The sequence below is a fragment of the Cervus elaphus genome, chromosome 9, assembly GCF_910594005.1.
Source record: "Cervus elaphus chromosome 9, mCerEla1.1, whole genome shotgun sequence".
Classification (NCBI taxonomy): domain Eukaryota; kingdom Metazoa; phylum Chordata; class Mammalia; order Artiodactyla; family Cervidae; genus Cervus; species Cervus elaphus.
The window spans coordinates 45689654-45750601 of NC_057823.1; the positions used below are offsets into that span (position 1 = coordinate 45689654).

The window sequence follows — 60948 nt, forward strand, 5'->3', positions numbered from 1 at the left end:
AATTTGAAAGCATCAATTCTTCGGTGCTCAGCCTACTTTATGGTCCAAGTCTCATATCTGTACATGACTACTGGAAACACCATGGCTTTGACTACATGGACCTTTGCCAGCAAAGTGATGTCTTTGTTGTTTAGTACACTGTCTGGTTTTGTCATGTAAGTTACAGACTTTAATGTGCCTTAACAAAGGACCTCAAACCAAGTGGCTTAAACGACGGAAACGATGATTCCCTCACAGCTCTGGAGGCCAGAAGTCCAAGATCAGGGTGTGGGCGGGGCTGGTTCCTTCTGAGGCCATGAGGTCGTGTCTGATCCAGGCCCCTCTCCAGCTTCTGTGGGTCGCTGGCAATCCTTGGTGACCTTGGCTTCTGGAAGCCTCCCTCCCCTGATCTCAGCCTTCATCTTCACATGGCCTTTTCCCTGTGTGTGTGTTTCTATGTCCAAATGTCCTCTTCTTAAAAGGACATTTTAAATACCTATTTAAATATCTATTTGAAATACCTCTCTCAACTCGATCATCTGCAAAGACCCTGTTACCTAACAAGGTCACATTCACAGGTACTGAGGGTTAGAACTTCACTCTTTCTCACAAGGGACACAATTCAACTGATAACAATTACTTGTAATGTATTAATGTTGGTTCATTAATTGCAACAAGTGTACCACACCACTGCTAATAGCAAAGGATGCTCAGTGTGAGTATATGCATGTGTGGTGGGGGTGTGTATAGGAATTTCCTACACACTGTTCATTTTTCCTATGAATCTGAGACTATTCTAAAAAAAGCAGAGACTAGGGCTTCCCTGGTGACTCAGTATTGAGAATCCACCTTGCGAGGCAGGGGACACCAGTTCGATCCCTGGTCCAGGAAGATTCCACATGATGCAAGTCCTGAAGCTTGCATGCCCCAGAGCCCATGCTCCACAACAAAAGATGGCACCATGCTGAGAAGCCCATGCAACACAACTAGAGCATAGCCCCTGCCCTCTGCATCTAGAGAAAGCCCACAGACAGTAACAAAGACCCAGTGCATCCATGAATAAATAAATATTTTTTAAAAGCAGAGCCTATCATTAAAAAGAAGCAGCTAGGTGCCAAACAGTGAGTAGAGATGCTCACAATTGAGTACAGAAACCGGGTTATGTCTATGGGGGGTGGGCTCCCACTTGTCCTAATAGAAAGACCTCTGAATAGGGGCTGCCACGCCGCCAGGATGGGGCCGGGATCCAGCACCTCATAAGCCCACCCTCTTCTTACCACCAAGCCTTTGAATATACTATTCCCACTACCTGGAATGCTGTTTCCACTTCACTTAATTAACTCCTGCTCTACCTAGAGCTCTCAGGGCAAACGTCCCCTTCTCAAGGAGGCCCCAGGCAGCCTGTCCAACCTCCTGGTCCCCCTCCCATTCAGCCTCCCTGAGTCTGGGTCATGCTTTAAGGTCTGCCAGCTCCAGACTGGGGTGCCCTGACCGCTGTCTCCCATCCAGTGCTGGCGCACAGTGGGTACAATAAAGAACCTCTGAGTGATTAAAAGATTAAAATAAATGGAGACTCCACAGCCTCCTGCAGCAGGAACTCAGCAAACAGGATCACTGTTTCAAGGGTTATTAGCAGCCGTCTGGAGTCCCTCCTCCCTGAGCCCCCCAAGCCTGAGGGGGGGACAGAGGCCCCTTTAAGGGTCCACCATCACCCGGCACCCACCCACCTGCTCAAGCAGGCCATTAAGCGATTTTTTTCCTCCACTTACAGCTAGCGGCATCGACAGCGATGCTCAATATCTGAGGGGCCGCTGGCCTTGGAAGAGAGATTGCAGCCGCCTCGATAAAATATTCCCTCTTGTCAGCGCCTCCCCCGCCCCACCAAAGCCGTGCGTCTGATCCCCTCCCTTAATGACTTCGTTCTCTCCCCTCCAGGAGGATGAGAAGCTGTCCCCCAGCATCCCTGGCCTCAGGCTTTCAAGGATGAGATGACCCCCCTGCCTCAAGCTTTCAAGCTTAGCTCAAGAGTTGGGGGTAGTGGTGGAAGAAGACCCGTTCTCATCTCCCTCCTCTGTCCAGATTCTGGTGGGGTCACCTCCCCCAGGAAGCCCTCCCAGGCCACATGAGCCCAGGCTCCAGATTCTTGCAACCCTATTGAGCTCATGCTTTGAGAACAGGAGGGTAGGGTACACAGAGGGACGGGGGCTTGAGTGGGGTCACCCAGCAGTGTCTGCATGCCACCATTCTCAACTGTCCCTCTGCTCAGCAGAGAGGGAGGCAGAGCCTGGTACCCCCAGCCCTGTGGGGACAGCATGAGGGGCCGGGCAAGGTGGGGTGGGGGCACCAGAGCTACAGAGCAGGGAGGGGCCTAAAGAGTGCAGGGCTGGAGGAAGCCCCCTCAGGATGCGAAGGCAGCAAACTGGAGGGCAGTCAACCCGATGTGACTGGTCTCGTCCAGTCTGACCAGGAAGCGGGGATGTGGGTCTGAACCCCCGTGGCAGGGGAGGGAACTCAGATGGCTAGGTTGTGGGGGACAGCCCCTCTTCACACAGAAGACCTCCAGTTCTAGCTTCAGCACCAAGAACAGCTCCTTCCTCCTCTCCAGATGGGAGGGTCTTCATTGATCAGGGCACTCAGAGTCCAGGACCCCCAGAGTCATGCCTCACAGGACCCCCTTGGGCCTCCTTGTCTTCAGTAAAATGAGAACGGTGCCTCGCCCTCAAGGGGTGGGGGAGTGGGGGGCAGCAGATGGCAATGCTGGAGTGAATGAGTAAATAAATGATCCCAAAATTTCCAATCTGACTCAACCTCTTGTTCAAGAAAAGGGAAAATGAGACCCAATGAGGGTGTGGTTCTTCCCCTCCTCCCTAGCCAGATTCCAGAATCTTCTTTCCAGGCCTAAGGGCGAACAAATGGGCAGAAAGAGGTGGGGAGGGAAAAGGGTCTCTGGGGTGGGGGTGGGGTTGCTGCCCACAGAAACAAGCCCTTTTCATTGTCCAAATACTGATCCACTAAACTGGGCAGTGCCAGAGTCCCCGAGGCCCAGCTCTGGTCTGGATCTCAGGAAGCTTCCCCCAAGCTGGTGGGGAGGGAGGTGAAGGGGTGGCTGGGTGGGCCACAGTGAGAACCCCAGGGATTGGGAGTCCCTGAGGGAAAGTGAGGATGCTGGGGTCAGGGGGCCAGGGAAGGGCACTGAGGGTTCTATCTGGGAGGGGAGGACAAGTTGTATAGAGTAGGGGGCATTGGGACTGGGTTCTGCAGATAGAGTAGGAGTTTCCCAGGGTGAGCAGAGAGAAACTGAAGTTCAGGCAGGGAGGCGAGTGAATGTGAATCATCTGGGGAGGGTTGAGGGGAGCTCAGCTCAGGAGGATGCCCCCCCACGGGGGAGGATGGGGGTGGTCTGGGAACCCACGGGTGCCTCGGCCAGGACTAGAAGCAGGTGGGGGCTGAGGGGGCCACTGGGGGCAGGGGGATCAAAGTTTCACCTTCCCCCCACTAGCCAGACATCAAACCCAGCCTCCCTGTCTTTCAGGTTATTAATTTTTCAGAAAAGAAAATGCTTTTTGTATTTTTTTCAGGCTAAATATTGATAATGGGCTTAATGTGCCCTTCCTGCTTTTGTGTGTTGAGAGGGCTTTTCCATCGGCTGCTGCAGAGACTGCAACGGACCCTGCACACACACACACACACACACACCCCCGCCACAGCCCCCCATCGACAGACCCGCTGAGCTGCAGAGGCCCGGGTGTCAGCAGAGGCTGCTAGGAGTGGGGCGGGGGTGTTTTGATTGCTGCAAGGGGGGTTGGCGCAGCCCCCTACCCGCCTGGAGCACCCCACCTCTGCCTGCACAAAGCCAGACGCCTGCCTGCCCCACGGTGGGTCGATGCGCCCTGCCAGGGGAGCTGGTGTTTCCAGCGGCTCCAGGCTGAGAGACATCTTCGGGTTGTTTGAAATTTGCCTGCCTTTCTCTCCTGATGATCAGGGAGCAGGAAGGTAGGGAGGCCATTTGTCCATCCATCCACCCATCCATCATTCCTTTCATCCATCCGTTCACTCACTCACTCACTCGAATGTCACCCAGTCACTAGGTACCTACTATATGTCAGGCTAGGTGCTGGGGCCACAGCCACCAGCAGGTAGCCTTTTACCCCTGCCCTTTTGGAATTCAGTCTGGTGGAAGAGAAGGGTACTAACTCAAAAATTCCAGGAAAAAAAGATATCACTAGAAATTGTGACAAGACCGCTGTGACAGACACAGGAGTATGAGCTTGTAAAGAAGGGAGGGGGCTTCCTTAGCACCGTGACACCAGCTGAGTCCTGATGGACTAAGAAGGTCGACCTCTGGAAAGAGGGGCAGCAGGGTGCTAGGCCCTCCTCAGAGCCTGTGCAGGGCCCCGAGGAAGCAGAACCTGCTCTCAGTGGTTCTGAAACACAAGCACGTATCATGGTCCCATGGAAGGCTCAGTGATGCCAATCCAGGCTGCCCCCGCCTCTGGGGCACTGAAAGCCACTGCACCAGGGGAGGAGCCAGTGACCGGTGAGAGCCAGACAAGGGCCGAACCTCCTGGGACAGAGTAAGGAGGGGCCCTGGGGCTAGACACCCTCAAGGCCCAGCTTATCCTCTATGTGCTCTGGGGTTGGGGTGTGTTCAATTCAGCCTCCAGGCCTCAGTTTCCCTATAGGGAAAATGAACATGGTGAGCATCTCTATTTCTTACAACTAGAGAGGGGACAAATCTACATGATTAAATGCTTAGTGCAGAGCCTGGCACACAGAAGGTACTCAACTAATGTGAGAACCCGTGATAATTGTATGTGTGATCGATGAAGGAGCAGGAGACCTTTCCTGAGTTGGTGCCCAGTCAAAATGCAGAAAGCAAGAGCAGGTCACACCATGTATCAGTTAGCTACTGCTGTATAACAAATCTTCACAAATTTACCAGCTTCAAAAAGCATACACCTGTGATCCATCACAGTCTGCAGATCAGGAGTCTGGGCACAACTTCGCTGGGTCATCTGCTCTGGTCCTACAGGCCACAGTCAAGGTGTTGGCCAGGCTAAGTTCCTTTTCCAAGCTCACATGAGTGTTGGCAGAATTCAATCCTTATGGTTGTAGGACTGAAGTCTGGGTTGTTCCCCTCTCCCACTCTGGCTTTCAGTAATGAGCATGCCAACTGTTTCCCAAAACCTGCTCCCCTCCAGGGACCTCTCACAACCTGGCAGCTCAGGGACTTCTCTGGTGGTCCAGTGGTTAAGACTTTGCACTTCTACTGCAGGGGGGCACAAGTTCAAACCCTGGTTGGGGAACTAAGATCCCACATGGTATTCAGTGTGGCCAAAATTTAAAAAGTTTTAAATTTAAAGTTTCCTTTAAAAACAAAGAAACCCCAACACACCAGGGCAGCTCACTCCTTCAAGGCCAACAGGAGAATCTGCTGGGACAGGGGCTTACATAATCACAGGCAGACATCCATCACATTTGTATTCTACTGGCTATATGTCAGCCATACTCAAGGGAAGAGATTATATGGGACTTAACACCTGTGGGTGGGGACCCTCAGGCCATTAGATCTCTGCTAAGCACATATTCACACGCACACAGGCCCAGGTCCAGGCTTTGCAATGGCCACAAGAGTGGTTGTGGCCATAGATAATGTTCATACCAGCAACTGTTTCTCTTTTTGCATTGGCTGCTGGGGAACTCAGCTCCAGTACTATGGCCCACCTGTGCCAAGGGTTTAGAGCCACCTGCTGTGGGTTTTGTGGACTAACTTCTCTTCCAGCCATTGCTTCTCTTGAGCTCATTTCTAACTTATTTTCTCCAGCTGCCTTGCCTCTCTGCAACCCCAGCCAACTCAACTTTCTGGACTCCAAACAGGCTGAGAAGCACCAAAGTTCTGCTCTGCTCAGCATCAAAGCACCATTCTAAGGACTGTACGTGAATTCTCTCCTTCTATCATCCCTAAAACTCCCTCTTGTAGATGAGGGGATGGTTTCACAAGAGAGAGCGTGAGAGCCAGCCCAAGGACAGCAGTTAAGAAGAGGAATAGAGAATCCAGGTTAGAAGCTGGGCTCAATTCTAGGGGGCTCACTGGGTTTGAGATCTTGGGCTCTATGCAGGAACCAGGCACCTTTAATGAAGACACCCACAGAGACTGATCTGTGAAGCAACCTTGGAGTGGGGTGAACCAGAAGCAAGGATGCCCTCAGTCACCCCCTCCCTGACCCTGAGCCCTGAGCTGGACTGTGGGGTTGCCCCAGCATGAATAACCTTCCACAAATGTACCTCTACCCACACATCGATCTGTGGGTGGGACAGAAATGCTGCTTCAGGAAAACAGTTGCTCAGGGCACCAGCCTGCTGGGGACCATCCTCCAGCCGCTGGACAAGGGCCAGAAACCATGTCCCTCCCAGAGCCCCCCAAAGGGAATATGAAGGTCCTGGGGCCAAGGCAGGCCTCTTGCTCGCACCACATCCTCTTGAACTGCCTAGGTCCCGGCCACCACTGAAGTGGCATTGAGCAGACCTCCCGGGCAGGTGTTCATCCCTCCTGTGCACCCCTGGCCTGAGCAGAGTGATGGGGACACCAGGGCTCTCCAAACCTTCTGTTTGTGACTTCTAGAGATGCCCAGGCTGGGGAGAAAGACAGTAGACAAGAGAGAGGGCAGCACATGCTTTGGGCAGAGAGTAGATGAGGCAGGACAAGACAGGATTCAAGGGGGACCTCTTGGGGTGCAGTCCTCAGACACCCTGGTCCCCTTTCCAGACCTGCTTCTCTGCAGGTTTGTGCAGCTCTGGGTTCCAAACTCAGACCTGAATATTCCTCCAGCCACCCTCATTAGAACAAAGGCCCTGCACTTCTCTTGCATCAATTCACAGAAATTCCCCATCAGATGGGGAAACTGAGGCATAGTGAAATGGGTGCGTTTCCCAGAGTCCATCAGCGGGGCCTGAAGCTCACATCCCCAGTAGTTGTCAAGGTAGCTGGGGAGATGCTCACCTGTCAAACAGAAGAGGTCACCCTGGCCTTGTCCCCCAGCCGGGACTGGGGCAACAGTGAGCTGAGGCCCACACTCTGATGATGCCCAGCGATGCTAGATCCTGGCCCCCACCGCTGCCCCTCCCTTCTGTCATTTCTGCCCCATTGAAAGAAGCCGGAAAAAACACCCTGCCCTGGGAAGGTCCAAGGAACAGAAAATCGGGGGCTTGGGACACAGAACCCACACAGGAAACCAGGGCTGGCTAACTGGAAGCACCAAAATCCACAACGTGGGCCGGGCACTGCATCCTCAGAGCCCGCTGTGAAGTGGGGCTGGGGTCTGGCCAGGCCTGCGGGGGTTGGGGGTGGGGAAGAGGGGCCTCGCTGGCCTCTGCCAGCCCCTCACCCTTCTCTCCTGCCTCCTCCCAGGATCAGGGTGGGGTCAATGCCAGGCCCTGCTCCAGGGCTCTCTGCCCCCGCCCCGACGTGGTTTGCCCTCACTCAGACACCTCTGAGCGGCTGCAGCAGTCACAAGCGCCTCCTGGATGACCCCGAGCTCATACATGCATGCTTTGTGTCCATTGCACAGACAAGCAAACTGAGGCTCTGACAGGACCCATGATGTGGGGAAGAGGACCCTGGGGTTCAAATCCAGAACTTACCCTTGACCTTGTGGGGGTGACCCCTGATACCAAGGACCCTGAGCAATGAGCACTCACAGGGGGTTGGCGAGGGCTGGGGCCAGTGGCCTCAGCGAACAGTCAGCATGAGGCTCAGCCTTCCTACCTGTGAAATGGCCAGTCCTCGGCAGGGCCCAATCAGCCACAGGAGGGCCTTAGCTGGCTTGACGCACATGGTCCACCTGCTCCCTGTCTCCCATGCTGCTTCTGGGACCTCCAGAGGGCTTTTCCCCAGGCAGCTGAGAGGCTGGGTTCCACCTCAGAGTCCTCACCTAGAAGACAAGCAAGGGGTCGACCAGATGACCCTCAGCCCTCCCCAACCCTTCCCCCTCCCACCACTGCTGTGGTCTTGGGGAGCTCTTGCCTGGGCTGCTCCTGACAGGAGCATCTCGCCCTCCCCTCTAGGTGGAGGGTGAGCAGGTGAGGAGGGGGCTGGAGGGGGGTTCTCCCCCAAATTTCCCAGGAAGACATGCCACTGGGGGCCTGGCTTCCTACCTCCCCAATGCACAGGGAGTTCAATAATAATAGAAATGTTGTGTTGCATGTGTGTGTGTGTGTGTGTGTGTGTGTGTTAGGTAAGGAGGAGTTAGCCATGGGTTCCGACGCAGCCAAAGTCAGGGATTTATTATAGAGACAATTACACGGGAGCCGGTGGGGACTGCTGAGGGCCAGGGTGCTTGTTAGGGAGGTGGGTTAACCAGCAGTTACAGCTGTTAGTGCCACAGGGGAGAAGAGGGGGGGAAGGATGGGAAGGCGGGGAGGGAGGTGGAGGAGGGAAGAATGGGAAAAGCAGGAGGGAGCAGAAGAAGGAAAGGATTAGGAGGAATAGGAGGGAGCTGGAAAGGAGGAGAAGGTGGGGGAAGGGGAGGGAGGAGGAGGGGAGGGGCGTCAAGACCCCCTCTTTCCTTCCTGGCAGAAGAAACTGAGCCCCTTCATGTGGGGTGTCTGGGCCAGGCTCTGCTCTCCCCACCCCACCCCTGGGCTCCCCAAAAGTCAAGTTGGAGAGAGTTTGGAGGAGGGACAGCAGTGGTCTTTTCTGGAAGAGCCCAGTTGACTCCTCCTTTCTCGGTTCCTTGACCAACTGATCAGATGTGGGGCCACCAAGGAGGATGCAGGAGCCCTACAAACTTGAGTCCCAGAGGCCAGGCTGCCTGTTTGCAGGTGCCAGAATAGGGGATGCCCCCAAAGTGCAGGCTGAACTGTCCCTTCCAGTCTCCTCGCCATCGCCCCCCACACCCTGCATTCCCTGGGATTGTCTGAAGGACTACCCACATCCCACAAATTCTGCTGGGACTTCAGCACTGCAGCCAAGACCCACTCTATCCCTCACTGGACACACTGATGCGTCCACAACAGTGCACACACTTGGGCACACACTGGGACTAGGCCCAGGGTTGACTCATGGGCTGGGGGCCTTGGGCACCCCCCAGACCAGCCTTCTGCCTGTTTCCTCATCTGAAAAATGGGGATGTTAGCCTAGCTCCCTCAGAGTCTCACCTCCTCAGTGGGCAGCAGGCATTGTGGAGGATGGTCAGGCAGGTAGAACCAGGTTCTGCTGGGCACATGACTCCCCCAGAGTTGGGGCCCCCACCCCCACATCTGGGGAGGGAGGAAGGAGGAAGCAGATGACTGAAGGGAGGAGAAAACAGTTTCCTTCCAGCCCGGTGGCCCCCTGTGACTCACCTGCTGGGCTCAGGAACAAACAGCTCTTCCCCCACACCTCGCTGCCCTGGGGGGAGGGGAGCCATTCAACCTCCAATACATCCAGGAGGATGTGTCTTTGTGTAGACTGGGGCTGGAAGGATTGTTCTAAAGGCCACTGGGACCCCTGCCTGCTGGCCTCCCAACCCAGGACAGAAAGCCCAACCCCACTTAGCCTGGCCTTCAAGGCCCAGTTTTGACATCTACCCTTTCCCGTCAGATCCCAGCTTATCTCCTTGACTTACTTAACAAATATTTCCTTGATCAAGGCCTGTGAGCTAACGCCAGCCTCCTGCCACTGCTCCATCCCCTTTTACCCCAAATTATTATAAGGGGTCTTTTCATCCCTAGACTAACCTTACCTGACTCCAACTCCTGCACATCCTACAAAACCCAGCCTCGAGGTCCTCTCCTCCAGGAAGTCTGCTCCCTCCTCCCAGTCCTGACCTCAGGCGCCTGCATGACTGTGTAGTCTTTGTCTCCCCTTCCCAAGTACAGAAGCTAACCTGGAGGGTGGGGCTGCCCAGAGGGATTTGTTAAATCAGGTGAATGCCAGATCCCTTCCTCCATCCCTGACTTGTAGATACCGCTCCGTGGGGCGTGCACCCGTCTCAGCATCTCAGTGTCCCTCTGAAGTCTCCCGAGTTCCCTCAGCCCAAAGGGGTGCAGGCAAAGGACACAGACCTGGAAGGCAGAAAGGAGGAAGGGGGTGGACAGCCGTGGGGAATGGGGCGGAGCCCCCCTGCCTCCCTTCCCCCTTCCTGGCAGGGCGGAAAGGGCACGGGTGTGTTCAGATAAATGGCACATTAATGGGGCGCCAGGCCAGGGCGAGGCTCGCTTGCCGGATGCCCGGGGGTTACCCACGGGGCGGGGCCTCGCACCCTCCCTAAGTGGGAGGGCCGGAGTCTTCCCTACCGGCTGGGGCCTCCTTCTCCCCGTCTGGAAAGTGGGTGCTCTCCCAGGCGGGTGGTCCCCACCCCCGCATCTGTCGTCTTGTCCTGGGCTCTGGGGACCCAGGGCAGGACCCTCCCGGGGGTCGAAGCTGGCATGCTGGGGCTCAGCAGAGCTAGGGCCATGACTGGACTCCGGCCGAGGTGGCTCCCGAAGGCGCCCCCAGGAGCAACTCCGCTGCAGCCCGGCCGGATACCCGAGCCTGGGGCTTCCCGGAACGCACCCACTGCGCCCCGCGCCACCCGCCTCTCCGAGATCCACCGGCCGGCTTTCTGCAAGGAAGAAAGCGTTGTGGGTTAAATATATACACATTTACATTAGTCTTCAAAGGAGAGACCCTGCCGGGAAGGGCCAGAGGGCGCCCAGGGCCGCCCGGGGACGTGGGGGCGGGAGTACCGCTCGCTCCCCTGTCAGGACCCGAGCTTGGCCGCGGGGGTGGTTCTGCCCCTCCGGAGCGGGCGCCGAATGCGGGTTTCGTTGCTGCGGGGAAATCCGCGGCCTGAGGTGCCCGGGCCCACGCGGTCAGCCGAGGCGGCTAGCAGGGAGCCCTCTCCACCATCCTCTGGAGGCAGCCGCCTGCGCCCTGCCTGGTTTGGCCTCAGTTTCCCCGACTGCAAACCGCAGAACAGGCTCCAAGTTTCCTCACTACCAGGGTTTCCGGGGGATGTGATCGCGATGGAGAGGAGTGACCGGGGGTTCGGGCCTGACGGGCGGATTCGTGCCCTCAGTTCCTTCTGGCTGCGTCTCCAACTGGGTCTCTCCGTGTTTACGAGGCGGGCGTCCGAAACTCCGGCCAGCAGCCCAGATCCCGGACCTGCACGCGATCCCCAGCGCGCAGAGGGAGTGAAGGCAGGCGGAGGAGGCGGCAAGAGCGCGGGCCGACCTCGGGCGCCCTGGGAATCCCGAGCTCCAGAGGATCACTTTCCAGACCGGGCAGGCTGAGCGGCCCCAAGCTACACAATCCGGGCGCCCGCGCGCCAGTCGGGGCCTGGCTGCGACCACCCACCCAGAGTCGTAGAGTTGGGGGTGGAACACTCTCCGTTCTCTGCGCCTGGAACTCCTGGGCCCGCGGAGGCCGAGCTGCTGGGGCAGGCGGAGGAGGACGCGGGGCCCCAGGGAAGCCCCTGCCAGCCGCGGACTCCCAGCCCCGGTGCCCCGGTGCCCCGGTGCAAACAAGCGCGGTGTTTGCAGAGAGCGCGGCGGGCGGCGTGGCCCGAGAGCGATGAGGATTCGATGGAGCCGCGCGGCGCGGCGGGGGCAACCGAGCCGGGGCGGGCTCGGGGATCGATCGGGCGCAGCTGTCGCCGACACGCCCGCGGGAGCATCCACTCGGCGGGCCAGCACGACCGGGCGTCCCGCGACCGTGGGCAGGAACCTTGGACCTTCTGTCCGCCAGCGGCAAAACCCCAACGTCGTGGCGGTTTTCGGTGCTGGGATGTCCCCACACCCAACCTCGGTTCGAGAGTGGGATCTTCGGGGCGCCGTGCGCCCAGTGTGGCCGGGACCCCCGGCCGGAGGAGAACAGTCTAGCACCCTCCCCGCACCCCCCAATCTAAATAAAATCCTCCGACCCGGCCCCAACGAAGGCGCAGAGTCAGGCGGAGCCCGCGGGCCCAGCCAGGTGTACACGGCCAGAATTTTGGGGCGTCTGCCGGTTTGGGGGTCGGTACCGGGGGCTGACAAGGGTCTCTGTCTTGGGCAGGACTGGAGGGAGATGTGGATCGCCACTATTTATTTAAACCTCGCTCTAATAAAATGGAAGAACGCACAGCAGTTGGTGAGTTTCATTTCCATGGGGGACAAATCCAATCACAGAATCAGCCACCAACAGTGGAGGGGCCTAGGGGAAGTACAGAAAGGGAAGACTTTTGAGTATAATACCCACCCACCCACATATTTTTAGCTGCCATCGCGAGCTAAAACGACAAGGAACTCAGCCTGTCCAAGAAGACAGGAGATGGAGGATTCTGATTCTAGCTGTGGTAGAGGTGGGCAGGAACCCTGGCTGGAACCTGGGAAGAAGGCTGGGTTCCCCTAGAGTGGGGAGGAGATCTGAGCCCCAGCTAAGCCTCCCAGCCACTGGATGGACCCTGCAAGCCCTCAGGTTAGCCAGAGGTGAGGTTTGCTTCTCAGCTTCTCCCAGGCTGTGAACAGAGAGGGTGGGCATTGATCAAGGCAGCGCAGCCTGGGTTGAGACACCTCCAGGTGCAGACCTGGGTTCCAGGGGTCAAATTCCAATTTTCTTGGAGGGGATACTGAGGCCAGACAGCCTCTGCCACTTGGCCAAGGTCTGGGCAGGGTCTAGGATCAGGGGTCGCCCTGCCCCCATCCGGCCCACCCTCCCCCAACCCGCAATTTGCCTAATGACTGAAGATCGATCAGGGCCCCAGCCACCGGCCGGTCCGCGGCCAGTTCAATTCTATTTTACTAATTACTAAAAGGTTGCTGGTGGGGGAAGCCCATTCTGGGGTTCCAGGGGGCTCCCCACTTTCTCTCTCTCTGAAGGGTGGCAAATTTTCGCTCAGTCTCCCAGGGGGACCATAGTCTCTGCAGGTGTGGAATCCCCGCCTCTGGGGGTGTCGGAGTGTCCAGGCTGATTGGGAGGCTCCATGTACCTGGGGGACGAGGCTGGTCCCCCCACCAGGAAGCCCGGGACCACAGACCTTAAGAGTGTCCCGAGGCAGTGGAGGGGAGGGGGCCCCTTCATCTCAAAGTGGCTGGTCGGTCTCTTTCAAAATGGATGCTTTCCCTGTTACAACAGTCACACAAGCTTGTTATGAAATTGAAAATGATAATCAAGCTGGAGGAAATATACAAAGATGGAGGTAAAAGGCTGCATGCTCCCGAACCCCACGGAGCACCCCTTAGTTGACTTTGGGGGTAATTCCTCCATCTCTGCTTTCCCACCCATAGAGACCCCACCCCCACAGCACCCCCCACCCCCAGGCCTGATTTGAGCTTGCTGGGCCTGGGATGCAATCATTTTATGAAGGCTGATTGATTTTTAGATCCTACGATTATTTTTAATTATCTGTGATTGTTGGCAAGTGAGACAGCTGGCGGGGGGGGGGGGGGGGGGCGCGGGTGGCTGGAGCCGGGCAGAGCCAGAACCCACCTCCCAGACTTGGAATCTGCATGGGGAGGTGTTAGTCAGTTGCTCAGACCTGTCCCTCTCTGCCGCCTCTGTTTTCCTATCTGGAAGATGGGTGTCCCTGAAATTCTATGTAAATCCTGAATTGAAAATTCAGTGGACCAGGACCTGGGGGCAGTGTTGGCACTTGGATGAAAACCCAAACAGCCACAACCGCCACTCTCCACCTTGGGCCTGAGGTGGATGCTGAACAGAGGCACAACTTCCCCTCCGGCTCGGTAAAGCAAGAGTGTGTGCCTGGTGAACAGTAAGTGGCTACTAAATGCTGAGTCCTAAGCACAAGGCACTGGGAGGCAGTGTTTTTTTAGTGCCCTGTTCCACCCTAGGACATGGCTCAGGCCATTCTACTGTCTGATCCCCACCGCCCACCCCTGCCATGCAAGCTGGGGGTCGGATCATCTTGGTTCCTCAACCTCCTTGCACTGGTGCACTGGGAGACAGCCCACCTCCTCCCCACTATGGTGGACTGCAAAGACTTGCCCAGGCTCTCAGGGGGGGCAGGCAGGAAGGCATCCTCCCCTCCTCTCACCCCCCCAGTCAGGGAAAAGGAAACTGAGACATCGGAGCCGCCACACAGACACCAAGTCCAGTGGCAGTTCCCAGAATCAAACCTCCAGTCCTGATGAAAGTGGTGAGACAGCGACATGCCCAAAGGTTTGCATGGAGGGGGAGCTCCCTGACAGGGCCTTCACAGCCCTCCACCCACGGTTTAGAGTCCTGGCCCTCCCTGCTGAGGTGGGGGTTCCTGGGGGACTCCATCACAGACCTCACTAGTCCTACCCTTCTCCTCCCCCTTTCGGAAAAGTCAGTGGTTATCCTCTGGGCAGGAAGAAGGGGTAGGGCTGGTTTTGGGAATCCCTCCTTGCCCCACACTCTGCTCTTCAGTTGGGGGCACCTTTTGGGGTCTGACTTGGCCACTCTGGACCCCCCTTCCTGACCTGCATCTCATTCCCACAAAGGGATCACGGTGGTGGGAGAGAGGTCTCTGAGTGTGGAAGGCTCCCTCATTTATCCCAGTTCCAGGGGTCTCTGGGCCTCACTTGTCTCCAGGTGGTGAGGGAAAGGAGCGCCTTCCCTCCTCTCACCCCAAAGAGAAACCCCAGGGAGAGGGTGGAGTCTGACCAGGGGATTCCTGGGAAGCAAAGAGGATGTGTGTGTGTATCAGGCCTGCCTGATCTGGAGGGGGACAGAGGTTCTTTTAAAGTCACCCCCAAGCTGCTCCCACACTGGAGATGGAGGCAACTAGAAGGACCTGGAAATAGGAACAGCCTTTGGCATCCCTGAGGCAGGGTGCTCCAGTGTACAGCTGGGGAAACTGAGGGCCCAGTGCCTACACATGGGAGCAGATCCAGACACTCGGAGACACAGGCTGGGAATCAGCCTGCGGACCTTCCTTTCAGCACCCTCCCGCCAGAGAGAACTTTGGGGGCACGATGTGACTCCCGACCTGTGCTAGGAGAGAGGGAGATTTTCGAGCAGAGGGCCCACCTCCTAGGGATCTTCATGAGTAGGGAGCAACACCTGGATCACAGGTCCCCACTGAGTCACATTCCGGTGCACTCCCTAACGATGGACTCATAGGTGCCAGGGAGGAAAGTAATCTTCACGACCCTTGGGAGAGACAGAGAATCTGAGCCCCAGAGACGAGGTACGCAGCCTCGGTGGAGTCTGTCCTCGATCTCCGTCCATTGTCCCCGGGTACTAGTGATCCCCAGGCGGCACGGTGGAGGCAGTTGCAGGGTGTCTGGCAGAAGCCCGGAGTCTAACCCACTCCGGCCAGCCTGGCGCTCCAGGGGGCCAGGGCGGGCGGAGAGCTAGGCGGCGGGAGGCGGCGGCGAGGGGAGCCGGTGGGCGGGGGCGCTGACGTCAGACCCGGGCCCGGGCGCCGGCGGCCGCTCCCCCGCCACATCCTGGTGGCCGCGCTCGCAGCCGGGCCGGGCCGTACGCCGCGCAGCCGGGCAGCCTCGCGCGCAGCCACCGGGGAGCGGGCGGGGGCCATGCGGCGGCCTTGAGCGCGCCGGGCCGGCGCCGAAGAGCGCGCGCGGCGGGCGGGTGGCCGAGCCGGCGAGGAGTCCGCGCGCGGCGGCAGAGCATGGAGCTGAGCCTGGAGAGCCTGGGGGGCCTGCACGGCGTGGCCCACGCGCAGGCGGGAGAGCTGCTAAGCCCGAGCCACGCGCGCTCGGCAGCGGCTCAGCACCGCGGCCTGGTGGCGCCCGGGCGCCCCGGCCTAGTGGCCGGCATGGCGAGCCTGCTGGACGGCGGCGGCGGCGGCGGCGGTGGGGGCGCCGGGGGCGCGGGCGGCTCGAGCGGCGCGGGCGGCGGCGCTGACTTCCGCGGGGAGCTGGCGGGCCCACTGCACCCGGCAATGGGTATGGCCTGCGAGGCTCCGGGCCTGGGCGGCACCTACACGACGCTCACGCCGCTGCAGCACCTGCCCCCGCTCGCAGCCGTGGCGGACAAGTTCCACCAGCATGCGGCGGCCGCAGCTGTAGCCGGAGCGCACGGCGGCCACCCCCATTCGCACCCGCACCCGGCCGCCGCGCCGCCCCCGCCGCCCCCGCCGCAGCGCCTGGCGGCCAGCGTGAGCGGCAGCTTCACCCTCATGCGCGACGAGCGCGCAGCGCTCGCCTCCGTGGGCCACCTCTACGGGCCCTATGGCAAGGAGCTGCCCGCCATGGGGTCGCCGCTGTCGCCGCTGCCCAATGCACTGCCGCCCGCGCTGCACGGCGCCCCGCAGCCCCCGCCGCCGCCGCCACCCCCGCCGCTGGCCGCCTACGGCGCGCCGGGCCACCTGGCCGGGGACAAACTGCTGCCGCCCGCCGCCTTCGAGCCGCACGCCGCGCTGCTGGGTCGCGCGGAGGACGCGCTGGCCCGCGGGCTGTCCGGAGGCGGCGGCAGCGGCGGCGGCGCAGGCGGCGGGAGCACCGCGGGGCTGCTGGCGCCGCTGGGCGGGCTGGCGGCGGCTGGAGCGCACGGGTCTCACGCGGGTGGCGGCGGCCCGGCCGCGGGCGGCGGTGGCCCCGGGGCGGGCGCGGCGGCGGAGGAGATCAACACCAAGGAGGTGGCGCAGCGCATCACGGCGGAGCTGAAGCGCTACAGCATCCCGCAGGCCATCTTCGCGCAGCGCATCCTGTGCCGCTCGCAGGGCACGCTCTCCGACCTGCTGCGCAACCCCAAGCCCTGGAGCAAGCTCAAATCGGGCCGTGAGACCTTCCGCAGGATGTGGAAGTGGCTGCAGGAGCCCGAGTTCCAGCGCATGTCGGCGCTGCGCCTGGCAGGTAGGAGCTCCGCGCACCGCCCGACCCTAGGGGTCCTGCTTCGGGGGGCTCCCTAGCACTAGGCAGTGCGTCGGCGGAGAGCCCCGGCCCCCTCCCCATTCGGTGGCCTGGCACTCGCCGCCCGCTAGGGACCCCCTTGCAGGAGGTGAGAGCGCGATCTTCGCCCCTGCCCGTCTGTACCGTCACCGAAAGGGGGGGAAGGACTGTGCCGCCGTCCCTCCCCTACGGGAGTCTACACTCCCGCTCAGTCCCTCCAGGAACTGGGAGTGGGGTCTCTGGGTCCCTTCAGACTGCTGGAGGATCCGCAAGTTGCCAGCAGGGTCCTCATTGTGTGCGATGTGTATGTGTCTGTGTGTGGCGGGTAGGGGGTGTGACCCAGACGTGCCGCCGCTCTCAGCTCGGAGTGCCACCCCCTCCCCCCGAACGGCCCCTCGCTGCGCCTCCCGCTCCGAGGGCAGAGTGTAGGAACCGTACACCGAACACCGGCGCCTCCGCAGCCAGAGCCGGGCCCGCGCTCAGCCCCCGGCCCCAGCGCGCGCTTCTTTGTAGCTGGGCCTCGGCGATCGATAGCCCCCTCCCCCCTCCGGCCGCTGGCAAAGGTCACTCGAGAACGGGCGGGGGAGGGGCGGCCCCGGGGACCCGCGGCCCGGAGGCCTTCACACCCCAGCCGCCCCGCTGCCCTCCCCGCGCGGTTGCTCCCGCCTCTCTTTTCCATTTTGTGTTTCTCTCATTTCTACTCTCTGTCGGGGCAAACTGGTATCTATTTCTTTGCTCGATCTACGTTTTCTTCCCTGTCTCATTCTTCCTCCTCCTCTCTGTCCTGCTCCCTCTCTACCTCTCTCTGCCTCCTCATCTTACTCCCACTGATGCTCATTGACCCCCTTCTCCCTCCCAGCTTACAAGAGGAGGGTCCACACCTGCCCCTAGCCAGCCCAGGACCCCTTCTGCTGAGTGGGGGGGGGGAATGCAGGAGAGCCCCCACTCTCACCATGGTGGCCTGGCTTGGGTGGGGGGGTCTTTTCCTGGCCACTCTGGGGAGGGACTGAAGCCGCCCCAGCCATGGGGACAATAGCAGCCCCAGGCACCTGATCGATCGCTTCTGTGCACAGGGGCGAGTGGGGCTGGTTGGAGCTGGCTAACTCAACCAGCAGACCCTGGAGCAGGGAGGATGGGAGGGAGCAGGGGCCGTGTCTGCAGCCTTCTGCTGTGAAGACTGGGGTGCCAGTGGTGGGTGGAGAGGGGTCCGTGTTATTTGCTTCCCTCCCCTAGGCAACCTGGACAACCTGGGGGCCCTGCACCTACATGGGTGCCTCAGTTTCCCCTCTGCAGAGCGAGGTGATTGAGCCTCCGATAGGCTTCCTTCATCCTCCACGTTGGGGAATAAATCCTCCTTTCATGTGGCAGGTGACCAAGTGCGTGGGGAGGTTGCCATGAAATGTTAGAAATGGTGTCAGGAACCTGGATGGTCTTGTTTGAGGACAGGATCCACTCTGTCCTGCCCCACCCCCCTCGTGACACATGCAGTGACACAGGTATGTTCACAGGAGACACTCAAGCACACCAATGCACAGTCATGGCCTGCCGTGTGTGCGTGATGCAGGTGACATTAGGGAGCAGGCCAAAGGCAGAGTTCTGACACCACACATGCTAAGCGGCCCTTGTCGAATGGGGTCACTGGTGAGGTCTGACTTACCGCCACTCTCGCCACCTTTGGCCTCCACCCCAGCGCATGTATTTCGGGGACATTGTGTCTGACACACGTGTACGCAAAAGACACACACCAGTTTCCTTTTTTTTTTATTCCACTGTCACAGCATGTAAGAAACAGAACCCATTTGTGGCATTCGAATGGCACATTTCCGGGCCATCCAAGAGATTGATCAGGGCATCGTAGAACGGCAAACCTCAGGGGAGAAGTCCCCATAGGGGTTCTGCTGTGGGAGAGCAGCGCCAGGCGGGCAGGGCAGGGGGGCAGGAACTAAGGCCGAGCTTGCATCCCGGCCGGCCCTCCCTGACTTCTGTGGCAGCAGAGAGCCTCCTCGCCTCTTTGAGCCTCGGTTTCCCCATCTGGACTGGGACTCAGAATAGCGACCGTCTGGGGGCCCCTAGGGGAAATGCAGGGGATGAGACAGGGCCTGGCACAGGCTCAGATCCAGGGGACACTGAACCGCAACACCGGCCTGTTGCCGTTGTTTCCCCAGGCCCCTGCCCACTCTGTGACCCTGCCGCCCGCCTGGTCCGCGCACCGGGCCCTGGGCACCTGCCGCTCCTTGGGCGCGCTCAGGACCGCGTCCAGAGCGCGGGGCTGGGCTTAGAATGTTAGAGGTGGCTGGGCCGTGGGGTAATTATGAGCCGACCGGCCGAGAGGCCTTTAGTTCCGGTCGCTGCGCAAATGAAAAGCGGTTAAGTGGCGGCAAATCGCAGCGGTTAGGGGGAGGCGGCCTGACTCGTTCCTCCCCCACGCGCCGCCCGGCACGCGACAGCCTAAGGCGCCTCCAGGCCGCCGACCCGCACAGTCCGACCCCGGCAGGCCGCACTCACCGCCCTTCCTCCTCCCCAGTCCCCATCCTGAGCCCAGCGAAAGCCGCCCGCCATCCCCGGACCGACTGGCAGCTCCGCGCCCCAGGCCCGCCCCCGCGCGCTTGCGGGCCTCTGTCTCCGGCCTCGCTTCTTGGCCCAGCAGCTGTGGGCGTCCCGTCGGGGTGTCCTCCCCACCGCCCTGGACCAGGAGGCGGTAAGGACGGAAAAAGACACACGCAGAGACAGGCAGAAAGACACAGAGGTAGGTAGGGAGAGACAGAGTGGCAAAAACAAAGTGAGAAAGGCAAAGACACAAAGAGGCAGAAAAGGAGACGGGAAGCTGGAGGTGAGGGCTCCCAGCGGCCGCTCTCCAGCTGGGGTCACTCGTCTGGAACCTGACGGCTCCCAGTTCCTCCACCTCTCTCCCTCCCCAGGAATGAGGGACCGTTTAAGCCAGCTCAGATCATGAACCCACTTTACAGACCACCGAGCCAGGGCTGAAAGGGACGCACTTGCCGAAGCCGCACAGCAGGGAGACGTGGAGCCGGCAGTCCTCTGGCGTTGAGGACTGAAGGGGGATTTCTTTCTTTTGAAGCACCCAAGAAATCTGGCCAGGTAGACCTCAGGGTTCCCCACTCCGTTGCTCCCAGACCTGTCTGTTCTTTGTGACTCAGTTTACCCATCTGTAAAATGTGTGCACTGGGGGAGACAGACTCTGGGTCTGAATTCTGAGATTCTGGGGACGGCCCATCCTGCGAGGCCCCAACCCCACTGCCCTGGGGGTCTCACCCTGCTCCACCCCCAGGGTCCTTAGAGTCCCAGCTTCCCAGCCGCCACCTCTTCGAAGCCCTCCCTTCGAAGACTCCGTCTCAAACGGTAATTACGGGAGAGGGGCTGGGGGAGGGGCTGACGGACTCCTCTGCGGGGGCGGGGTGGTCGATGAATTCGAATTACCGGCTCTAATTCATCACCGCCACCTGGTCGATAACTTCGGCCGTCTTCAAATATTGTTTAAATTGCAACTCCGGAGGAAAAGTATTTTTTGTAACTGATCAGAAAATATATATAAAATATCAGATGGTGGCGATTGAAGGAAGGATCCCCTCCTCCTGGCTCACTAGTGAGCCGGGAACCCAGAATCCCTGAAGGATGAGGGAGACAGCTGGTGGGGGAAACTGAGGCAGGGAGGGAGCCGTTTCTGGAGCTGAAGGGGGGTGGGCACAGTGAGGGCAGTGACCGGTGGCTGGGAGTCTGGGGGGGACGGTGATGGAAGGGGAAAAGACACACCAACTGCCCCTCCCCCCAGACTAGGACAGGCCTGTCCCCCACCCATCCTGTATCCACCATCAGGTGTTGAAAAGCTGGCGGGGAGGTGGGGTGGAGGCTTTCCTAGACTGAAGAGACTCAACTCAGAGGTCTACTCTGGGAGGACCACTACCCGTCCCCCATAAATTCTCTGCCCACCCCCCCCCCAAAGGCCAATGGACCTTCTGTAAAACTTGACCTTGAACCAACCACAAGGGCCCACACCCCTTACAGACCCTTTAGGAAAGACATCCCAGCTGAGAACTGGCCTCACCTGGGTTCTATGACTAACTCATCCTGGGCAAGGGTCTGAGTCTCAGTTTCCTCATCTGAGAAATGGACAGAATCAAGTGCCACCTCCGAGGTGCTTGTTGAGGTTTTTCTTATCAACCTGTTCCCCACCAAACCACCAGAACCCCTGAGGACACATTCACAGAACATGCACCCTGAGGCCACATTGTTTACTCACCCTCACCTGCTCACACCCACATCTCCTCGTCTGTAGGGAAGACCCGGGTAGCCACCGGCAGCCTGTGCTTCGTGGAATCCACAGAGAGTGGGCAGGGGAGCTGAAGGGGGTCTGGGACCCAGTGGGGACACTGCGGACCTCCCCCCTGAGAAACAAGGAGTAGGGGGAGACTGTCTGGTGCTGTGGGTACCAGAGCCTTGTGGGTCTGGGTACAATGCCCAGGGGCCCTCACACCAGCCCCCCATTCTAGAACACAAGCCCCAAGTGGGATGGTGCCAGCTCCCTGCCCAGGTTCCATGATTCTGGCTGTCAGATGGGGAGGGGGCTGTCTGGGGTGCCCAGAGCCCTCCCTCTCCCCTAGGAATAAGGGACTGTTTAAGCCAGTTCAGATAATGAGCCCACTTTACAGACCACCAAGGCTGAAAGGGACGCACTTGCCGAGGCCTCACAAGCAGGGAGATGTGGAGCCAGCAGTAAGCAGGGCTTGAGAGGCTCAGGCTCCTATCCCACTCAGGGCCCAGCAGAGACAAAGGCTGGGAGGGGAGCTCAGCAGACTGAGGCCAGGACTAGGAGGAAGGCTCTCCAGGTTACATCCAGGTCCAGCTTACAAACACTTGGGTGATGCTTGGGCTAGGAGGGACGGCCTGCACTTTCCTCCTGATACAGAGTTGGACAGACTCCTGTGCCCACGGGAGCCCCCCCAGGGACCACCAAAGACCCTCGAGGGGGGAGGGGGTGGAGGTCGAGTCCCAGTGTCCCCCTGCTGCACACAGAGCCACCTGCTTCTGCTCCTCCTGGCTGCCGGCCCTCAGGGGGAATTTGGGGCACTGAATGTCCCGCTTCCCTGGACCCCAGGTCGGAGAACTCCTTCTTGCCTGAGAGACTGGACGGTCACCCCCACGTGGCAGAGAAGCACACAGAGGTACTGGAGCTGTGCTTTGGCTTCTTTATTCTGAAGTCTCCTTAGCTGAAAATCGTAGGGCTCACCAAGACGTGGCCATTTTCCCTCGCCTCCCCCGACCCCCGACGCCCCGCCCCCTATCAGTTATCACCACTCTAGTCGGAGCAACCCACCTCTGGCCGCCGCCTCCTCCACTCTGGTCTCCAGGCTCCACCCCCTCCCCTGGAGTCCTCTCCGCAGCTGGAGGGGGCTCACCATTCCTCTTCTTAAAAAACCATGCCTGGTTGCTCCCCAGATCCCAGAAGTGGCGGCAACTTTCTGTTCTGCCTCAGGGCGGGTGGAAACACCAAGGACAAAGGCTGGGAGGCGGGAAGCCAGAGCTGCTGTAAGGATGGAGGCCGGGCCCCTAAGGCTGGAGTCTTTGTGTGTAGCAGCGAGCTCGGCTTAACCAGGGCAGCTCAGGCTGGTTTGAATCAAGTTTTTAATTAAATATGGCCCTTGATCAATAAGGAAGGCTGTGCTCCTAGGGGAGGGGAAAAGCTGGTCTGGAGCCAGGACCAGCCTGGGAGACCCATCTGACTTTGGGGTGTCCTGGGGCACCTGCGGCCTCAGTTTCCCCTCGGCCAAATAGGTGTGGATGTGAGTGGGGCCGGTATGTGGATGGGGCCAGAATGTGGGTGGGGTCAGGATGAGGGTGGGGCAGGGTCCCTCCTGCCGCCGTCGTCTTGCCGTAAGGACTGATGTGGGAGTGGGCGAGGGGCTTAGACCTAAAGAATCACACGCACAAAGCCACAGAGTGGCAGAAGGAAACAGACCAGTAGGGCGTCCACGACTGGCGCGGGCCGCCGGAGAGAAAGGACGGAAGTGTAGACGTGCCCGGGACGCAGTGTAGACGCGCATGGGGAACTCATGCGGAGATGCAAAGGAACGGGGATGTGAGGGTAGGTCCTCACGGGACACAAGTAGGCGCCCACGTCCACGCTAGGACAAGAGAGCGCAGTCTCCGGCTCAAGTCGGGTCTGGCGATCGGAGGCAGCACCGGGCGCTGGGGGTGTGGGGAAGAACCCGCTTCTCTCTCCGGAAACTGCTGCGAGCGGCCAGGAATTATTCCTGGACCCCCAGCTGGGCCGCCTGACCATTTCTCCACACCCGCTTCCAGGCAATTGCTGTCCGACCTTACTCCCTAGTGCTGGGGGGTTGGGAGAAGGTCGCGTCCGCGAGCGGTGACGGGGTGGGCAATTGGGGGCCTGGTGGGGTTAGAGCAGTGTTCATGCTTCTCTACGAAGCCGAGCGCATCCGCGCGCGCCCTGGGGAGGATGTCAGTACCTTGGTTCCCACTGCCCCAGGCCGCCGCCGTCCTGCAGTGCCGGCCAAGCCCCCGAGTGCAAAACCCGGGCCGCCGCGTTCCGCCGTTCTGTCCCCGGCGGACGTAGAATCTCCCAAACCCGAAAGGATCTAGCGTGTACCTGCCTTCCACAGCTCGGCGGGAGGTGGACGCTCGCGGCCCAGTGTAAGGAGACCGGAACACTAGCACTGCACACCCGCGGCGTCCCAGCAGGGTCACCGGCGGCGCTCGCATCCCACCACTGGGGTGGGGGGCGCGGTGAACCACATCTCACCCAGCGGTAGCCGTATCTGGGTTCGCCTCCCTCCCGGCCCAACCCAGGGCAGCGTCTGACTTGGCGCGCTCCACTGTGCGCTCGCTTGGAACGTCGGGTCGCTGCGCCTGGAACGCAAACGGTTCAGCGCGGGGGCACACGGGGCGCTCCCAGAGAGGCAGGCACGGGCCGGCGGCAGCTCAGGCCCGTGACCGTGGACGAGGCGTGTCCTCTGAGCACTTCCGTTTCCCCAAATGGAGACTAGAATCCGCAGTCGGCTGGAGCACAAAGCGGATAAAGAAAAAAGCTCCTGTGCGCTGGGGAACCTCGACAAAGACCCTGCTCGCTCCCTCCGCCAAAAATGCTGTTTTGTATTTTTTTTTTTTCCCAAACAGCGGACCCATTCGCCAAGTCCTCCTTTCTATAAATTCCAGTCTCTATTTCTCCTTCTAAAGAGAAGTGACACTTAATCCAGCACCCCTAATGAAAGTTTTCTTTTTCCTCTTTTAAAAAAAATACCACCGAAAGACCACCCACCCCCACTCCCCCGCAGTTCTCCTGTGCTTCTGCTTCCTGCCACGGAACATCCACATCAGGAAAGAGAGCGCCTCGGGGCCCTTTTGCCAGCTGTGTAATATTCTCTTTGGCCGTTCCCTCCTTTCTTCAACCACCTCCCCGCCCGGTGGACAGCTGGGAGGTTTCAGGTGGTTTGCGGTCGGCCCCAGGCCGCAGCGCGCACGTGCACCGCCACCATTTCGCTTGTGAGTTTATCTGTGGCCGAGTTTCCCAATCACCGAGATGCTGGCTTCCCCTACCCCTCCCTTTTCTGCGCTTCCCCCCACCCCTCCCTTTTGTGCGCTGGCCTCTCTACGCTTTTTCTTATCACCGGTTCCTTTCCTGTCATCTTTTTCAAATCCATTTCCAACTGCTGGCCGCTGTGACTGTTAACAGTTTTTTTCTTTTTTTTTAAATAAAAGCTCTGTGTGCACACTGATGCGGTTTGCCGCCCCCCCCAACCCTCCCCCTTAGTGCCTGAATGGGGAGGGGGTTAGAGGCGTGAGAGTTGCCCCTGGACACCCCAGCGTCCCCCACCACAGGCGTTGCAACCACCAGATGGAGCCCCCCCTTACCCCCCCTCCCACCAGGGGCAGCCCAGAGTCCAGTGGAAATGCTCATTTCTCTGATAAGTCTTTGAAAGGCTCAGAACTAATTTGAAAATGCGGCCATTAAAATCCCATCAGGGGAAGGAAAGGGGGAGGGATCGAGGGAGGGAGGGAGGGAGGCTGGGCGACAGCCAAGGTGGTTCAGATGCTGGGAGATGGGAGGTGTGGACCTGGCGGGCAGGGGAGGAGAGGACGGAAGGAGCGGGTGTGGAGAGCCGAGATGCAGCAGAGACAGAGGGGGCTGTTGAGGCTTCCAGAGGGTCCTCGGTTTCCCTGGAGATGACTCTGCCCCCCATCCATGAGAACCTCTTACTGGGGACTGCAGGGATGCAGGGTGTGGATAAAGAGGATGGAGTTATGAATGTGCTTAGCTCCCCTCCTAGTGGCTCACCGTGTGACCTTGGGCAAGTCACTCACTGTCTGTGGCCAGGGGAGGCCAGCGGGGGATGCTGAAGGCAGACAGCCCAGTGGGGACAAGCCACCAGGTGGGTGTATCAATGTGCCCCACATCTGGGGCTGGGCAGCTGGTGGCCCGGGCGAGATGTGTCGCCAAGGAAACCAGTCATCATCCCAGCCGGAGACTTGGCTCCGTATTGAATTGTCTGCTCCAAGAAGCTGAGCTGAACTCAGAAGGTGGCCGGAGGGAGGGGACAGCGAATCCAGCTCCTGCTCCCACACCCCAACCTGTGCCCAGGTAGATGGACACTGTGGGGTACAGGCTTACGGGGCCAGGGGGGCAGGGGGCAGACAAGAGCAACTCTTTGGGGACCTTGAACACAGCACAGAGTGTAACACAGGGACTGAGACAACGCTCCTGGGTCGCTGAATTTGGGGGCCACCGTCTGGCTGTTGTCCTATCCTGTCAAACCCAGCCTTTCTTGGGGGGTGTCACCCTCCTAGTGTGACCCTGGCTTCTGCATTGTCTCCCTGGGCTTCACTATGCCTCTCCCCTGTTGTCCCCAGAGGTCATGCTCGGCCTCCTATTTCACCCTCCATGCCCAGATCTGTTCCCACCAAGCCAGCCTCAGGTCTTCCCCTACAAATAGCCCACCCACACCTGCCTCCACCCCCGCTGCACATCGGGGCAGCCATGGGTCTCCCTGTATCTCTGATTGTTTGGCTGGCATGTCGTCACATCATATCGCGGTTCCGTCAGGCGGAGGCTGCATCCATCTTACTCGTTGCTTTCCCCAGCAAAGCTATCCAAACAGCACACACAGTAGGCGCTTGATAGGTGTGTGGAGAAAGAGCTAGTGAAGGGAGGAATGAGGGCTGCAGGCCCACTCTGGCCTGCGTTTGGACTGCTGTATGGTGGGACCCCCACCTCCATGGACGGATGGGGACATCAGGACCAGGGTCGTAAACCACGGATTGTATGCGAAGGGCCACTTGGCCTCCGGAGACTGCTGACCGGGAAGGAGAGGGTGGCGGTGGTGGGGGGCAGCTGGCAATCCCAGGACAAGAGCAGACAAGAACCGCCCTAGGGTGGCCCATCCCGCATTCAGACCCCATGGGCTCAGGGCCACCCACACTGGCTGTCACACCCAGAAGTCACATTATGCCCTTGACTCTTCACACAGCACCCTCCATCTGATGTCCACGCTGTGTCCCCTACACCCCCCAGGCCAGCTGCAAGCCCAGGTCACGCTGAGGTCTGCTGGCCCCTGGGTCTTCCCCTACCGCCCACTGACCAACCACATCCTCTGAGCCTTCCCACACTGTCCCTCCCATCCACCCATCACACCCACGGCTCTGCCTACCATCATAGGTCACTTGCTGTCACTCACACTTGGGGTCTGCTCTGCATGGACACCCCCCCCCCCCAGTGCAGCAAAGCGCACTGCACACACCACATCCCCCTCAAACCTCTGTCCACCTGGTCAGGCCCTGTGCATCTTCACACAGGCACACCCAACAGACAGGGACAGACAGCCCACGTGGTCAGCTGGCTGGGCTAGGGATGGCCCCGGACAGGCATAGCGGGGCCACTCATTCTCCAGGTCACCCTGGTGGACCACAGCAGGCCTCTGGAGGAGGAAATGGAAGGAGGAGGGAGAAGATGAGGGAGGAAGATGCTGAGGAACCTGAAGGGGAGGGGGAGACTGGCGGGAGAAGGGGAAGGCAGGGAGGAGAGAAGGAGAGGGGGTGTCTGGGGAGAAGGAGGGGGAAGGCGGCAGGTGTGGGTCAGACCGGAGCTAACAGGTGAAACCCCAGCTCCCTGCAGTGGGGGCCTGGTTCTCACCATCCACTGAGGGGGGTGACTGAATCCAGGGCCCCAGCTTCTCCCTGGCTGACTGCGGACAGGGCGCTCCTGGGGTCCCACTGCCTTACCCGGCCCTCCAGGGCTCCCTGTGCAGGTCTCCCTGTGCAGGGTCTTCCAGTCTGGGCTGGTCCCCCACCACCCACAGTGGGAGGGGCGTCAGTCAGTGGACAGACACAGCCGGCCCACAGCCTCCTGTGGATCCACTCTGTGCTGGACATCAGAGGGCTCCCAGGGAAGGGAATTGGGGCTCTGCTGAGGGTGAGGGGAAGAGTTTCCTGGGGCAAGGGCCACAGAGGCTGGGCCTTAAGGGATGTGTAGGAGTTGTTTGGCTGAGGCAGCCCTACTCCGAACCTTGGCCTCTCCATCTCTCCCTTCTCCAGGAAGATTCCTGGGAAGGTGCTGAGGCTTGAGGCATGTCCTGAGGTGGGGAGGCACTTCACAGCTGCACTGCAAATGGGGGCTGGAACCTAGCCCCTCCCCCGCACCCCCAGATAGGAGCTGAGAGTCTCAGCTCAGTGCCATTACCCTATTCAGGACTTTCCCAGCTAAACCCGTTTGCAGAGCCTGGCAAGGCAGGGCTTATGACTAAGACCATTTTCCATGTGAGGAAACAGGCTCAGAGGTGGGCACCTGGCAGTAACCCACGGGCTCCTGGAGGTGAGCAACTTCCTAGAACGGCAGGAGGGACAGAGGTGCTGTGGGAGCAAGCCTCAGAGGGTCTGAAATGAAGGGGAACTTGAGGGTGACCCCCACTCAGTTCCCCTTGCCATCGCCGCCCGGATGCGGCCCAGCCTGGCTGACCCTGCTCCCCGGAGCCCCGCCCTGTGCTGGGGCGGAGACCATTGCCTCCTGCCGGTCACAGCGGGAAACTCGGGCCGGACGGACAGAAAAGCCCACCCTTAGCCCGTGAGGGGCGCCCTAGGAGCGAGCTAATTTGGAAAGGGGCCTCTTTTGTATCCCCTTGGATCTCCTCCAGGACTCCCAGGAGCCAGCCCCAGAGCCCCCTCATCCCTGGACTCCAAAATGACTGACAGCAACGAGGTGGGGACCCTGGATGCTCTAAGATCATGGAATCTGGCTCCGAGTATCAGATTCTCCGTCCCTGAGGTCATGGAGGGCGGAGAGGAGAGAAAGTTGGAGCCAGAACCCTCATTCCCTGAGAGAATGGTAAATGCTGTCAGGGGAAAAGGAAGAAAAAAGCTGAGCAGGGAGAGTTTGCAGAATTAAATTGGAGAGGGGGGTCAGGATGGTCCTCGCAGGTGAGAGGAGAGCTTTGAGGGAAGACAAGAAAGAGACGAGGGAGCCATGCGGAAACGTGGGGAAGAGCAATGCAGGCAGAGGTGGCAGCCAGTTGCAAAGGCCTGAGGTTGGACTGTGCCAGGGGTGAAACCAGTGTGGTTGCGAGGCTGTGAGCTGAGTCGGGGCAGCAGGAGGACATGAGAACAGAGAGACGGTGGGGATAAGGGGCTGAATGAGGTGGAGGGGGTGGATAGCTGATAGCACACTGAAAAATGTTTGAAGGAGGCAGAGGGTCCCAGTTTTGCAGCTGAGACTGAAGCTGGCCTTGTAAAGGAACGGACTCCCCCGGGGTCCCAGAGAGACAACCCCCCCCCCCAAATCCCACAAGCCAGCCCAGCTGGCTCCTCCTGTGCTGTCATGGCAACCATGGTTAGTGGTGTGGGCCTGAGTCTGGAGCCCCCCCTGCCCCCCCACCGCAAGCTGGGAAGCCCTGGTAAGGGGACTGGGCTATGTACTCCCTGTGTTAGTCACATACAAAGGTGAGCCCTATGATGGGGTTTGATGGTACAAGTGAGGATACTGGAGGAGACAGTTGTGGAGGTGATAAAATGGATGGTGTTAGGAGTGCAGGTGGAGGAAATGATGAGAGCAGAGGTGGTGTTGATGGGGTGATGGAGGTAGACTGTGGATGGAGGTGGTGGTGTTATAGGTGGCGGTAATGGTGGAGGAGGAGGTGATGCTGGTAGAATTACTGGTGGAGCCGGAGGTGATGCTGGTAGAATTGGTGAAGGTGGAAGTAATGGAGGTGATGATGGTAGATGGACACCATGGTGGTGGAGATGAGGTGAGGGCAGAAGAGGCAGCGATGGTGGAAGCGATGCAGGTGGAGGAGATGGTGATGGTGGAGGTGACAGAAACAGAGGTGATGGAGGGCATGATGAGGTATAAGCGACTCTGATGGAGGAGGAAGAAATGGAGGTGGAAGAGTCCCAGGGGGAGCAGGTGATGGTGGAGGGGATGGCGGAGGAGGCTTTGTAGGCACTCCACAGTGGTGATCCCCAGGGGAGATCATTGTGGGAGAGGTGGCCCTACAAGTGGCAGGGCAGCGTCTGGGGGCCGTGGGTAAGGAGGCCCCAGGCTGCCCCACCCGGCGGTCTGTCTTCCCCAGGGCTACTTCCTGGTCAGTCCTCTCACAGCCTCTGTTTTCACTTCTATGAAAGGGGCCCATTTCCTGTCCTCTCCTCCTCCTGGGGCTACCTCCAGGGACTGCAGCGGTTTGGGGGCTGGACTGGGGTGATCCTGAGTCCTGGAAGGGATACTGGTGGGCGGAGGAGGCCGCTCTGGGCCGCCTCCCCCACCCGCACTGACACCCCCGCGGGGCCAGGGGCCTCCAGGCCGGCGCCGCTGGGGGCTGTGGGGGATGAAGCGGTGACAAAAGCTGCTCGCGGTAAACAGCTCCGACTGGAGCCCGGATCGATCTGGGCTGTGAGGAGCTGTAATTAGATTGAACGCCCGGGAAGGGCGGGGGGGGGGGGGGGGGGGGGGGGGGAGCGGAGCCTCTTTTTGCTGTGATCGACAAAATGCGAAGTTTTTTCACGACTCTGCTGTGGCTGGCCCCTCCCCCAGCCTCTGCCTCTGAGGCCCCCACTGGCTCTGGATTGGAGAAGAGGGAGGTAGGTGAGGAAGAGGTGACCCCCTCCCATCTGCCAGTCAACCCTGGCTCCTGTCCTGTCCCTGCCAGGACTTGCTGGGTGACTGGGGAAGTGGCTTACCTTCTCTGAGTAAGAAAGAATATCCTTGCCTTATGGAATTATCTTAAGGATAATAAAAAAAGCACATGGAAGGCCCTGGACATGTAAAGCTCTTGCAGGCTTTCTGAAAAGTGTTTGTCTCTCTGCCCTTCCTATAAATGCATGTTGAATTTGTGAGAACAATTCTGAGTGAGTGAATGAAAGCATGAGTGAATGAATGAATTGAAGGTCACAACAGGTGGCAAGAATGTAAAGGCCTGGACTGAGTTTTGACTCTTCCCTGGTGTTGCTGCCTGAGATCCAGCCTTTCCTTAAAAGGATGGAGATGTGGCCTCCTCTTGTGAACTTCACAAGCTGGCCAGTTCCAAGGAGATGAGAGGTCAAGGTGGTTCCTGGTGCTTCCTTTCCGTGTTTCTTTCTTTTAAAATTAATACTTATGTTTAATTGAAGGATAATTGCTTTACAATATTGCATTGGTTTCTGCCATACAGCAACATGAATCAGCCATAGATATGCATATGTCCCCTCCCTCCTGAACCTCTCTCCCATCAAAGTTTCTTTATGCAGATAAAACGAACAAATGTTCCCTCTCCCCACTTTGTATACAAAATGCTCCCCACTTTGTATACAAAAAACAATGTACAAAATGTACATTGTTCATCTCCTAGGTTTTACCTCATACAGTACTAGGATTGCTGTCTCCTTTCTTGTACAGCTGTTTGTTCTTCCAGGAATTTATGGTTGCCTATCCCAAACTCTCCCACATCCTTCAACAAAATGCAAAACTAACACCTGTTAGGACATCTCCCCTTTCTGCTTCTGTTGGTGCACCAGCTCTGATCTGGGGCTGACCTCATGTCCTTGACGCCTTTGTCCTGCTTTCAGGGTCTCCCTTCTTCAAATGGGATACCTCTTTTCCTTTCTTCTAGGTTGAATCACATTTCCTGAATCCCACATCTTCCTTTTTTAAAATTTACTTCCTCATGTTGATGAACCATGCCCTCTAATAGCTTTCTGAGAAAAGAGTGCACAAAAGTCAACTTTTGGAGACCTTGAATGTCTGACTATATCTTTAGTCTACCTTCATGCTTGAGTTTGACTGGGCACACAATTCTAGCTGAATATAGATTTTGCTCAGAATTTTGAAGGCATTGTTCCACTGGCTCCTAGCTTTTGAGAAGCCTAAAGCCACTCTGATTCTTAGTTCTCCAAATGGCAGGTGGCTTTCCTCTCTGGGAGCATTTATCTTCTTTTCACCCTGGGTCCCTGACATTTCACAAGGGTGAGCCTCAGGGAGTCTTTCTTCATTCATTGAGCTGAGCATTTCATGAGCTCTTTTAAACTGAATTCTCATGTCTTCCAACCGCTTCTCAGGTGGTGCAGTGGTAAAAAAAAATCTGCCTACCAATGCAGGAGACACAGGAGATGTGGAGAATCCCATGGACAGAGGAGCCTGGCGGGCTACAGTCCCTGGGGTCATAAAGAGTTAGACATGACTGAGCACGCACACACACACACACACACACACACACACACACATATTATTCTAATCATATTGATATAATTTGTTTGGGCTTCCCTTTCTCTAGTTTTGGATGGCTTCTTGCTCAAATGACAAACCTGCACATTCATCCTCAAACTTTGTTATCATCTTTCCCTCATTTTCCATCTGCATCCACTTGTATTTCCAGGGATATTTGCTTTATGTTCCAATTCTTCTTCTTCTTCTTTTTTTTTTTTTTTTAACTTTTTGGCCATGCCACATGGCTTGTGGAATCTTAGTTCCCCAACCAGGGAATGAACCCGGGCCCTTGGTGGTGAAAGCAGAGTCCTAAACACTGGACTGCCAGGGAAGTTCCTATGTCTCAATTCTTACATTGACTTTATTCCTGCTATAATATACTTAAATTCTAAGAGCATTGTCTGCCCCTTCCATGGTCCTTTCTATTGAACAGCATCCGGTTCTTGTTTCATGGATACAGTATTCTCTTACCCCTCCCAGAATCTGACTTCTAATTGCACCCGTCTTATCTGTTTCTTCTGAGAGCATCAGCCCCCAGTCCTCCTCCCATTTTTCTCACTTTCTCTCTCTTTCCTTCATTAGAGGCTTTTTCTGAAAAGTCCAGTAACCTCTGCCTGCCACTCTTATTTAATTATGAAACCTGAAACAGCCAATTAGAAGCACTGTGTGTTCCAGGTCAGAAGAAGCCAGAGAAGGAGAAGGAAGTAGTGCATCAGTTCAAACAGAGGGGGGGAGCTTGGGGGGGAGAGGGGGAGCTGTCATCACTGAGAAATGAGCCACAGCACAGGGGACATTCATTTATTTTTTACGGACGTGTGTGGACATTGATCTGGCATGTCATCTGGTTCAGACTGTTCTGGAACCAAAAAAAGCCAGCTTGGTATGCGGTCCCAGCAGGCCACTAGGGCTGGCAGCAGAGATCTGCTAGTACAGCCCGTGCCACCAGCCACTCTGGGGGTGACGGAGTCGCTGGGGCAAGTGGTTCGTGGGAAGGCAGGATGGGGTGGTGTCCACCACCCACTGGCCCTGACTGGTGTGTGGACAAGGAATTGAGACCCTGATGGGAGTTTTTGCTGATGTCGCCAGTCCCCAGGTGGAGGTAGCCAGCTTTAGCTGGTGAAGATCATGTTTTCCACCCACTGGCCCCACAGCATTGAGGAGAGGGGCCCGCTTTGAAGCTGGTGCAGGGGGGAGCATGACCATAGTCTCCACCCTAGCTCTACCACTCTGAGATGCTGCCACTTCTCCTTTGCAAGCTTCCACCCACCACAGGGGGCTTCCCAAGTGGCTCAGTGGTAAAGAATCTGCCTGCAATGCAGGAGATACAGGAAAACATGAGTTCCATCCCTGGGTCGGGAAGATCCCCTGAAGAAGGAAATGGAAAGCCAGTCCAGTATTCTTGTCTGGAGAATCCCATGGACAGAGGAACCTGGAGGGCTACAGTCCATAGTGTCGAGAAGAGCTGGACACGACTGAAGTGACTTAGCACACAAGCACTGACCATAGGGCGCCCTCCTATGCCTTCCCCATCATCTGGGCCACCTGGCTCTGGCAGAGGGAGGGTTGGTCTTGCAATTCCCCCTCTCCAGAAGTTCCCTGGGGGACCTGAGGGATGCCAGGCCTTGGTCTCAGCCTGCTGGTGGAAGGAGGCCAGAGTAGGGGCTCAGAGATCAGAATGAGACCAAGTGGATGACCATGTTAGCTGGATTCTGGATCCCTAAGCTGATCAGGCTTCAGGTCACCAGGGAAGGAGGCTTGGATTGTCACCCGTCTTCTGAGAACCTAGTTGCCCCATCATTCCAGCGGGATGTTCCTGGAGTTTGTGATCCCACCCACCCAATACACACACACCCAGCAAAGAGGTACTAATTAACCAGTTCTTTCACTCAGATCTACACTGAGCCAAATAACTCACATGTAGAAATTCCGGGTCATTTTCCCCAACATCCCCCAGGTGTGGGCTGCAGGAGGGAGGGCAGAAAGCCACCAACATTAGTTGTACTCTTGAGGTCAGGATTCTTGGGTGGTGAGGGGCAGTTTGGGGACATGAGGCTGGGAGGGGGTCAGAATGCAGAAAGGGTATGGGAGGGCGTGACGACCCGTGCCTGTGGAAGTGTGCTCACACTATGTCCCCTTCTTTGTCTCCCCTACCCCCCCATCTGCCTCCTTTGTCTGTTTCCCGCCCACGACTGTCTGCCCCCCCTTTCCTTCCATTACTGGTGGTCTCTATCGACCTACCACCTTCTTGCTGCCTCCTTCTCTCTGTGTCCCCTTGTCTTTTTGGCCCTGTCCCCGTGTCGTCTCTCCATCTCGCGTTTCCCGCATTTCTGTGTTTCCTGATGTCTCGGTGCTCCGGGACACGTGGCCTGTCTTCTCCCGTCCGGCCGCGCGGTGGCGCCGCGTCCCTCTCGCCCGCCCGCCCGCCCGCGCTCGCCCGCAGCCTGCAAGCGGAAGGAGCAGGAGCAGCAGAAAGAGCGCGCGCTGCAGCCCAAAAAGCAGCGCCTGGTGTTCACCGACCTGCAGCGGCGCACTCTCATCGCCATCTTCAAGGAGAACAAGCGGCCCTCTAAGGAGATGCAGGTCACCATCTCGCAGCAGCTCGGCCTGGAGCTCAACACCGTCAGCAATTTCTTCATGAACGCGCGGCGCCGCTGCATGAACCGCTGGGCCGAGGAGCCCGGAGCTGCCCCCGGGGGCCCCGCCGGCGCTGCCGCCACCTTCACTAAGGCCTGAGGCGCCCCGGCTGCGCGCCCTCCCAGCCTCCACGGCCCGGGCGCTGCCTGCCCCCGAACCCACGTCCCCCCCACTCCCACCCTGCCGGCTCGGAGACCCGCCCCAGGGCGCACCTGGAGGGGCTGCCGTCCGGGCCCCAACACCCAGGGAAGGGACGCAGCACACCCCCAGCCCAAGTGCACAAAAAGGGTCCCCCCTCCCTCCGTCCCCATCCCCTTCAGGCCAAAGGAAGCCCTCCACCCCACCCCACCCCGAGAGGGAAAGGGGTGACAGAAAGGAGCGCCCCGGCTCCCTTCAATTCAGGACGCCCGGGGGGCCTCGAGGAAAACCAGGGCTCACGTGTCGTCCCGAAAGCGGGTCAAGAAGCACATACTAGAAACAGAAACCGGGTAATTTCAAAAAGGAATTTAAAGAATAGCCACTCCTTCGCCAGCTCCCGCCCGCAGGAGGGAGGCAGGAAGGCTTCGTCTCCAGCGGTGCCCCACGGACCCTCCACCAGAACTCAGCTCTTCCGAAGTCGCCAAAGCCCACGTGGAGCTGGATGCTCACGCCGCCCCCTCCCCCCACCAAGACCACCCCCGGTCCGCCGGCAGAACTGCCCCCATAGCCAAGAACCCAGCCGCCCCTCCCGACGGCCAGGGTTCCTTGTGCCAAGAATTGCCTGCCTTAACGTCTGGGGAGGGGCCTGCCTGCAGCCGCTACCGGTGAGTTCCCATCCCCACCCAGTCCCGGACCGGAAGGGACGGCAGCTCAAACAAGCGGGTAATTCCAGAGGCCTCTGTCCCAGCATCCCTCTGTCCGGGATGCACTTTACCGCTACGCACCTTGATGAATGATGCGGGGAGAAACAGGCCCCAGGCAGCGGAAGAAAACACCCAGATTCCACAGAGATGCGGGCCCCGGGAGGGCAGGGGCGCACCTGAGCTCCTGAGAGCTGGGGTCGCGGCTCCACCCTCGGCTCGGAATCTTCTGGAACCCGCCCCACCTGCCAGCGCTCCGGGCTGCGGCGCTGGGCCTGCAAGGGCGCACCTGTGCTCCTGCCTTTTCTCCAAAGAGAGAAAGAAGAGGATGAACAAGGTGGAATCTGCTTGCTCTGATTTTTGCCAAAAGAAAAAAAAAAAAAAAAAAAAGACAAAGGGGAAGGAAGGGTCAGAAACGAAGATAAGCACGCCCCCTCCCCACTCCCCCCTCCTCCAGGTGACCTCCAGGATTGGCCGGCAGCTGGATCCCAAGAGCCTGCTCCCCGCGCCCCCCCCCCTCCCCGAGCCGGGGGTTCAAGAGCCGGAGGCTAGAAGGAGCCTCTTCCCCCACCCCAAACGCGGCTGACCCCGCCGCCTCCCAGGGAGGTGGCCACCCCCTCCCACCTTTGAGAATGCAAGAGACACTTCTAGTGAAATGCCCCTCCCCCTCCCCAGGTAAATGCTACCTCACTCAAATGCTCATGTCTGTGATTGGAAAAATCACGCCTGATACCAAAGATTTTCCCTCCCGAGGACTTGTGCTGGATGCTAAGATTCCCTCACCCAGGTAGCAGGTGTGAGCGAGGGTCTGCCTTGGGGCCCCGCTCTCCAGGTGCGCCCCCCACCCCCGTCCCCCACCAGAGAGAGCAGAGAGAGATAGAGAGACAAAGAGAGAGAGAGAAGAGAATGAGAGAGAGAGCGGGAGGGAGAGAGGGAGAGGGTGGCGAGGTCGATGAGTGCCTTTTTCTTGAACCAAAGACATGTGTGATGTTCTCTCGTCCTTATCGACTCGCTGTTCTCCCCGCTTTTCAAGCAAGCAACCGGATCTGAGTGATGCTTCTAGAACCTTTGGGTGTTGGGGCAGAGTCCTGAGAGTCCCCGTTTCCCGCTTGGCAACAAACTCTCCCCGCCCCCCCCCCCCCACACACACACACATACACACTCCTGTGCGCACGCCACTCACCGAGCTGGGGGCTGGGGTCTGGGTGGGCTCAGCTTCTCCCTCCATCCACTAGGGGCACCTGGACCCCACTGGCTAGAGCACCTGCTAGCAGGGTTCAGGGCTTCTCTGCAGGTTAAGTCACTTGCTGGTCCTGCATTCACGACCCAAAGGTCAGAGGCCAGGGCCTGGGTCTTTCCCCTGCTGGACACTTAGGAATTGACCTGGGGCCCTTCTGGGGATCAATCCCTTAAGCTTCACTGACTCTGGTCACAGATACGTCCCTCTCAAACACCCTATGACATGTGCACACTTGTGCTTCGGCACACACACCATTTCCCTCCTGACACCACCCCCCCGACCTGGTCAGGCCCCCTCCCCCAGTCCCCCCCTCCGCTCGACCCAATTACCCAGCCGGTTGTCACACACCAAAGACCATTCTCCACCCAGGGAATGACACTTCCAGCACAGCTCCTTCGAGCCTTTGACAATTTTCTCTGAAATACCTCAAGATATTTAATGTATAGTTTATGTGATTAAAAAAAATCCTTAGCTAGTTTTTGGAATACGTGACTTGAAGCTTTATACCGTTAAATTATAATTTTGCAGACGATGGTATGTCGTTTCTTTGGTGAGTTCCGTGGGAGACGCGGTGAATGTCAGGGGCGGTCAGAGGCGAAGGGCCGAGGGAGCGTGAGCGAGAGAGTCCAGGAGAGCGCGAGGAAGGACCAGCGGCGTTTACAGATTTCTTATTTCAATGAGTCCTTTAGGAAAGAGAGAGAGAGAGAGAGAGAGCGGGGTACCTTTCTGTTCTCTGGCGTGTTCTGTTTCTTGTTTTTTGGAGTCATGTCTTATTAGACTATTTATTATTCTATGTGTTCTGTGTTCAAATGTAATTTAAGGAAAAAAAGGAAGAAAAGTGAAAAAAAGACGCAATGGAATTTGATTTGATGCATGACTAATGTACTTTTTCTTGAAGATGATGTACTGGGCGGAAGGGTGGGGGGTGGGGCGGGGCCACGCGGGGGCTGAGCCCCAGGATTCTGCGTCGCATCTTGTGTTTCATGCCCCAGGGGGCGCTGTTCGGTGCTCCATGGCGCTGCTCTATGCTACTTTCTCCCTTTCCAAGGATCTGTGTCCAGCCGGCGGCGCATGGACGTGCCTCAGGTGGAGAAGGCAGGCGACAGGCACTCAACCTGCACGCCCACGTCTCCACCTCCTGGCGCCGAGTCCCTCCGGATTCTGGTCCTGGGGCGCCAGTGAGCGTCACTGCCACCTTGGGTCCCCCACTTCCCCGCCCCTGGGGCCGGTCTGGTTTCACATTAGCATGAATTCCCAAGTGTCTTGTTCAGAGGAGTCAGACAATCAGCCAATTTGAGTCATGTCGCCCAGGGTGGTGGGGGGCGGGGATGTGCCCCAACTTCCCCACATCCAAAGGACCCTCCTGAAACAACCCCCACCCCCCAGGCAGGCACCTGCCCTGCACAGACTCCACCCAGACACCCCAGCCTCCTAGGGCCTGTCCAGGCATGACTTCACCTTTCTGTCTGGCCTGGGAGGTGGGTGGTGCACCTGTGGAGCTCCATTTCCAGCCCACAGTAGGACCCTAGAGAACAGAGTGTACCCCCAGAAATCATGGAAAGGGGCTCTGGAGCAGTCTCCTGGCCTGGGACTCCACTTCTGCCTCCAGGCCCCATGCTCCCACCAGGGGAGAGCCTAGTTTCTAGGATAGGCCCCAGATAAGGGGGGTGGGGTAGCCTCACGCCCTGAAAGTCAGAAGGTCTGAGTTTGGAGGGCTGGGCCTGGGGGTGCAGATTCAACCCACCTGAAATGAGGATGGGAGTGGGTGGAGTGTGTTCTAGGGCCCCTGCACAGGCTGGAATTGGGGCCACTCATATTCTTTGCCCAAAGCAGTTACAGTCACACCAACCTATCAGTTCCTGGGCTCCTCCTGCGGCCCCAGAAGACCCCTCCCCCAAATGGCTGGTCTTTGGCAGGGGGATTCTCTTGGCCAAGGGTGAGGGAGGGTCAAGAGCCCACGTGGCCCTGAGTGTGTAATCACGACTGGACAGTAGGGCAGCTTTCGGGGGACACACAATTTGGGTCATCCAAATAGAGACCCCTCCACCTCACCCTCAGGTGACAGACTTAAAAGTTAAAAAAAAAAAAAATCCTCATTGTTGTGAACCATTGCTGTGCTGGATTTGTTGTTTTGTTTTTCTCCAATAAATTATTTTCTAGTCACTCACCTGGGCTTGTGCATTGGTTGAATGTTGGGGGTAGGGGTAGGAGTTGGCGGTGTAGGAAGGGGAAGCATGGGGCCCAACCTCTGTGAAGGGAGAAGGGGAAGAGGGAAAGAGTAAGTGGGCCTCTCCACTCTGAACACAGCCCTCCCTGAGATCCCACCCCCACAGCGCTCCACCCTCCATGGAGCCTTTGGGCCACTCGAAGCTCAGGATCCTATGGGCTCTGCTTCTGAGGCATCACTGTCCACTGCCTTCTGAGCACCAAGTGTAAAGTGATTTGCTTGAGAAGAAACCAGGGCACCCTGGTGGAGGGAGAGGCTGGGTGGTGCCAGGGCCTTATAAACTGTGCCAAGACAGGACAACAAGCAGCAGGCAGGAAGCCAGCGCTGGTAAGCAGTCTGCTCTGCACCTTCCTCCCTTCTGAGAGCAATAAAACTTTTATCCACATTATCTATCCCAGAGTGAAAAAAAAAACAAACAAACCCAAAGCAGTCCAGCTTTCCCCGCAATTCCCCATTATACCACTAGAGGACAGTGTTTTGATTTTCTTTTTCTTTTTTCCCTTAAACCAGAAAAGACTTCCGTGGGGCATCACAAAAAGAAGTATAGGAAGAGGGAGCCTCAAGGAGCCCTAGGGTCAGACAGACTGATTTATTAGGGAAAGAAAAGCCGGTGGAGCCCTGTCTTCAGGGGATGGCCTCATGCTTGCTGGATGATACTTACTATGCCTGAGCAGTCACTGATGCCCCAGGAGTCAGGGAAGCTGCTCTGCCAGATCGGGTGCAGCTTGGTCCCCACTGGGCTCTGGCAGCCACTCCATAGGCGACGGCTCCCTCTCCACAGGTGAGGGCTCCACCTCCATTGGCTGCTCACTGATGGATGATCCTTTTGCACTTGGTGGTGCAGTTTCCATCACAGCACTAAGATTTGAGCTGGAAACTGGCAATATCCCTTCTCTGTGGGGCTCGGGTTCCTTTTGCCAGATGTACGGCCAGTTCTTCAAGGACAGTTTCCGGATCTTCCAGAGGGATGTCTTCTCCTGTGGCAGGTATGCTGGCTGGCTCTGCAGGGACATCTGGCTCGAAGGCAGCATCTGGCTCTCAATAGAGGTACTTTGGCTCTCTAGAGTCAACAGTGGCATCTCGGTTGGCGGCAGGCTCTCAGGAGAATATGGCAACTTCTCCTGTGAAGATCCAGATGGCCAGGTTTTGTTGAGAGGGTGGGGATGAGGGGCAGACTGCCCATCCATGGTCAAGGAGGAGCTCACCTCAGAGGGAGGCTGCATGTCCTCAGAGGACACCTTCCCATGGTGTGAGTGCCTCTTCCTCCCCAGAAATGACATCTTCCTTGGGTACCACAAGGACTCCTTCATGCTCCCAGATGGTTCATCAGGTGGCACTGTGTGATCAACCAGCATGTCACTGTTGACCCCTGCTGACCTCCGCAGAATCGTGCCCTGGGTGATGAGGTCAGCATAGCCCTCCCGATGGGAGAAGGCATAGCTGGAGCGCCGGGCCCGTGACTCCCTGCGGATACAGGGCACAGGCTCCACGATGATCTCCTCACTTGTGACTTTCTCTACCTCTTCCTACAGAACAAAAGAGAGAGTGGAAGTCATCAGGCTCCCAAGCCATGTTGATGACTTTCAGATCACCTGCCCCTCCAGTGAGGGCCAATCAGAGTCCTTGGCCACTATTGATTGTCCAAGCTCTTTCCTAGGCAAGTTGATCCAGCTAGAGTCCTCCATGGGACCTGACTTTGGACCAACCAATCAGATTCCTCCCCATGGACCTGACTTTGGACCAGCTAATCAGAGTCCTTTCCCTGGGACTTAACTCTGGGCCAGCCACCACTCGCCTTGAGTGCCCTCTGGTGGCAAAGTCAGAAGTTATCCTGGGGCAGCCCCATGTCCAGCCTGTGTGGCTGAAGGTGGCAGGTTTGTGGCCATGTCCCAGGCCACCATTCCAAGTCAACTCTGGGGCCCATCCCAGCTTCAACTCATCCTTCTAGATTCTGATACTATGGTTAGTGAGTCCCATCTCCCACCTTTTTTCATTGTGGTAAAATACATATAACATGAGATGTACCATTTCATCCATTTTTAGGTGCACACCTCAGTGGCACATTCACACTGTCATGCAGCCATCCCCATCACCCATCTCTAGAACTTTCTCATCTTCCCAAATGGAAACTCTCTCCCCATGAAACAATGACACCCCTTTCCCTCCCCCAGCCCCTGGCCCAGCCATCTGCTTCCTGTCTCTATGGATCTGACTCCTCTAGGGACCGCCTGTGAGTGGGATCAGACAGTGTTTGGGCTTCTATGTCTGGTTTCCGTCACTGAGCATCACACCCTCATGATTCACCCATGTTGTAGCAGGTGTCAGACTCTCCTTCCTTTTAAAGGCTAATATTCCACTGTACGTATAGATCACATTTTGTTTACCCATCATCCACCGATGAACACTGTGTTACCCCGAGTCCCTCTTTTGCCTATCCCATCTCCAAATCACTTCTGTCACCTCGGCCCCCAAGTCCCAGTCACTTCCAGGTGGAAGTCTGGCTATGCTCCCACTGCATCCACCCCAGGAACCACAGCATCCACTTTGGGGCCGTTCTGCCTGTCATTTGGTCCCTCGTGGGGACACTGGGTGTGTGTCTGGCTCTGCTTCTGCCCCATCTCTGCCTCTCCTTCAAGTCCCGGTTCCCAGCACAGGCTCTGGCTGTTGGGGTCCTCCATGTGTGGCGTGGACCCCCAACCCTCACCTTGCGCTGTGGTTTCTTGAGGGCTTGGTAAATGACTCGGAAGGCCAGCACAGGCAGGGTGTTCAGTGACACATTCAGCAGGATCACCAGCATGATGGGGGGCTGGGACAGCACGTTGAGGTCAGCGTCTGGCAACAGGGCAGAATCACAGCTGGCCTGGGCTATGGCCTCACCAGAGCCTGCTCGGTGCCTCTCCCCTCCAACACCCTATCTCTTTCTCTTCCCTTCACCCCAGGGAAAGGAAGTGAAAATTCTAAGGAGACATTGACACTTCCTGCACACACACACACACACACACACACACACCCCTACCTCACCTGCATGGCCAAGGAGCCTGAGGTTCAGAGGGGCAGAGAGGTTGCTCCAACAGGCCCCCCACCATCACTGCCCCATCCCTGCTGGGGGCTCACATAGAAATGGGAAGTTCTTGGGGAAGTGTTTGAAAAGCCACAAGCTCTGGGTGAGGCTGGTCATCACCACGTAGAAGCAGAGGCTGAGGAAAATGGCCAGCAAAAACAGGACGGTCCAGTACTTGGTGATTAGGATGATCTGCACAAGGAAGGGGCATTAAGGCAGGGGGGATGGGGAGGGAACCGTGGGGTGGATGGAGGTGGATGGGGTGGGGAGGACGGAGGCCCAGCTCCCGGGGTCTGTGAAGGGGCAGGTCACTGCCAGGAAAGACCTTAGCTTGTCCGAGGCCCACCCCACCAGGGAAGGGGCAGGCAGATGGCCACTCCTACCTCCATAGTGATGGACAGCAGGCTGGACAGGGCCACGACCACCGCAAAGGACTGGTAGTCACTTAAGCTGACAGGCCCAGCTGAGTCCTGGCTGATCCACAGTGTCATGAAGAAGTTGACCAGAGAGGTGGCCGTGCCATGGGCGATGGCTTGCAGGACGACCCAGTAGTTGAAGAGCTCGTCCTTCTGGCCTGCGATGTACAGCTCCGGCAACTCAAGGCTCCGCTCTGCGCTCACATCCTGGCGAGTTCACAGTGGGGAAGCTGGCTCTTGGGACCAGAAGGGGATGGCCCCTACCCCACCCCAGGCCCCAGAAAAAGAAACATGTACAGAGAAGGAAGAGGCAAGACCTGGAGCTGCTCACCTGCTCAAAGAGCCCGATATAAAGGACCAGGAGGGTGCTGTACAGCAAGTTGAAGAGCGCCAGGAACCAACCTTCATACAGAGGCTGGGGTAGGAAGGTGGAGGACGCAGACAGGGGAGGGGAGGGAGAATGCACTCAGCCTTCAGAGCCAGACGGCCAGAGACAGAAACTAATCTCTACCTAAGGAGACCCATCCAAGATTGTTTGTCACCTGGAGAGGATGCCAGGTGCCTTCGAGAGTCAAGTGACAATCAAGGTTGGGGCTAAGATCAGGGCTGCACGAAGTGATAAAGAGTGGAAGAGAAAAGGCATGGAGAAAGGAAAGGCTACCCACTCCAGTATCCATGGACTGTACAGTCCATGGGGTGGCAAAGAGTCAGATGCAACGGACTGACTTTCACTTTCACTTCAGTGCTTTTAAAGTAGCACCTTGGAGTCTGTTTCAAGTGATGACTTTAATACAAAGTTTACAGGAGGGAAAATGGCTAGAGAGTGTGTTTTAAATTTTTCTTCTTGCCATGCTGCACATCATGCAGGATAATAGTTCAACCAGGGATCAAACCTGTGTCCCTTGCAGTGGAAGTATGGAGACTACCCACTGCACTGCCAGAGAAGTCCCTAGATCATTTTTTTTTTTCCCTAGATCATTTTTGACTTAGGAAGTCAGTGATGGGTAACAGAGCTGGAAGAGATCTCACAAAGAGACCAAGTCCCTTCCTGAATGCACAAATCCAGACAAGTGAAAAAACATGTTTCAGTTCCCAGAATGGCTTTACGTGCATTCTGGGGTTGAACAAATAAGTAACAACAACAAAAATTTTTTTTGCCAGAATCAAGTTTCTCACCGTTGGAGATGAGTCACAAATGAGCATGTGGAAAAGGCTAAGCTGAGCCTTGTTCTGTGGTATCAGTGTGAACTCACATACACATAGAGAGGTCAGTACAGCACAGGTGTGTCTGAACACAGGTTAGTATGTGTATATCTCCTGCCTCTTTCTACAGGGAGGATACTGGCATCACGTGCGATGAGCACACCAGGTGCTTAGACCTTGATTTCTAACTACCACTCTCTGGTGAAGAGAACTGGCTTTCCTTGAGGGAATGGTTCATTCCAGGCTTGGGATAAGGAAAGGACAAAACGAGCCAGGAAGCTCTCGAAGTGCCAGAAAGTGAGGACATGCTCAGAGAAGAGCAGGCACAGGGCAAAGGGACAAATTGGATACAAAATGAGCAACAAGGCATAGAATAAAATGAACATATGTGAGTCCATACTGATAGGAGTAAATATTCAAATAAATATATGGGGGGAGAAGGAACATTAATTACAGTTAATAAACACAGAAAGACTAAACACCGTCCCCTCTGTCATCAGGAACAAGACAAGGATGCCTGCTTTCACCATGGCTATTCAACACTGCACTGGAAAAGCCCTCACTAGAGCAATTAGGCAAGAAAAAGAAATAGAAAGCATCCAAATTGGAAAGCAAGTGGTAGAGCTGTCTCTTTTTGCAGAGGACATGATCTACATGCAGAAAATCCCAAAAGACTCACAGGAAAACTACTAGAGCCAATAAAACAAACTCAATAAAGTTGCAGGGCACAGATCAACACACACAAAAAAATGTGTTTCTATACACCAGTGGTGTTGTTGCTGTTTAGTTGCTAAGTCTTGTCTGACTCTTTGCCACCCCATGGACTATAGCCCACCAGGCTCCTCAGTCCATGGGATTTTCCAGGCAAGAATATTAGAGTGGGCTGCCATTTTCTTCTCCAGAGCATCTTCCTGACCCAGGGATCGAACCCATGTCTTCTGCATTGGCAGGCGGATTCTTTACCATCTGAACCACCACATGGTACCACTTCCTATACAGCAGCAATAAGCAATGTCAAAAGGGAATTAAGGAAACAATTCCATTTATAGTAGCATCTAAAAGAATAAAATACCTAGCAATAAAAGGTAAAACAAAAATATATATTTATGAAGAGTGCTCTTGTAAAGCTCCCTCTCGGCTCTCTGGGTATTGGTGACAGGGAGGCCATTCTGTCTCATGAAAGTCTATTTTCAGACCACAGGGGACATCACTGCCCTATGTATGACTTCTCTGACACTCTGGAGAGCACATCTAGTATTCACCATGATACTGTCAAGAATCTTGAAGTCAGGGACCCAGCCCTTACAATCTTACCTTCTCTGAAGTTCAGGTTCTCATTTTTCCCCCTTGAAGAATGTATGTCTGGAGCACCTGTCCTGCCCTTGCTTCAAAGCTCAAATTTGCCAAATATCCCTGAAAATGCTCAGCACAGGGCTGGGCACGGAACCATCCCCCTCTTTATGTAGATTCTATACCTCTGTTAATGCAGCCAGATATTGATTGAAGGCTGCTTTGCTCTGTGGCTTCAGGCACGCTCTGCCCCCTGAGGACCTCCGAGTGGGAGCATGCCTGCTGCCTTCCTGGAGGCTACAGGAAGGACACAGCATCCCCTAGAGGGGAGGGAGTTCCCTCCAGCGCACCTGGGCAGTGAAGCCGCTGTAGAAGGCGAACCAGATCTGGACCATCATGCTGGCCAGCGTCTTGTAGAGGAAGCAGCGCAGGAACTTGCAGACGCGCATGTAGGACCAGCGTCCGTGCACCAGCAGCAGCCGCCGCAGGAAGCAGAACTGGGCCAGCACGTAGTCGCTGTTCTGCACTGCCTGCATGCCCTCCTGACCCGCCACCCCCACGCCGATGTCTGCAGCTGCAGGGGCACACACAAGCCTGTCGGCCGGGGGACCCCAGCCCGCCGCTCCCACCTGCTGCCAGCCTCCCCCGGCCCCACTGCCCACCACCCACTCTTGATCATGTTGACGTCGTTGGCGCCATCCCCGATGGCCAGGGTCACCACATTCTGGTATTTCTTGACCAGCGTCACGATCAGGGCCTTCTGCTTGGGTGTCACACGGCAGCAGATGACCGCTTGGCATCGGGAGGCCAGCTCCACGAAGGCCCGCTCCCGCTGCTTCTCAGCGATCCGGAGGGTCTTGGAGTCTTTGTGCTGGGGTATCAGCCCCGAGCTCCGCAGCTGGATCCCCAGTGTCCGCCACATGAGGGACAGGCGCCTGGCCTGCAGGAAGTCCACCCTCTCCTCTCCTGGCTCCTGCCAGGACTCCAGCGGGTCCACGTTCACGTTCTGGACCAGGGCTCGGGGTTCCTTGCGCAAGGACAGCAGTAGCTGGTCCTGGCTCATGGGTGACAGGGGCAGGTCACTCCGCTGTACCCCTCCCTCTCCCGCCCCCTCCCCCCGGTGAAGCCCTAACTGTGCCCTCCTCCCAGCTGGACCTGGCTGCACCCTCCCTTGCTCTGGCCCAGCTGAGAACTATCTCTCGGAGTGGCCGTCACCTTGGCTGGTCCAATGGTGCATCTGAGGGCCTTTCAGTGGAAGCAGCTCCAGCTTCAGACCGCAGCTCCTCCCAGGCCCCTCCCCGGGGTACCAGGGTCCCACTGTCCACTCTGACCTAACACTGACCAGGAACTCCCCGTTAATGACCAAGGCCATCTTGAACTGCAGGGGAAGCTCTTTCTTTTTGCCACCTTGCAGGTTGTTGTTCTCCCAGTAGACCTCGAGGATCCGTCTGCACGGGGGTGGGGATGGGGGCCCAGCCAGGCCTCAGCCACGTCAGCCACACAGGCTTCCTTGCACCCACACCCCAGCCCCAAGGAGACCGGCCAGTCAGACCCCAGGGCCATGGCTGTGTCGTGGGCGCCCCATCCCCACCCTGACCCCCCTCCCCCGTCAGGATCGTCCACCCCATCCCCACTTCTTACACGATCTCCTTCTCCTCCAGAATGATCATGTTCTCTGAAAGCAGCTCGCAGGCAAAACCAACGTTCACCGCTGTCTCTGCAAACCAGCCCAGTTCAACCCCTGCGGGGAGGCCCCCCTGCCTGGAGGCCAACCCCACCCACCTTGCCCATCACAGCAGCATGCCCTTCCCACTAGCCACAGCGATTGGTTCAGAGGAGGGCATGTGACCACGGCAGCCAATGAGAGTCAGCCCTGAGACTTTCCAGGTCAGCATGCTGAGGACTCCACCTCTGGCTGGGGCTGGGCGGCTGCAGGCAGGTGAGTCTGGGGCCAAGGTCAAGGCACTAACCTTAGACACTTCAGTGCCTAGGATCCCCACAAAATGATTTCATGTCTGGGGGCGGGGGGGGGGGTGGGTGCAGAGAAAAACGTGACTTAACTTCTTTAAAAAAAAAAAAAAAAATGAATACAGAAATCCAGCCTGTGGGGCTTCCCTGGCAGTCCAGTGGTTAAGACTACATGCTGCCAATGCAGTGGGCCCAGGTTCCATCCCTGATGGGGGAACTAAGATCCCACATGACTGGCAATGCGGCCAAAAAAAAAAAAAAAATCCACTTTGGAGATTGGTCTTTACACCAGCAGAGCTGTTAAATGTCATTCTAAATATTTGGAGTATACGTGCCTCCTGCCCACAGAAGTCCTAATGGAGCCCTGCAGGCACCAATGCCCAGAGAAGGCCCCCCAAGAAGCCTCAGGGGCTGGGAGAACCAGGGCTCCACAGCCACAGGACCAACTTGGCCCCTAGGTGGCTGGGCAGCTCCAGGCAGGTGCCCAGTGCTCTCTGAGCCCCGGGAGGTAACCAGGGCCCCACCAAACAGAGCTGCCAAGGGGGCCAAATCCCCAGAAGGTGCTCAGTATGGCACCAGCCCACCCAGGAGAGGCACCCAGGGTCTTGGTTCTCCCTTCCCAGGGACACACAGTGGGGGGTACAGTGAACTCAGACAACACGGAGGGCCTGACGGTGACTCTGGGACGGGATGAGCCCTCCCTGGGCCTCCCTTCTGCCTGAGCTGGGGGCTGCCACCCTAGGACCCACCTTGCTTGTCCCCTGTGAGGACCCACACTTTGATGTTCCCCTGCTTGAGACACTTGATGGTTTCGAGGACACCGTCCTGCAGCCTGTCCTCGATGGCTGTGGCTCCCAGGAGCTGAGGGGGGGAGGACAGAGTGGGCGAGGACAGACTGAGCAGGGACCCAGCTCCCCGGCAGGCTGGGGTGTGGCGCCCCGCCCCCGGCTCCACCCACCTGGAGGCTCTGCTCCATCTCCTCGTACACCTCCTGCAGGGCCTGGGCGCGGTTCTGCAGCAAGATGCTGGCCTCCTGGTGCCGCTGCCGCCACTCCTCGTACACGTCCTCATCCACCTCTTTGCAGGCCAGGCACAACGTCCGCAGGGTCTCCGTGGCAAAGGACTGGGGCCAGCAGGCAGATGACGCTGGCACCCCTGCCACTCTGGGGAACCCCTGCAGCCCTTCTCCCTCTGCCTGGGCCCCCAACCTGCCCCTGCCCACACAGTCTGTCCTCCGGTGGCAGGGGGAGGCTGGGACCACACGCCACCCTGCTCCACATCCTCTCTGTCTCAACTCATCACCCCCCAGACACCCCACTCACTCTGTTTTGCCTCCAGATCTCAGCCTGCCTGTTCCCCTAGCCAGGAACATCCACCCTATGATTTGTGCTGCAAATTCTAACCATTAGGCAAGACCCTCAGTGAAGCCCTGCCAGAGCCCTTCCAAATCAGGATTCTGCCGTCCCTGGAGCCCTCTCTCTGCCTCACTCCTCAAGGAACTGAGGTAGGGGGTGGGGCACAGGAAGGATCCTGTGGGACTCTGTCTCCAGGCCCAGGGGAGGACCCAGGGCTCTCTTGCTCCATCGCAGCTCTTCCTTCCTAGGCTCCAACCCTGCCCCAGGTCTTCTGCCCCAACAGGCAGCCCCTCGACTGGCTTCTGCTCCTGACTGACATGGGCTTGGGTGGCTGCATGTGGACATGTCGAATGCCCCAGACAGGCCTGTGCACCTCCTCTCATGCCTCAGTTTCCCTGTCCATACCGTGGGCAATTGAGCCCAGCCATCCTGCCGAGCTCCTGGGCTCTGGGTCACTGCTGTGACTGCACTTCGGTTCTGGGTCAGGACCAAGACATCTGCTCCCCACCACTCCCTCCCAGCAGAGTAGGGCACTTTGGGAGACTCCTGAGCAGAGGGACAGAGGACATTCTTTCCACAAACAGCCTTGCTGGGCCCTGTGCTGGGTGAGGCTGGGGACCCATGGGTTCAGGACTGGGCCCGCATGGCAGGACAGCCTATGTCAGGGTCAGGGCAGGAAGAGCTCCCTGGAGGTGGGGACCTAGGGCTGAACCTCAAGGACAGAAGGATGCCGAGCACCTGAGTAGAGGAGAACAGAGAATAGCATGTGCAAGGGCCCTAAGGCAACACCAGAAATTGGGGTTCTGGGAAACCCCTCGAGGGCAGGGAGACCAGGTTAGAGATGACAAACAGCAGGAAACAGAAAGATGAAGCCTGGAAAGTGGGGCCAAGGCTTTTGGGTTTCACCTGTGGAGATGAAAGGTTTGGGGCAGGGTGGGCTGAGTGTGTCCCAGAACCTAGGCCTGGCTGGAAGAGGGGGGCGGCATCCAGGGCAAAACCCACCCACAGGGTGTCCTTGCCTGACTCAAAAGAAGATGTCCCCTCTGGGCAGTGCAGCTTGAAGTTGGGCTCCATCTTCAGCCCCTGAGTGTGTGTATGTGTGTGTGTGTGTGTTGGGCAGAACAGTGTGCAACTTGACCAACTGTACATGGCTTCCCTGAGGCCATTTCTCTGCACACTCTTCTCCCCTGCCCCTGTGTCTTCGACTCTACCCCTCCACCCTCCCTTCCCACAGGGACTCACGGCCAAGGCCTCCTCTGTGGCCCATTCTGTCTCGCCTTTCTTTTGCAGGCGCTCATAGATGACTGTGTCAGCCCCTTTGGTGTAGAGGTAGATGGAGCCCTCGGGCTTGCGGACTGTGGAGGAAGAGGCCTGGCTGCCCACATACACTCCCCTCCCCACCTCCCCCCACCCCACCCAGGACCACGGGCACTCACCCAGCACTGACATCCGCTTGCGGATGCTGTTGAAGTCCATCATGGCCAGGACCTGGTACACACACTCCTCCCCCAGCTCCATCAGGGTGATGCTGTCCTGCGTGCGTGCCAGGAACACGTAGCCAAAATTTCGGGCCGCTGTGACCAGTGCCTCCTCGTCCGGGGAAGCTGCCTGGTACACTAGCTGGTCTGGCCAGGGAGGGGGCAGGGCGGGGAGGGGTCTGAGAGCTTGACCTTGTTGGAGACCCACCACCCACCTGTCTCCACCTGCTTAGTACAGGGAGGAAACAGAAACAGGAAGTGCCCAACATGTATTTGTGGGACGACCTCTAAGCCCAATAAAAGAAAGTGGGTGATTGCATCCCAGTCCACAAGTCCTCCTCCTCTCTATACGATGACAGGCCAAGTCACCCTTGGTGGCAGAGGCTAGGTGGGGTTCGTGCTGGGGGCCTGGGCGCTCTCTAATCATGATGAGAGGGCCCTGGGAGTTGGTGGGAGATCATCTGGGGAGTCTGGGCCCAGCCACCCCCGGGGTTGGGGGGGCACTCACTGTTCATCTCCTGCACCATCACCGTGTGGCAGATGGCCAGCACACGCCAGAACTCGCGCACCCTCCAGTCCTGGTTGGCCCGCACGGCCTGCAGGAGTTGCGTGTTGCAGAACAGCAGCTTCCCATCAGCAAATTTGTTCCAAAGGAAGGGGTTCTCCTGTGGGGGGGTGGGTGAGGCACAGGCCAGCCCTGGGTGGGTCACTGCGCGTCCCCCTACCACCCAGGGCTCCGGGGCGGCCAGGGCTCACCTTGCCTGGGGTCTCCTCTGGGCCTGGGGAAAGACTCAGCTTTAGGCCTCAGCTTCCAGTGTCCGCATGGGGTCCCACAGCACCCCCCCCGGGCCAGGATTCCTGGGGCTGCTGGCTGCAGCTAGACCAGCCAGGCCTGTGCCCTGGACCCAGCGCCCCAAGCCACCAAAGACCCCATCCTCAGCTTCTGCCTGGAGGAGAATAGGATGCAGCCATGTGTCCCAGGGCCCCCCTCCACGGCGGTGGGGTGGATGGTGTATGGGAGTGGGGTTCAGCCCCATAGAATATGTTTGGTTTGACCTCCTCCTGGTGTCTTTTTAAAATTTGGACTTGGCCACCTCCTTTGAAAAATAGGGTGATTTCACAGAAAAACCTGGGTCCGTAGCACGTCTAGAAACATCAGAGACCTGCTGGGGTTGGTGCCGCTCAGCACGGGCCTGGTGCCCTACCTGAGGGTCAGGTGGCATCGACCCAAGGGCGGGGCCCACGTCTGTCATGGGACTGCCCAGGGGGCCCTCTGTTGGCTCCTGGTCTAAACTCTGTCCGCTGCTTATCAACTAGACCAGAGACTGGTGAACGATGCCCCCACCTCGGTACCAATTTCTGTGTGACCTGCAAGGCTATAAACATTTATCACATTTCTAGAGAGTTGGCAGAAACCTGGAAAGAATATTATCTTGTGCAACACGTGGAAATGCTATGAAATTAAAATTTCGGAGTCCGGGTGAGAGCAGCAGCTGCTTTCTGGGGCCAGAGACCCAGTGGCCTTGGTGGTCAAAAATATTGACCCGTGGGTCCTTTACAGGAATAGCTGACCAACCCCCAAATGAGAGGAAGCCCCTTGGCAATAGTGGTGGGGCACCAATCGGTGTGGGATGCTGGATGCCGGGCCACTGCCGTGAGACCCTGGATGTGGGGAGTGGGGCGCGGGCGGGGTCCCACCGTAGACAACTCCATTGATGCAGCACTTCTTGAAGGTCATGATGTTCTGGGTGAGCGTGCCCGTCTTGTCGGAGAAGACGTACTCCACCTGGCCCAGCAGGTCATTGAGGCTGGTGCTTCGCGCTTTGGCGGGCAGGTCCTGGGGCTCGTAGTACATGTGCTGGTCCCAGTTGATGAAGACGCTGTTCCCCAGGTAGATGAATTCGGCCCTGCTGATGCATGCATGTGCACTCGCACGTTGTGGGGCACCGCCTAGCCCTTGGGCCTGCTGTCCCTCCCCCACCTTCCCTTCCGGCTCAGCAGGGGGCGGGAGGCCCCGGGGCTCACATAACAAACATGGCCATGGGCACCAGGACGCTGAGCAGGATGAGATAGCCCCAGAAGATGAAGAAGGCCTCCATAGCCACACTGTGCGTGTGCATGGCAGACACGTAGTAGTGATGGGCCTTGAACTCCTTCACTTTGTGCCAGAAGCCAAAGGCCAGGGCCATGGAAAGCACCACCATGGACACAAAGATCTGCGTGGGGAGGGGAGGAAGGGCGCAGCGTGAGGGGGCCTTGGCGAGGCACCTTGGGGATGCACGCACCCTTAGTGTGAACGGACAAGCACAGGGCAGGGAGCGGGTGTCCCCCAGCACTGCTCCAGGAGGGGACAGGGGGTCGGGGTGGGGAGGGACTGGCAGTCCAGGGGAAGGGCAATTTGCAGGTTTTCTGCCGAGCTTCGCAGCTGCAAAATTATTTCGATAATTTTTAAAAAGGTAAAGTTGATTTAGGCAAAAAATTAAGGATTTTTAAAGTTCAGTGGAGGATAGGTGGGTATCTTATTATCTCCTGCAGGTTTTGGAAACGTTGCAATCAAATATTGTTTTATAAAACCTTCCCCCCCTGCCCCCTCCAAATTGGCATTTGAAGAAAAAATTCTCTGGCCTGTCCAGGGGATCAGGCTGCATATTCTTCAGAGGAGGGAACCTGAAGCCTGGAAGATGACCGCCACGGGGCTTCTGTGCGGTGGGGCCCTTTCACTCCCTTCCTCCATGGCCCCCCACCCAGGGCAGGGGGTCTAAGGAGCTCACCAGGACCACCAGTCTGTTCATCAGATGGTCTATCTTGGTTCTCTTCAGATGAATCTTGCCACAGTTCTTCATGATCTTTGTGTCAAAACCTGCAAGATTTCCATCCACCCATCCATCCATCTACCACCCATTCATCATCCATCCATCCATTCATCTATCTATTCATCTATCCACCATCCATTCATCCATTCACCCATCCCTTCATTCGTCCATCCACCATCCATCCACCAATCCATCCACTGTCCACCAACCATTCATCCACCATCCATTCATTCATCCATCTATCCATTTACCATCTGTCCATCCATCCATCCATCCATTTATCCATCCACTCTCCCATCTGCTCATCCATCCACCCCACCCTCCATTTCTCTGTCACCCCTTACCCATCTAGCCACCTACTCCACCACCCATCATTCCATCTGTTATAAATACCCCCATTTCTCCACTCAAAACAAAGGTGCTGGCTCAACATGTCCATTCCTGCAATTTCAGAAATGAGGGTCCAGAGAAACCACGCCAGGAGCCCTTCATCCCATAGCAGCAGACATGCGGCGGCCAGACCCAGCCTTGTGACTTCCTGACAATGACTTCAGGGTTCTCACCCACCCAACCCCTACCCCTGACCTAGACAGAATAGGCCCCAGGGTCCCTGGAGAGCAGCTGTACCAGCATAGATGACCAGTCCATAGCAGGTGTCTGTGTTCCGGACCTTGCAGCCTCGCAGGAGGATGTTACCAATATCCAGGGGGTATTTCTTGCCCTTCCACTCCAGGCACCCAACGAAGTGGTGCATTCGGCTGTTGGGTTCCTCACACACCACCTTCCCTGTGGGCAACCCAGTGTTCAGGGAGCCACGAGCATGGTGCAACTCAGCCATCCCTCTTCAATACAGGTTGGGGGTGGGGGACTCAGGGAATGTTCCTGTCATTCTCCAGCCAGGGTCACCTGCATGGGCCCCACACTACCCCAAACCAGCCCCACCGGCACCTCCACCCCCCACTATACAACACAGCCTCCTCCTGGATGCTCCAAGCTGGGCATTCCTGGCCTCAGGGCCTTTGCGTGTGCTATCTCCTGTGATGGTACACACACCTCCTCAGGGAAGCCCTCCTTGATCCTCCAGCCAGATATGGTCGCCCCCTATTGAGCCCCTTCCTCCCCGCCCCCCCACCAGTGTCTGATGTCACCAGATGTTTATTCCTGCAGCCGTATCGGTAATGTCTGTGAGGGACTTCCTTGTGGTCCAGTGGCTAAGACTCCCTGCTCCCAATGCAGAGGGCCCAAGTTCCATCCCTGGTCAGACAACTATCCCGCATGCCACAACTAAGAGTTCCCATGCCACAACTAAAAAGGTCCCACATACCAGCACAGCCAAATAAATCAATAAATATCTTTTAAATGTTTGTAAGGTCCACCAGTGCAGGAACCAGCCTTATCTCAGTTGAGCTGGGGACACCAGGGCCCAGTCCAGCACCTGACACACAGTAAATGCTGAATACATGTGTGAGGAGGGAGGGAAGGAAGGGGTGCCCCCCATCCAGCACCCTGAACTATAGGGACCAAACACAGGGCACAGAGTTCCCCAGCAGACAGTAGGGGAGGGCCTGTCCACCATCACCCTGAGAGAGTACAGCCACTGGTCTCACTTCTGTTTGACAAAACCCACCCAGCGTGCAAAGGCTGGCCCAAGACAGCATTTGGCAGGGAGTGGGCTGGGGGGCCCACAGGGCTCCTAAGTGACCCCCACGCTTCCTTCTCAGGGGCTGGAGCCTGTGTTTCCTGAAGGTAGACATGAGAGCTGTCTAGGGAGGGGCGGGAGAAGGAAGGAGGAGCCATGGGGCAAGCCCACACCTCTCACTACCCCTCTTAACTGCAGTCTCTACCTCTGCAAAATGGGCAGGGATGCTGGCGTAGCTGGGGTGGGTCAGGACCCAGAAAGAGCTGTCAGGATGGCAAGGCCTTTCCCCAGATCTGTGAGCAGACACATAACCAGTGTCTGGATGTCAGGAACAGAGGGGCTGTGCTTGGAGAGAAAGGTTCTGGCATGCTCCAGAACCAATTAGAGTAACTTGCCTTTGCAATGTGACAGGAAAATAATGATAGCAAATAGTAACAATTTAAAAAAATTATCCCCTTGCTGGGTTTCAGCAAACAGTAACTGAACCAATAGGTGTGAAATGTCATACTTTCCTGGCAAAAAAAAATAAACCTGGAGATGTCCCTGTGGGCCTCTCCCAACATGTAGGTGAATTGCTAGCCAGTGTACATGGGCTGCCTTGTTTTGGTTTTTTGTTTGTTTTTCTTTCTGGTCGCACCACTCGGCTTGTGGGATCTTAGTTCCCTGACCAAGGATTGAACCCAGGCCCTGGCAGTGAAAGTGCTAACCAATGGACCTCCAAGGAATTCCCATAGGCTGCCTTTTTGAATAAACAACCAAAAGCATTTGCTTTAAAGTGGTCATGGGTTAAAAATAAAATGTAACACTTGATCAAACGCTGTAGCACGCCTTGTAATAACAACAGAAACACCTCCACTGTTACATTGGTTTAAGGGATTTGATATGGACCTGGAAGAAGTCTGTCTGCTAAAAATTCTCTCAGCCCCAATGGTCTGGGAATAAATAAGACAGGACAATAGACGGTAATGTGCGCATCTGGATGTCAGAAGCTGCACAACACCCTCCACCCAGCAGGTGAGGAACCTGTGCTCCCACTGCGGGGGGTGGGGCGGGGGGAGACAGAGCCCAGAGGGGCTGGATGGGTTTGCCAGCTCCCACCTTGGAAGGAGGCTATCTTCCTTATACTGGTCAACTCGTGGTGCGTGATCATTGGGGCCTGCCTGAACTTCAAGTTGGTCTCCCTGGTGACAAGAAGAGGAGCAAGACAAAAGGTGGGGCAGACAGTGCCCAGTCAGGGCGTGCCCAGCCTCTTTCCAGAGCCACTCTGGCATTTCCCCTAAGTACCTACTGTGCGCCAGTTGCCAAGAAGGAGGTTGAGGCCCAGAGAGGGAGAGGGCCTTGCCCAAGGTCGCACAGTATGTTTGCAAAAGGGCTGAGGCCAGACCCTGGGCCTTCTTGCTTTGGCATTTGGCTCATGGTGGGTGAGGGAGATGGGCTTCCAGAAATGGTGGTGCATTTTATTGCCCCAGCTGGCATTCAAGTGTCCGCATGCTCCCAGGGCAAAGGACCACAACATCCAAGTGGGCTGGGTGTGCAGCCCCCAAGTCCCCAAAAGCCCTAGTGATGACCTGGTCTCACCCGTCGATGTCAGCCGTCTCCACATAGCACAAGCTGCTGGGCTCTGTGCTGGCCAGCAAAACCAAGTCAGCCTGGGGTGGGGAGCAGGGTGGGAGATGACAGCCTTGTATGGGGGCAGAGAGGGGGGAGACCAGTGGTGGGGGTAGGGGGGCAGCCCTGCCTCCGAACCCCCACCCAGCTCACTGACTAGGCGATGATGGCCTTGCATAGGGGCAGGGTGAGGGACGGGGAGGAGGGGGGGAACTGCCCTGTCTCTGGAGCACCCCTCTGCAGCTCACCGGGACAATGCTGTCTTTATGCAGACAGACCAGGTCTCCCACACGTATATTCTTCCATTTTCTCCACAGAAAGCTGCATGGGTGGGGGTGGCAGGGGTGGGGTGGGGAGTCCTCCCAGCCCCCACACCCCCGCCCTGATTGCTCCCTCCTCCCAGATTCCAAGGCCCTTCAGACCTTCCTGCCCTCCCCTTTGGCTGAACTCTGCTCCATGAGGGTGAACAGTTGGATCTTCAGCCCCTGCCCCTTCACAGGGCCCACCCTAAGCCTAGTAAACAGCAGGCATCCCATAAGTGCTGGTCTGGGTTTCCCCTGGCCCCACAGGATGTCCAGGAGCTCCAAAGATGCTGGATGATCTCCCAGGCACACCCCCCATGAGTGTCCATCCCTCTGTCATGCTGGGGTTGCCTCCCTTGGGTAGATCACGCACCTAGCTGCTGCGGCCTCACCTCTTCCCCGTTAGGATCTGACACGGCCGATTGTTGACAATCTTGTCACTCTTGTGTCGCCCCTGGGCCGATGGGGGTAGGTCAGAGCAGCAACAATTCCCCTCATGCCGCTCAGGCAACAGGACAGACACAGGTGCCCGGTTAGAGAGCCCAAACCCACGGTGCCTGTCCAGTGACCCTGCCTCCGGGAGAGTGTTGGCGGCAGAAAGAGGGCGGTTTCCTGCAGGCCGCCCGTGTGGACACTTGGATGATGTGCTGAAGGGACACTGGCACCTGCCCCAGTGGCCACAGAGCACAATGGACGACACAGCCCACCGGGGCTGCCTGTGTGGACTTTCCTCCCACCACACCCAGGAGTCAGGAGGACCCACCTGCCTTCACCCTGCCCCCACCTCATCCCTGCTTACAATATCATCCACCAGGTCTCGGATGGCCCGGATGGTGAGGAGGCAGATGAGCGGGACGAGCAGAGTGAACGAGGGCAGCGTGGAGATCTCGGGGATGCTCTGACACAGAGGATGGGTCATGCCAGCCAACGCTCTTGGCCACCCTGACCGCCTCCCTTCCGCCCAATCCTGCACCCTCCCGCCCACACATCCAGCACCACAACCTCACATCCTGCCGTTCCCACCTCCAGGCAACTCCCCTCTAGGCTCTCTCCCCGCCTGGACCTCCTGCCCAGCACTGCCTCCTCTTCCTTCCATGCACCACCCCGCCCCAGGTCCTCTCCTCCAGGAAGCCCTCCCAACCCCACACTTGTTCCCTCCTCAAGGCCTTGGCTCTCATGGGATCCCCTCTGTGCAACCTCAGATTTGCCCTCAACACAGTCTGGGTGGGGAACCACCCCATCACTGGTTGCTACCATGTGGTTTAATGACAGTCATTTCCCCCAGTCCTGAGCCACCTTAAGACAGGTGTCAGGGCCACTACTGGGTCCCCAGTGCCCAGAACAGGACCTGCATACAGTAGGTCCTCAATAAGTGTTTATTGGCTCGATGGATAAAAGCAGTGTCTCACTTTACTCAGATCAGAATGAGATACTGGGTATGAGTTGGGGTGTTTTGGAAACTTCCCACACCACACAGGGTCCCATCCCTACCCACCACTGCTCACCCATCTCCACCCATGACCAGCCTGATGTCAGGAAGGAACCCAGTGGGTCCCTAGAATCTGATCCTTCCTCCTCGCCCTCTGGGACCTGCTGAGGCCAAAGGGGTCAGGAGGCCTCCTCATACCTGGAGGAGCCATCCATGCACCCACATCCTTCAATAGATATTGAGCACGTCCTGTGTTCCAGGTCCAGGGCTGGGCAGTGAGGATCAAGCCGTAAGGGAACTCCCAGTGTGTGGGGGATGGACACTGACCCACTAACCACACAGACAAACACATGGGTCTACAGAGCCATGTGGGAAGGTGGGAAGTCCCTGGGGTGGGGCTGGGGGCTTCCTGGAGGAGACAGCTCAAGCAGGTAGATGGAGTGGAGTGACCATGGGCACTGACTCCTGGGTTGCCCCCACCTCACCTGGAGGAGGATGATGAGAAGGAAGTAGAGGTTGGAAAAGCGGCGGAACTGCTCGTACAGGTTCAAGGGCAGGAAGGAGAAGACATTGTACTTAGCCGTGTGGATGACGTTCTTCTGGAAGGAGAGCTGGCGTGGGGGTCTGCCCGCCCAGCCCCACCTGGCCTCCACCCACCTGCACAGCCTCCAGCCACGAACAGCGTGAACAGAGCCCCTACTGGGTGCAGGCTTGGTGAGCTGGGTTGGTGACCCCAGGATTCCCTGCAGGTAGGTAGAGCCTGACGGACACACTGTACTTTGAAGGCTGCCTAGGAATGTATTTAGGGTAGAGGAGCCACGTGGGGCATCCGTGCCAGACCAGTGACTCTGCGAGGGTAGCACTACAGTCCTCAGGACCAAGTGGGAGAACCCAGCAGGCAGAGCCCTGGTGGCCACTCTCCCTCACTGGCAGGTCCCCAAAGCCGTGGGAGCAGGGACAGGGGAGGCCTGCCCACCTTGTACTTCTTTCTCTGCCAACATAGAAAGACCTTCTCCTTGAACTGGCTGTTGTAGGCCTGGTTGTTGGCCTGCACTTCCCAGGTGAACTCTGGAGGATAAACACAGGCTAATGACACCCCAGAGGAGGGCTAATGGGCCCCTGGGGGATCCAGCTGGTAAACAGACAGGAGGGCCCTCAGCCTCTGTACATGGTAGGCACTTGCTCGGGGAGCCCAGGTAGATCTGAGGATCCAGCCACCCTGAAACAACTCCTAGGCCATGGGAGACCTATTCACACCCACTCCTTCTACAGAGGGGTAAACTACAAGGCCCCAGGGATGAACTCCAAGGTGTCGGAGGCTCCATGCCCAGCACAGGTGCTCTGGGTCCCAGGCTTCCAAGTCCTGAGTCCACCCTTCAGTCCCAGGGTTTTGAACTGTATGTAAACCCATGAGAACCCCACACTGGGCCTCCTGTCTCCCCACTTCAGCCACTGCACTTTCTAATGCCCCTTGGTGGAGCCCACCTTGTGCCCACACCTTTCCCCCCACCCTATGCCCACACTTCACCCAGACATGCACCTGAGTTCTTCTCCTCTTCAAGGTCTTCTCGGTACGCGAGACTGCCCATGCTGGTGGGGCTGTTGGGCGGAGTGGCCTGAGGTCACACTGGCAGCCGTACAGTGCCCACCACTCCAACCTTCTTGGAAAAGTAATTTCCTACGCCCACCTGCGAGTCTCCTCCCCAGAATCTGAAGGTCCCGTCACCAGCTGTGAGTCCTTGCTCACTGCTGCAGTCACCTGGCCACTGTTCCCCACCCCACAGCCCTGCACAGCCCTCCGTAGTCCAAGCCCCCCATTGCCGCTCCTGGAAAGGCTGCACACGTGTTCTTCCACATAGCACACGACATCCAGCCTGGTCAGGTGTTCGATCTATTTCTTTGTTGACAGACTAAATGGGCCCCCAGTGTTCCCTGTCATATCTCAAAAGGAAGTGTATGTGGCCAAGGGGCTGAGAGGTCTGAGTGTGGCCCTGGGGCAGCAACCACCAGACTTCCATAGAGCCAGGAGCCTGGCCCCTCCTAGTCCTTCAGTGCCCCTGGCAGCTCCCCAAATGACCCACAGCCCCAGCACTGCACACCCCTGGTCCCGCTGTTCCCTCTCCCAGCAGGACGGTTCCCTCTTAACAGGCTGGCTGGAGGCTCCTCACCCATCTGCTCTCAGCTCATATTTCTCAGACGGCCCAGGCTTGTTCTGGAGCCTCCTCTGGGCCTCCCTTCTGCCTGCAGGGTCCCCCATCCCAGCTCTGATCATCCTTTCTCTGCTTCTTCCCCCATCTGGGCTGCCTGCTGAAACCGGAACCTCCCAGAGCAGGGACTGCTGGCGTTTGAGTCATTGGTGTCCCCAGGGCCCCGGGGTGAGGTGGTGGGGAGGGCCTGACTCAGGGCCGGCGCTGACGCTCCCGGGAGCCTGATGAAGGCCAGTGCCCATTCGCCAGATGAGAAAAGACGAGGCTCGGGGTGAGTGAGGCTCAGCCTGTGGGACCAGAGCCACTAGGAACCCCGGCCCGGGCCAGATGGGGTTAGAGGGTTGTGCTGGTCAGAACTCACGCAGAGTGTATCTGGGGAGGGCAACACGCCTCCCCCAACAAGGACTTGCTTCCTCCTCACCGCACTCTCGGCTTACCAGAACGTCCACTAACCCCGGGGAAATCCCGAGCATTCCCACAGCGAAGCGACGCAGGATTCGATGCCCAGTCCCCGGAAAATGCACCGGGAGATCTCGGTCCACCAGACACCCTGAGCTCCGGCGCCCGCCCGGACCCTGGCCCGCGCGAACTTCTGGGGGCGCCTCCTCCGCCACGGCCTCCCGCCTTCAGGCCCGGCGGAGTTCAGAGAGGGTGCTCGGGCCCACGGAGATACACAGCTGTGGAAGCGCCGCCGCTCACCTGCACGGGCCGGGGCGGGCGGGGCCGGGCTGCCTGGGGCAGTCCGCTGGAGTTCAAAGCGACGGACGTGGTGGAAGCTGTTAGCCGGGGGCCAACGGGCCTGAAACGGGCGGCGCGGGCGCGGGCGCGGGGCGGAGCTGAGCTGAAGGGCGGGGTCTAGGGCCGAAGGCGGGGCCAATACTAAAGTAGGGGCGGGGCCGAAGGCGGGGTCGAGCGAGGCCAAACTGAACAGGGTCCAAAGGGGCGGAGCCGAAGGCAGGGCCCAGTGACCTCGAGGAACGGGGGAAAAAGCGGGCGGGGCCAAGGACGGTGCGGGACGTCGAGGGCGTGGCCTGAGCGGAAGGTGAGTCCAAGGAAGAAGGGCGTTACCCAGAAGCAGGGCCAATACCGAAGGCGGGGCCGAGAGTCATCCACGCCGAACAGGGCTCAAGGGGGCGGAGCCTAGTGTGACCTCGCGCAACGGAGCTAAAGGAGGCGGGACCAAGGAGCGGGGCCGAAGGCGAGGCCTAGTGAGGCCTTGACAGCCGGGCTTGATGGAAGAGTCTTAATCTGGACTTTTGTATTAAGGGGCTATGACAAACCTGTTAGTTCAGTTCAGTCTCTCAGTCGTATCCGACTCTTTGCGACCCCATGAATCGCTGCACGCCAGGCTTCCCTGTCCATCACCAACTCCCAGAGCTTACTCAAACCCATGTCCTTTGAGTCAGTGATGCCATCCAACCATCTCATCCTCTGTCGTCCCCTTCTTCTCCCGCCTTCAATCATTCTCAGCATCAGGGTCTTTTCCAATGAGTCAGTTCTTTGCATCAGGTGGCCAAAGTATTGGAATTTCAGCTTCAACATGAGTCCTTCCAATGAACACTCAGGACTGACCTCCTTTAGGATGGACTGGTTGGATCTCCTTGCAGTCCAAGGGACTCTCAAGAGTCTTTTCCAATATCACAGTTCAAAAGCATCAGTTACTTGGTGCTCAGCCTTTTTTATAGTCCAACTCTCACATCCATACATGACTACTGGAAAAACCAAAGCTTTGACTAGACGGACCTTTGTTGGCAAAGTAATGTCTCTTCTTTTTAATATGCTGTCTAGG

General features: G+C 57.7%; 2 protein-coding genes across 11 annotated transcripts; one reads left to right on the forward strand and one right to left on the reverse strand.

The window, feature by feature from the left end:
* Positions 1 to 15533: 15533 nt before the first annotated feature.
* Positions 15534 to 34183, forward strand: ONECUT3 (one cut homeobox 3). Its single transcript, XM_043910657.1, has 2 exons — positions 15534 to 16719; positions 33891 to 34183. Exons 1-2 carry the CDS (start codon positions 15534 to 15536, stop codon positions 34181 to 34183), a joined length of 1479 nt encoding a protein of 492 aa, XP_043766592.1.
* A 4713-nt stretch (positions 34184 to 38896) lies between these two features.
* On the reverse strand, positions 38897 to 60546 carry ATP8B3 (ATPase phospholipid transporting 8B3). Of its 10 annotated transcripts, none has more exons than XM_043912739.1 (28): positions 59859 to 60546; positions 58493 to 58551; positions 57929 to 58020; positions 57438 to 57551; positions 56323 to 56421; positions 55916 to 55977; positions 55470 to 55542; positions 55192 to 55262; positions 54712 to 54794; positions 52602 to 52760; positions 51933 to 52021; positions 51187 to 51377; positions 50860 to 51068; positions 49918 to 49940; positions 49670 to 49826; positions 49120 to 49308; positions 48926 to 49038; positions 47287 to 47451; positions 47078 to 47189; positions 46002 to 46077; positions 45703 to 45808; positions 45030 to 45414; positions 44711 to 44934; positions 42199 to 42282; positions 41835 to 42074; positions 41505 to 41643; positions 41095 to 41222; positions 38897 to 39916 (listed from the first exon to the last, which is right to left on the reverse strand). In XM_043912739.1, the coding sequence occupies exons 2-28, from the start codon at positions 58539 to 58541 to the stop codon at positions 39083 to 39085; spliced, it is 4266 nt and encodes a 1421-aa protein (XP_043768674.1). In that variant the 5' UTR covers positions 58542 to 58551; positions 59859 to 60546; the 3' UTR covers positions 38897 to 39082. The 10 variants fall into 10 exon arrangements, with proteins under 10 accessions (XP_043768674.1, XP_043768673.1, XP_043768672.1 ...); XM_043912738.1 differs by having other exon boundaries at positions 50860 to 51071; XM_043912737.1 differs by lacking the exons at positions 58493 to 58551; positions 59859 to 60546 and having other exon boundaries at positions 50860 to 51071; positions 57438 to 57742; positions 57929 to 58471.
* Positions 60547 to 60948: the final 402 nt, after the last annotated feature.

Excerpts from the sequence above, each read along its gene's own strand:
- ONECUT3 (XM_043910657.1), top strand. The coding sequence starts at position 15,534 with ATGGAGCTGAGCCTGGAGAGCCTGGGGGGCCTGCACGGCGTGGCCCAC. Across the intron at positions 16,720-33,890 it reads GTCGGCGCTGCGCCTGGCAG|CCTGCAAGCGGAAGGAGCAG; the intron begins GTAGGAGCTCCG and ends GCTCGCCCGCAG.
- ATP8B3 (XM_043912737.1), bottom strand. The coding sequence starts at position 57,953 with ATGTTGGCAGAGAAAGAAGTACAAG. Across the intron at positions 52,761-54,711 it reads GAAGATAGCCTCCTTCCAAG|GGAAGGTGGTGTGTGAGGAA; the intron begins GTGGGAGCTGGC and ends GGTTGCCCACAG. Across the intron at positions 46,078-47,077 it reads CCTCACAGGGGACAAGCAAG|AGACAGCGGTGAACGTTGGT; the intron begins GTGGGTCCTAGG and ends GCTGGTTTGCAG.